The sequence below is a fragment of the Buteo buteo genome, chromosome 18 (genome assembly GCF_964188355.1).
Source record: "Buteo buteo chromosome 18, bButBut1.hap1.1, whole genome shotgun sequence".
Lineage (NCBI taxonomy): Eukaryota > Metazoa > Chordata > Aves > Accipitriformes > Accipitridae > Buteo > Buteo buteo.
The window spans coordinates 27,029,931-27,100,959 of record NC_134188.1 but is presented as its reverse complement, the minus strand read 5'-3'; the positions used below and the strand labels follow the sequence as shown (position 1 = coordinate 27,100,959).

Genomic DNA, 71,029 nt, shown 5'->3' with positions numbered 1-71,029 from the left:
TTATTCTACTTAGATTACTACCATGGTCCTAAGAGCAAATCTAGGAAATCAACGGTGGAGACTACAGGAAAAAGGAACAAAAGTCAGAGAGAAATCACACCCCTGGCACTGAATTACAGCCCTGATCCCCACCAAAACCTGTTTAACAGCTTGATGCTTTTTGCCCTGGCATTGCAATGGTTAAAAAATAAAGCTAAACACAAGCTGCTGCACTACGAGCTGTATCAGGCAATGGCTGTCACATGCTCTCTCCTCATCTGGATGCATCCACAACTCACCAGAGGACCCAAATAAATGTTAATTGTACTCCAAAATCACTGTCAGCCCACAGAAAATGTCATGTATGAAAGATTTGTCACAGAGGTCAAAAATCTGGAGAAACAATAGATCAGACCACTGTCAAATTACACAAAATTTGTAATAGGAATGAAAGATGTGGGAGTCTGAATGAAAAGGCTCAGCAGTCTTACCAACTGTCAGGTTTTTCTCTGGCCTGTGCAGATTTTATTATTGCTCCTTGGCATGTAAAATTTGAAAAGGGGGTTCCTGAAATACGAATAGCAGGTGAAGAAGCTGAGGACAGTGCCTCAGAGATGCTGAAAGGAGTTACCCTGAGCGCTGCATCAAGGGCCAGGCTATCTGATATGGACTGCAGCATATGGACTGGATTTGTCCTGGGTGATGGGGGTGCATTCCCTGGAGACTCCCCTTTATGGTCAGTGGAAAGAAAGAGGCACTTCCAGAAGAAGTGGGCTGAAACGCCCTCTGAAGTTGTCTCCATCGGTTGCAACTAGTCAAGGGTGCTCCTGACCTCAGCTGGCTAACTGAGGTTGGGTAAAATGAGGTCTAAATTCTACAGATCTAAATATCTGCCCATTAGGAGGCTAGGGGAGGAGTGGAGGTAGAGCAGAGGAGGTGGGCACTGAGTGGCTGGAGGAGGTGGAGGTCCTAAGTGGCACGATAGGGTAGAAGTCAAAGGCAGGAAGATAATGGGGCTGAGGAGTGAAGGAGGCAAGAGGCAAAGCTTCTTTAGTGAATTCTTCGATAAAGAGGAGACCAATTCTTCACAGCCATCCCCAGCCGTCCAGATCTCTAAATTGTCAACCCTCATGCTCCCACAAGAACTCTACCAAGAGCTGTGAGCGTAGGAAAAGTGAACTCCCACCTATGTGAAAGTGCAGAACAGACACAAAGTTCACCAGATATCAACAGGATGCACAAAAATCCACAGAGGAGAAGAGAGACAGAGGCTACTAGCTGGAAATACAGAGGTGATCTTGTCGCATGGGATAGACAGCTCAGACAGAAATGCAGCTGAATCAAAACGCCCAGATTTTTGGGAACAGATGCACTCTCAAGAACACAGCAGAAAGCTAGAGGTGCCTTATACTGGCCAAATACGATCAAGGATATCTGAGGTCTGGTGAGCAGATGTTATACAGGCAAGGAAATGCTGGCCAAGCAACAAACAGAGACAATGAAAATATACAGCGTCCCCAGTAGATTTTGGAACAAACCAGGAAAGGACCTTTTCATCGCAAACCACACAAACTACCTCATCGTTGCAGACAAGTGTTCAGACCGAGGGGAGGTAGACGAACTGTCGGATGAAATGCAATAAAGCAAAGAAGCATTTCAGCAGGCACCTTGTTTGACTTGCAGTAACTTTGCATGATTTACCCAGGAAGAGAAATCCTGTCCCAGCACGTCGCCCTCTGACCGTGACCAAACAGCAAAGCTGAACCAGCAGTTTTATTTGCTAAGATTGTACTGAAGGAAGCAAAGGCAGTTCCTGGTGAGTCATTCTCTAGGGGAGAAATACTCTCATTGAAGACCAGCATGACGCTCTGATTCAAGCGCCAAAGTCCAAATACTCGCACAGCATGAAAGAACCAAAAGGAGTGGAAAAAAATACAAGATGAGAAGGAAGGCAGCCAAAGACCAAAGCTTACCTTTCTCACAAACTGGAGACCTTGTAGAACACCTTTTTGGGGTCTTTTCCAGGACCAGACTATTTTCTTGGAACAAGACGTGAATGTGTAAGAGCGCTCCATGTACTGAGATGTAAAAGGCATATAAGAGAAAGCAATTTTTTGAAGCGACAAGTATATTTGCCCATTGCACATACGAGCTACAGATGCAGATGTAAGAGATTACAGATCCGCTGAGACTTGACCAGAGGGACACAGAAGGAACACGGACCATGAGCTAGCAACAGATACAGAAATATATGCAAAATATCACATACCCCCAGAAGAAATACATTCTGGAGAGTTTCCTGTACTAAAAAAAAAAGGTCAGCCCCAGTTCACTGCAAGATGTACATGAGAGTTTGAAAATAGTGAAGGTCTTTGCATCAAGGGGTGAGGCCTCTGATCCAGCCCACTGCTAGACTTCATCCCTGCCTTTTCTTACTCTGTGGGCCAGCTATGGGCCCTACATCACCTATACATTCTGTAGCTAAGCTATAGACCAAGACGAGACTGAAAAACCTCTCTGAACCCAACATTTAGTCTTGTAATTCTTCAAAAACAATAAATATTTGGCCAATCTTCCTCCAAAAGGTTTTGCTGTGAAACTATGGTAAACAATGCATAATATAAACAGAGATATTAAAGGGAACATGGTAGAATGTGAAATATGGAAAGAGAATTATTACTATTACTTATTTACATTTTCAATTCTCCTCTTCAAAAAAAGAAAAAAACCCCACCCAAACCAAAACAAAACACATGGAAAAGGGGACTTTACCAAAGGTAGCATCCGCCCAGGGGAAGGTAACATGATAACATGCTCATACTTAAAGCAGTTTTGGGAGTGGAGGGACCCCTAATTGTGGGAAATGGTCAACAGGGGAGAACTGCAATGGGAAAGGAAGGAATCAGGTCTGAGTATTGAAATTCCCTGTTTATGCTTGAACTCTGGCATCTGGTACAGCAGATTTGCTGGAGGGTAAGTGAAGAGGGTTATGGTACAAAGGCAGAGGAAAAATGTATGGGCTGGGAGTAATTTCTTGCTAATGTTTTAAGATTGAGGAGATTCGACAGATCCCTTCCCTGAGTTTCCTTACACCAAGCGCAGGTTTTTGGAGGTTGGTGTAGAGAAATAGTCCAAGTATCTGTCTCGCTTTTGTTACTAGAAAATGCATCTGTCTGCCTGACTGTCAATCACAGTCTTTATATCTAAACATTTTTTCCTTATTCAGTTGGAGGACAGGGTGCATCAGGAAAGTCATCATCTGCAAGGCACTGAAAGCTCGCATGGCATTGAAAAAAAATCCCTTTCCCTTCCAATCTGTCAGACTGATGGACCAGAAAGGGTATCAAATCCATCAGGCCTGGCTGTGTGTGTTTATTAGTAATGGAACATAAAACACATTTGGGGCTCACCTGTTGAGAAATTCAGATGAAAGTTTCCCTTAAGGATGTCTCATTTTCACAAACACCAAAACCCTGCATGGTGAGGAGACCTGAAGAAACTCCCGCTGTTACTCGGCATGAGGATCGCACAGCTGGGATGGGCTCCATTAATAAACATCATGTTCAGAAAATCCTCCTCTGCAGGACTGTGTGTACTCGACCAGGAAAGTGAAGAGGCAAAGGTCTGCAAAAGCAGGAGTTACGATTTAGCACGCTCATTTGAGATACTTTGATTTTCACAAGGTGCAAAATAGAAGTTTCAACCTCTGAAACTTGAAGCACCCTAAATCAGCAGCATTTTTGTTTCTCCAGTTTGGCCCTGTCTGTCTCATTCAACTAAAACCACGTAATCAAGCAACTCTGTGTCTAAAACCAGTCTTCTGAAAATGACCTTCTTGCTTCAGACAGGCAGGATATGCCCGAGGGCAGCAAGCACTGATGAAGCCCTGGTCATACAGCAGATAGGTACAAAACCTGGTTTTACTTTAATGGAACAAGCACTGAAACTAAGTTTCCTACCTGCTGCTCATTCACTGATTTTGGGTAAAACAGAGTCCCTCGGTGGTCCTCCATGCCTTGTTGGTTTTGTCTAGCTGGACTCTGTAAAATTTCTTGTGATGTTTTTGGGCCTTCCTCATGCTTACCATGTAGAAGGCACTGTCCCTGCTAGCCCTGTGTGTCTAAGAGTCCCCAGATCATCTCAAATGACAACCATGTGTGACATTTCAACGCTTATTTTGGGCAGCTCTATTGCTTGCAATATTTGGAAACATCATCTGGCACAAAGGATCCATTGTGTTCTGTTTTTTCTAAAGCTGGTGGGCTTTAGCACATAAATTTCATGTTTTCCAAAGGCAGAGGGTCACCCTAAGAGGACCCATGAGTACATGAGAAATTCACATACACCTAACTTCGACTTACACACCACACAGACAAAGGCAGAAATGAAGTTACTCCTTTGTGGTCCATTTTTGCCCCGTTAATGTTCAAGGCGATACCTCTAGGGAGCTCTTAGATGGGAGAAGTTGGCTGTGGCCACCTGCAGAGGTCTGCAGTTGAACCATAATCCCAGCTGATATAAAGCAGGGAAGTTGCGCTGCCGCCTATGGAGCTATACCCTGGAGATACATCCAGCCAGGTCTGGTCCTGGAGCTACAGCCTGGACTGGTCCTGTTTGAACAGATTCTCCTGTCACCTTTGGAGGGTTTTATTCCTGTTTCAGCTATAAAAAGCCTATTTCATAGCAGGTATTTGCTATAAGCCTCTTTAAAACTTTTATTTTTAAAAAGTGTAGCAGTCACTGGAAAGCAAGCTCAGCAGACACTGTGCTTCACTGCGCTTGTCCATAGTCTGGACAGACCATCACTAACAGAAAGAGGGTTGCTTCCATCTCCCCAGTGCTCTCCTTCTGCATCTAGGACGGTGTGAGGACCAGCCTGGAATTACAGAGACCCAGGCTCAGCATCCTACCTTGCCACTCACCTGAAGGGTGACCTTGGCCAAAGCACTTCATCTCAGTTCCCCTTCTGGGACAATAAAAGGAAAAGCAAGGGCTGAGGTCACAAAGCATTCAATATCTGCAGAGGTGGGATCGCAAAAGTTCTCTGAACATGGCTCCAGTGCCCATTGGTTTTAGAGTGTGAAATTTGCACCTCTGTGAGTATCAGCAGAGTTGCTCTCCCTCATCTCATTATCTTTTATCCCTCCAGATGAAGGACCTAAGGCAGCACGTAAGGGTGGCAGGGGTTCATCTCACCTAAGTTTAGCCCCCTGAAGCATCCAGAGTAGGACCCTGTGACACAGTCCAGTGCACATCCAAAGCTTGGTCCATCCCACCAGCCTTCATCTCCCGAATATCCTATCCCATCCTATTGGGATGGAGAGAGGGTACCTGCCTCTCTCCTCTGCCTCTAGAACCTTTTGGGATCTACACAGTCAACAGACCCAGGGCATGGGCTCACCTGTAGAGGCTGGCTGAGCGTTACCATGCTCCTCGGATGGTTTTAGCAATGTTGCTTGAGCAGTGGCCAGAGACTATTCACCATGCACAGTTTTGGAGCAGAAAATGGGGATTTTACCTGTGTGTATGTGAGTCACGATCTGAGGTCAAACCTGACCTGCTTTCCTTACCTGTTCAGATGTAACCTGGATGGTCAGCGTTGGCCTGAGGTTGAGCTCAGAGACAACAAGAGTTGGGAGAGGAGAATGCAGACCCTTGTGACCGACTTGGCTGCACAGGAGGGCTCAGGGGGGAGCTGAAAATGCATCTTCTGCGCTCTCAGTCACTACCCAAATCGGAGAAGGAGCCTAGCTCTTTTGCAGGAGAAACCTGGACTTGCTATCGGGGTGTTGGTGCCTTTCTGGGAGGGGATGGCCAGGTATCACCATGCTGAGGACATCCTGACTGGTTTTGGAGCTGGGACAGGGATTAAACCAGTGTCTGCACTTATGGCTGAGCCTTAAACTCCACCCTGTCAGTTGCTCTTGGTCTCTTTGTTGTTCATTGTCTTGACCTGCAAGATTTTCCTGCCCTTATTTGAAGAAAAAAATCCCAACTGCAGTGTGGAAAAATGAAGGTGGGTGAGAACAGCACCCTTCCCACAACCAGCGCAGTGCCGGCGTTGCTGCATCTGATGACATGACTCTCTTCACTTGAACGTTCACGTGGGGCTCTGCGGTCCCTCTCCCTTCATTTCCAAAAAAGTCCTCACTTGTCCGCGACTGTTGGTGTAAGCATTAACTGTAACCATATTAGGACCAACGGTCAGACCGAAGCTAGCAGCAACACAGCTGAGTGATGACACCCTGTCTTCTGTGACAAAGGCTGCTTCCCTCATTTCAGATAATGATGGTGTTTTTTATTTATGAATAAGCAAATTTCCGGGGGATGAGAAGCAATGAAATCAGCCCAGGCTCAGCCTTCTGGGAATGCAGGAATTCACGCTAAATGGGATCCATCCCACGATGGTTAGTGTAAATTAAGCAGTTTCTGGTTTAAGTGCCTGGAGATGTACATGCTTGTCAGATGCTAATAGTTTTAAGTAAGTGACGACCCTTGTGTGACTTGGGTAAGCCCTGTCCAAACCCTTACATGTTTCAGAATCATTCGGGCCTTGATCTGACATCCACTAATCGGAATAGTCTTTCTGCAGACTAAATATTTGCAGATTCCCTTTCCTCGGTGGTGCAGGCAAGAGCTGGAGTCTCAGCACTGACATCCTCCTGGCATTGTGTCCTGGGTACCATCCCCAGGGAAGGCGATATTGGACTTGGACATTATCTGGATCTGATTAGCATCAGATCTTCTGGCATCTGTCCCAGTCTTCCTCTCCGTCTATTTTATGTTCTCCTTTTTTTCTATTATCCTTAATTTTTTTCAAATACAAGGAATATTTTTTACTAGCATCAGATTTTGAGGGAGACTGAAGCATGCCAGGAGTCACTTAAAAGATTCAAGGCAATGCTGAGCTTGTTAAATTTTCAGGGCTACTTCTTTTCCCAGTGGGAGTTTATTGTGACTTAACTGTGGAGAAGACTCCAGGGTAATGTAACTGCCAGCCACAGTTATGGGTTGAGGTGGTCAACTCCATGGGAAGGTGCTACTAGAATGACAGAGATGTAGTTACACTCAAAATAATTGCTTAATTCCCCATTTTGCTATAGCTTTCCTTTATAGCTTTCGCTGCCTCAGCTTGCTGGATGAAAAACAATTAATCCATCCTTTTTTCCACCCTTTCATCTGCACTTCTTACTGCATGTCTATGAGTTTTCCCCCATACAGGGAAAGGCTGCACTGGGCTAACCTCTCTGTCCTACCTCTGAGAAGATGCAGGAGCTCAGGAAAGAATGATCGAGCCTGAATACAGCAGGACCTATTTTGGTTCTGCCTTCATTTTGTTCCAGGACCTTAAAAGACATTTATTTTCCATCCTCCTAGCTACTGGTATTTTTTTTTTTTTTGAGGCAGTAGTCTCAACAGCTGAGTCGATGGCAGTGCTGGGCACTGCTGTTAGAAATGTAATGGAGGATACCTAAGGTACCTTCAGGTCAGCAGCCAGAAAGGTCGGTTGCTTTCTGCCCCTATCAAGCTGGACACACAGCACAGTTTGTTCCTTATCTCTTTTCCACTGCTGCAATATTTTTCAAAACCGTGTCTGAACTATTTTGCAGGTTGCTGGGGGTAAAATGCAAATGCACGATGTCTCTGACAATCCAAGAAACAATGTGAGATGCCTTCATTTCCATTTTCTCTATCAGCTTAAGAAGCGCACGAGTGCTTCCCGGCATTTCTCTGTGCAGAAATGTTAAGGGTGGCAGAAACCATCGAACCCCTAATTTGATCTCCTGCATAGCGCAGAACAGATGCTTTCACCTCAAAACTGGACTGAGCCCAGTGACCTGGATTTGTTTAAAGTATCTTTTCCTGAAGGTACCCTAACGATTGGCCAACACTTTAACAATTCCTTGATAGATAGCCCCAGGCTGTCAACCTCCCCCTTCAATTTACAAGGCTCACTTGCTTGTAACCAACGTTTTTTTGGCCTCAGCTCCCAGCTGTTGGCTCTTGCTACTTTTTTCTCTGAGTAGAGCCCTTTATTATTCCCTTGTGTTAAGCTAATATGATTGTAGCTCTTGCTGGAAGCGTAGAGGGTTTTGTCCTCTGAACTTAGAACAGTTCTTACCCCATATCTATGCTCAATTAAGAGAGGTCTCGGTAACAAGCAAAAGAGGTAGGGTTGAACCAACACAGCCCAGGATTTGGCAGAAGAGTTCTCTTTTCCCAAAGCTATTACCCAGCAATGAAATTGCAGTCAGGTTTCTTTCTCAAGAGGTAACAGCGCAAATCTGGGACCTCTGCTCAGGAACATATTTCAACACGTACCTAAGAATGACTCTAACGTTTTACCAAAACAATGGGTACTTAAACAAGTCTTTCAGTACTCTCTTCTGAAGGCGATTGGGACAAGGCTAAAACCCTGCTGTAGCAGAGTAACGCTACCCAGAAACTACTGCCGTGGGAGGAGAAGACAACCCTAGTGACTCTCTGCAGTGAGGTCCTGCTTCATCAGCTCACTCTGTGCTTCAGTGATGTCCCAGACAGCCTGGCAATTTTGTTGACGGTCAGACGGGGGTGGGAGATGTTTCCAATGGGGTTTCTGAGCACCGAGAGCCCAATAGTTCCACCTCACAGACTGCCCGGCATCCCTGTACTGGGGTGACTTTGTCCTGTTCCCCATCCTCCCTCTCAGCTGCACCTCTAGTAGTCATCCAAAGCTTACCGACGTGAAAAATGGGTTTCTGCCCATTTCGACGGGCTTCAGCTCAGGCTCCCGGCGTGCGCATGTGCCTCTCACTTCCAAACACAGCCACCCCAGCTCAGACGCAGCGTGTCTGAAGGCTCCTGGCATCCACGTCCCGCAGCTTTCCTGCTCAGCTCTGAGCCACATGGCCGAGGACTTCACGCCTTGAGTCGGGGCCATCGCCTGGCTGGATGTGCGGCTCCTTCCAAACTGCCAGCGTTAGCACCTTGTCCCTGGGCGGCTTCAGCCCTGACCGGTGCGGCGGTGCGGCTGCGACGGTCAGGGCTGAAGCTGCACATGGACAAGGTTTTTGGGGGCCCACCTACAGCTCTGCACCCCCCTCCCTCCTGTCATGCACACATAGACACACATAGGCGTACACAGAGCCATGTGCATTTCCTGGCTTTGTTTCAACAAGCAGAAAATAAAGTGGGAACCTCTGGTCTAATCTGCAGGGACAGGATTCCTGAATTAATAAGTCACCAACATCTAATTCACCTCCCTGTCCTCAGCAGCAAGCGTAATGATTCCCTCTTTGCCTCTAACAAAAGTAATAAAAAGAAAAAAATTAAAATAGAAAATTCCTGAACAATGCTTTTCTTTTCTTTTCTTTTTTTTTTTTCCTCCTAACATCAGTAAGTGGGGGTACTTCCACGATCTTGAAATTAAAACAATCCAGACAAACAATATGTCGAGCTCTGTCCTGCTTCCTGCTGCAATTATTCCTAATGCTTGGCCTCAGATCAGAGGCAGCAGCAATCTCTATAAATACGACAGCGGAGTGGAGAGCTATTTCCAACAGAAACGCCTCCCGAATCATGTCAGGAATTTATGAGGCTGAGAACGGGCCAAGATTGAAATATGTTCTGGATCAAATGGCATTGCATAGGTGGCTCTGATCAGCTTGGCAGTGGTGGGATGAAGAAGGAATCCTCCAGATGGAGGAGTGGAGGGATATTTATTGATTTAAAAAAATAATAAATTAAAGCTGAGAGTGACAAGAAAAGGCATTGGTATTTTAAAACTCAGGCTCTGCCAGACAGAGCCAGCAAGGAAAAGGCTTTAACAAGTCTAGACTCCTCTGCATCTTTGTGTGTGTGTGTGTATGTGTTGTTACTCTTTCTGTAAAAGCTCCCTGGACCACTTTGTGTCTGGTAAGCAGGAAGAAGCAATCCCTATACCTCTACATTTACCCCTCTAACTCCCATATTTTGGGGGGTATGCTTGCAGATCCCCCCCCCCCCCCATTGCAGACCATTTGGAGAAGGTGTCACCTGGTGGGTTTTGTTCAATGCCTGTCTCCCAGCAAATGTAAAGTAGAATATTTTTCCCATCTCTGTTTCTGCTTCAGGTTAGACAGGGTCCTCCTCAGAGCCAAATCAGCCTCCTACATCTAAATAAACAAGATGGGGAAGGGGAGAGAGAGCTGTGGGGAAATGGGTTGGCATACGGTCTCCCCTCGCCAGCTCTGAAGGTGCAGCACTGAGAAACGCTGAAATTTGCAAAAGAAGCACCAGCATCTATTTTCTTTAACTTGCAGAGTCTCAGTGTCAGACCTTTTCACCCCATTTTCCTGAACCTTGAGGTAACCAGTGCTGCAAGTAACAGAACTCACTCGGGCAGAGACACCAGCTCAGACAGAGCAACGCTTTCTTTCATAAACAAATGGAACATACAGCAGCAGCACAGCCTTACACCAGGATTTTCCAGGGGTAAACTACTGGTTCACACCTTAATAGGGCTTTTGGGCAGGGACAGCATACGTGGTGCCACATTGTGCTGGTTTTGCCTGGGATAGAGTTAAATTTCTTCCCAGTAGCTAGTATGGGGCTATGTTTTGGATTTGTGCTGAAAACAGTGTTGATAACACAGGGATGATTTCTTTCCTGCTGAGCAGGGCTTACCCAGAGCCAAGGGCTTTTCTGCTTCTCGCCCCACCAGTGAAGAGGCTGGGGGAGCACAAGGAGTTGGGGGGGACACAGCTAGGACAGCCGACCCCAACCGACCCAAGGGATATCCCAGACCATAGGATGTTGTGCTCAGCATAGAAAGCTAGGGGAAGAAGAAGGAAGGGGAGGACATAGGAGGGCCACAAAAATGATCAGGGGGCTGGAACACCTCTTCCATGAGGACAGGCTGAGAGAGTTGGGGTTGTTCAGCCTGGAGAAGAGAAGGCTCCGGGAAGATCTTATGGCAGCCTGCCAGTACTTAAAGGGGGCCTACAGGAACGATGGAGAGGGACTTTTTATCAGGGAGTGTAGTGATAGGATGAGGTGTAATGGTTTTAAATTAAAAGAGGGGAGATTCAGACTAGATATAAGGAAGAAATGTTTTACACTGAGGGTGATGAGACACTGGCCCAGGTTGCCCAGAGAGGTGATCGATGCCCCATCCCTGGAACATTCAAGGTCAGGTTGGACGGGGCTCTGAGCAACCTGATCTGGTTGAAGATGTCCCTGCTCATTGCAGGGGGGTTGGACTAGATGACCAGTAAAGGTTCCTTCCAACCCAAACCGTTCTATGATTCTATGACATTTGAAGTGACGGCATTTGTCTTCCCCAGTCCCCATTCAGCGTGATGGAGCCCTGCTGTCCTGGAGATGGCTGAACACCTGCCTGCCCGTGGGGAGTGGGGAATGGATTCCCTGTTTTTCTTTGCTTGCGCACACAGATTTTGCTTTACCTATTAAACTGTCTTTATCTCAATTCACGAGTTTTCTCACTTTTACTCTTCCGATTCTCTCCCCCATCCCACCGAGGGGGAATGAGCGAGCGGCTGTGTGGGGCTTCGCTGCCGGCTGGGGTTAAACCACAACACATGTTTGGTGACTCCCAGCCAGACTCCATGAACACCAGGCTGCTTTGGAAGGACCTGTGACATTCCCAAAGGTCCCAATTAACTTTTTGCACTGGAACCACTCCCAGATGTCCAACCCAAAGAGCAATATCATATGTAGATCAAGGTGGCATCATGTGGTTGAACAAGCACTGGATCCCATGCACACACAGGGAATAGGGAGGTCATGGAAAACTCATGCCCTCTGTGAACTTTTGGACCAATTTGCTAATTATTATGACAAATTAGCATTTGGTGCAACACCAACTACACTGTCTCCATAGTCAATGGAAGGAGGCAGGCAATGCAAGAGGACAGTTTTTTCATCATGGTCAGATACTGAAGATGAGGTAGTGAGGGAATGCGGACAACAATTTTTGTCTAGATGCCAGTGTTTAAAAGCAATGCCCATCCTTGGCTTCTGATTCATATGCCAGCTCAGGGATGGGGTATAAACTCTGTTTTTTACACTGTCCATGCTGCTGATAATATATACGATGAGGGGAGCTTCAAGGGAAAAGGAAGAGGTCCTTTTTGAATAAACGAGGATATCCTACAGAGCCATTGGAAAGTGCTGAGGTGAGCACGGCTTAGAGCTGGCATGTCTAACAGAAGGAGATAAGTAGCAATATAGAGAATATCGGTTAAAGTAGCCCTTATCTCAGGGCCAAATTCTCCTTCAGCTTGAGCAGGAGTTCCTGAGAATGAAATGTGGGTCTGGTATATTTGCATCTGCATACAACAAAACTGCACCCTAGACTCACCCATGTCAGAAGCTAGGAGGGTATTGCAGAGGAAAGAGGAGTCATTACTTGCTTTTTAAAATACTTTTTCAAACATTTGTTTCTGACTACAGCTGGGTAGGACACTGTGTGTATATGGTCTAATGTAGTAATTCTTTTATCCTTACTTTTGTAAGGACAAGGTTCTGCACAGAGATGGCTTTTTAAAGTGTCTCTCCCCAGCCTGTGAAGATTTAATTCAGTTCTGCTGTGGAGGCAGATGAAGTCATTTTAAGGGCAAGGTGTTGCCCTGACTCACACCTACACAGCCTGCGGGGTTGTGCTGTATCCTCATGTCTTCTCCAGCCCCTCTGCACATAAGCTGCAAATATTTAGACTTCTTGGCTCTCACTCGCCAATGTGTAACTTAAACCTTCATCTGTGTGACCCCTGACTTTTGCCTCAAACCTTACAACTTGTATATCATTACTGAGTTTCTACCCCATCATTCCTGGGCCTCCTTTGGACTTTTCCATCAGCTTCACTGGAGGTGGAGTTCCCATCTTTTTCCAATATTCTTCCACCCAGCATTCTCATTCCTGGGGCCGGTCCATAACACATAATGTTCCTCTTCATGTTCTTGCCAGGTAGGTCTTTATTAGTTTTGGTCTACGTGTTGGATCATTGTTTGGATCGTTGCACGACTAAGTCCTGGACAATAACAGGATTCTGTGCATTCGCTAGTGTTTCCGTCATCATTTCCAGGACTAAAATTTCCCCAATTAAAACAAAGTAAGAAGAAAAAAAAAAAGAAACACAGACCATCCACTGCTACCCTCTACTTGCAAAAGCCATCTCATCAGTGAAACAATGCTCCCCAAATTTGGCTTCAGATGTTACAGCCCAAGCGCAATAGCTTTTGTCACCTTTGACAGTATTTTATTGCTGTTTCCTTCAACACTGGTCAATATTTGCATAATAAAGTTTCTCTGATGCTGGAATGCAGCCATGTCTTTGGAAACAAGCCCTGGCTCTGTCGGGAATGCCTCTTAGAATGAAAGAAATATCTGAATTTCCTTAATTTGTGCAGGGATTTCCCTTTCAGTAGCTTGGCTGGCCCTGGTGGAATAATAGCTAAAGGAGACATTGTGCCCTGTTATTTTCTTCTTTCTCTTCATGCTTCAGAGGTCAAGACTGTATAAGCTGCAGCTCTGCTGAACTGGAGGAAAATCTTCTGATAATCACTGTAAAGGCACACAACAGAAGATGCAGCTGGATTTTTGCAGGGGAAGCAGCTGTGGGATCTGTTTTGAATGGGTAGGATTTGGGGAAATTCCTAAAGGCTGGGAATATGTGTGGCATTTCTAAAGTGCAACATACCTGGCAGATAGAGAGCTAACATCAATGTTTATTATAGTAATAAGACCCATGGCCTCAGAGAGCTGAGTACTGTACAGAAGGGAGACATTCAGGGGCTTGTAAGCCTGCTGGGATGTGTTTTGGATGCTAGTTCAAACCCAGCCTGGTTTGATAGCAGTGAAAACCTGCCATCTCTTCACTGCCTGGAGTCAGTAAGTAGACACGTGTCCATCTTATAAAAGCCACAGTTGCCTGCTGTGATCTCCTTGTCAGCAGAGAGGTGGGTGCTGAAGAAGCTGCTTCTTCCTCCAGGCTCACTGCAGGAGAGATGATTTCTCTTCCACATTATCTCTGAAGATGTATCAAACCTCTCGTATTGTTTGACCGAGGCACGCCGCTTCCACCCTTGCAGATGAACCGGTATCTCAGCTGGGAAGCCTGCCTTGTTTGCCCTACCTGACCTGGGATCTCCAGAGCAACTTCATGCAGTGATGCCTGAGGATAAAACATGGGGACAGCTATCTCCTTTGAGGTGGGCCAGATGCTAGGTTTGAGGAATCTTCTCCCAACATGTACAGAAAGGGGACAGCAGTGCCCTTGTACTCAGGGATGAAGGAAAAGGCTCATGAAGTTGACTGGCTGGGAGATGAGTTGTTGGTCTTCACACCTCCACAGGGTGGCTCTTCCAGGCCAACAGCAAGGTCAAGAGATGCAAATTCCTCAAGACAAAGCCAGGATGGCTTTTTCAGTAACCTTTCAGTCACTTGCTCATTAAGCAAACAGAGCCCAAAGTATGTCCATGATTTTATACTAAGTTGTTGCCTGAGGCACCTACCTACCTACCTGTTCCTACAAAGTCAAGTCACTCATATTCCTGTAGACCACATCTAGGCTATTGAACAGATTTAGACCACAAGCATTTTGGCACAAGCTCCTTCTGTATATATAACAACATATCTGTGCTCGTGCTGCATGGGGGCCTAGAGGTTTGCTGTAATATCTGCAGCAATGTCAAAATATGCCTGGAATGTCAAACCCATGCATTCTGGATTAAAGACAAGCTGGGTTTTCTTTCTCAAAGAGCAGTCCACATCTGCCGCCCCTCTGTGGAGATGCAACCCATCATCTGTGAACAGCTGGATGCTGGGGCTTAAACAGACAACCCAGTTATGGTAGCCCATATGGCATTGCCACGTGTTGGCTGAGATGTAGTAACTATCCCAGTGCACATTCTCCGTGCAAGGCAAGCAGAATTTGGACACTTCTGCATGGTAAACTGAGTTGATGTGAATGACCTCATGTTTGGCTGCCATGGCTTACCTTGCATTTGATAACTCTATTAAACAAGTCTCTTGTGCTAGGGACTTAACCAGGGGTATTTATGGAGACTTGTTGGGTTTTGAGTGTTGCCACGTGTCTTACCAAAGGAAGATTTCTCCAAGCCACAATCTTCAACACGTGACAGTGAGCTGGAGGTCAGTCAGATGAACGTATGTCACAAACTATTTCCAATGTCTGCACTGGTAAAAGTCTTTCTTGCCTTCTAAGGGCATGGTTCCCCTAAATCCACAACAGTTTCCTCCGTAGCACTAAAGCGAAGAGGGTTGTACTCCCACCTAGCCTTGAAGTCCGGTTGCGCAGCCTGGTTTGTATCGCCGCACACAGCTCGGGGTTGCCAGCAGACTGCCTGGTCCGCAGCACATGGCATTTGGCCTTCAGCGTCCTCTGGGTCCTGTGTGATGCCCCATGGCCCTAGTTCATAGTAATTACTGGAGGAGGGATGGGGGGGCTCAGTTCAAAGCGTCTGAAATATTAAGTGGGCTGTGCTGCAGCCTGCCAGAGTAATGTTTTTATAGCAAGAAACTGAGGGTAGGTGTTATGAGCTCTGAGATGTGGCATAAAGACTTGTGGGGGTGTTTGAAGGTGCAAAGCTTGCTGGGACAGTATTGAAGGACTGCACAGGGCAGAGGGAGCCAAAAGCGGTGCAGTCTCATCAGCAACACCTACTCTACTAAATAAAGCCGGCCGGGGCCGATTCGCTGGCCCTGAGGCCAAGTGTCACAGCATGGCTTGTGTCCAAACACCTCAGCTCTCCTCTGCCTGAGAGCAGGGTCTGGGAGTGAGCTAATGGCGAAGCAGTGTGGGCAAGTGGTGCGCCAAGACCTGAGCTTGCACCCTGGACCTCTCTTACTTAGCAGTGAAGATATTCCCTAAGATCCCAGGAATTATTTCAGGGATCTTTAAAACAGCTCCTCTATGGCTTAGAAGCAGCAAGGACCATCTCATGGGGACTGCTAAGGACGTCAGGTTGTATTTTATAATACAGTCTGAAATTAGATGGTTGCCCAGCTCTCCTTCATCAAACACAACAGCAGCAGCACTGTCCACCTTCAAGTAGAAGGGCACGCTAGAAGAGAAGACCACCATGCACTTTCCATAGGCCGTTCACACAGGCAACGCCATTACTAAACAAGGCTATTAATAAAAAGTGTAATTTCACATGGGAGTAGCAGACTCAGCACTTCCCAGACGATGAGAAAACAGTCACTGGTCTCCTGCCACTAAAATGAAGTGGGCCGACTTTCTTGGAGGTAAGCATCTGTCTCTTGTTACTGTCATGTCTGAATGATCCTCAAGCTGATAGGAAAGTAAAAACCTCATCTTGCAGATAGGGGGGAAAAAGGGAAATACAGATGAAATATCGTAAGAAAATGCCATACCAAAAATCTATGCCTTTCATGTGAACCACGTCCACACCAGTGACGAGGGTCACCTTGTTAAAGAAACTCAAATTTTGTACCATGTAACTCAATAGTTTCGTACAACATCATAACATACCAGTTATATCTTCTCAGCATCTTCCTGCATATGTTATGCAAAAGTTGGCTAATACATCCCAAATGTCCCAGCTGTTTTATGACCAAATACACATTAGCCTGGCTAGCAATCACTCAGAAAAAAGCTTGTTAGGCAGCTCTTTGCCATTAATTTTTTTTTTGCTCAGACATTAAACAGCCTCGTCCACCTAGATCATAAAATGTCTTCCTAACCCTGCAGGCTGTTAAAAAGTGTGCCTGCAGACGTTTACTGTCACATCTGGAAAAGCCTGTACTGTCATAATGACTTCAATACAGATTTCACCAGAAGACACATGGAAATTAAGCTGAATTCACCAAATCCCTTGCAAGCTGTTCCACACTAAGCCCATAAGAGCTGACTCCCTCTATTTTGGGGTCTGCACAAGCTGGTGGTGCTCACCTTGGTTTGCAGGTGAGTCTCCAGCCCTAATGTTGGATCAAGCTGCCAGGCTAGGGTTATGCTGTTTTCCCTATTCCAGCAATCCTGTCCCCAACTTTGGCTCTGCACATTTTGGATTCCTGAATGCTCCTGGGACTCTGGTGCAGGATTCCTTCTCTGATACTTGCTAGCATGATGAAGTCGTCTTTCCTTCTCTTGAAAAGAAACCTTTGTAGAAACCCCAGGCTTGACTATGACTTATTTAACAAGTGGTTTAGGTCAAGACACAGTCCCAGTGTCTGTTGCAGTGCTAGCAGGGACTGGGTGCTCCCTACTTAGAATCATAGAATCGTTTAGGTTGGAAAAGACCTTTAAGACCATTGAGTCCAACCGTTAACCTAACACTGCCAAGTCCACCGCTAAACCACATCCCTAAGTGCCACATCTACTCTATGAGCTGAGATGCCTACTAAGTCATCCTCTTGTTTTCTAGTTGTCTCCTCTCTGTGGCGTGGTGTAAAGGCTGCAGTGAATTGCCCATGGTCTGGTATAATGAGATAACGAGGACTTCGGAAACTCACTACTGCACATCTTGTGGGTTGCTCTGGCACTAGCTGTGGCTGGAGAAGAGCAGACCCAGAAGAGCCCTTGGCCTGTGGTTGCACTGCTCCAGCTGATGGAGCACAGATCAACTGGAAGATGGCACATGCACTTTGCAATGCTATTTTCAAATGATCAAGGTAGCAGCATTATATTTTCCTTGTAAGTATCTCAATCCCATCCTGGGGCTGGAAACATGTGGCTCTGGGGACTTTCCCTACAAAAAAAGCTGTTTCCACACAGATAAGGGAGTACAACATGAAATTTTGCAAAACATAGACACAGAGAAATGTTTCTTCCTAAAAAGAAAAAAAAGCCTCCAACGTCACAAATCCAAGTATTGGAAACCTTGCTAAGAAAAAGTCTTTTCTCTTGGTGAACATAGACAGGTTTTTACTCCCAAGTTTGATTTCAAGCCAGGAAGGACAAAAGTCCTTTTCATGAAACTTTAAAAAACTGGGAAAGAAATACAAAGTTTACAAATTCCTTTCAATGCTCCTCCTTATTTTACCATCATTACTGGAAACCCACTGGACCTGAAACCTTTCTGGCTTGAAAACCAATCAGGTGACATTTTAAAATACAGCCTTGAGAAGCAATCAGTGACTTCATTGCCTTCTTTTCCTTGACTGTTGCACTTTTTCTCCATGGTTCCCAACCTTCTGCCTTCCAGCCCACCCTTAAACCTACTGCTTGCCTTTTCGTGCACACAAAGGGCCCAGACTTCCCACTCATTTCTACAACTAGGTCACAATTGACTACACATGCTTAAAAAAACACCGCACAGGCTGTGCAAGGAACTTTGCCTTGAGCCAACCAACACTCCTGATTCTCGTTGCAGATCCTTTCCCGTGGATGCAAAGCAATGATGAAGCGTGTGTCAGTGTCCCCATACACACAATTTTGCACCCTCTTTGCAGGCCAGTCTGTACCTCTTAATCTTCCTTCTCTTGTCGGGGAGCTTGGCCAGCTCTTGGAGATGAGGGCACGTTTCTCCAGCCCGCTCTAGAAAAGGTTACAACATCTGCTCAACAGGGTGGAAGAAAGCCTCAGTACAAGAATCCCATCTGTTTTCCATCTTGACATGAAGCCAGAAAAGCCAGTTGGTTTTTCATTTCCCCAGATGCTTGTGGAGCTCAGCTCCTCACCCTCCTAGCTGTGCACCAGGAATGGAGCGTGCTGGACACTGGTGAGGTTTGGTGGTGCCATGAAGATCTTGTGGACGGATTCACCAGCCCCCTGCCTAGTTTCTTGAGACAGGGAGACCTCTGCTTTCCCTGAAGACCTCACCTTGTGATACCTGAATGTGTCTCCACAATCTCAGGGATGGTGCTAAGACCTCCAGCAGAGGCACAGACCTCTATGGCCAAGGTGACCCCATGCAATGAACTTCTCAGGAGTTTGTTCTTGAATCCCCAGTGCCCAAAATTAGCTGAGCTGAGGAGACAGGGAAGCTGCCTGCTCCTGAAGCATTTTGGGATCAATCTCTGCTCCTCGTTGTGTGCTCCCCTCTCTGAGCAGCATATGAAGGGATCTCATAAAGGGGGAACAAGTATAACAGAGGTACAGAAGTTTCCTGCCTAAATCTGAGAGATGGGGAAAAGAGCAGTTTGCTGCTAGTCCTTCCAGGTTAGCTGTCCTGTTCTCCTGTCCCATTGGGAGATATGGAAGGGGTTTTTGTGTCCTCCGTTAGTACCCTCCAGGGTGCTACATGCTTGTTTCTCTCCAGAAGAACATTTGGCTGGGCAGCCTTTCCAACTACATCTCACCTACATGCAGGCAAAGCGCTGATCGTTGTTCCCAGCCTGCCATGGGGGATCAGGGCTTGCCAGCACCTCCATCCTCTCTGCCTGTCTGCAAAGGGCTGTGGAGAAAAAGGAGTAGCTCAGGAGAACCAGAAGGGAACCACTGCTTCTTTCTCAGTCTCCTCCCTCAGCCTCCAATTCATTAAGCAAGAAGGTAAGTAACTGAATCAAAACCTGACCTAGTAACACCAGTGAGGATGATGTGGTCCATATCTTGTGGTTGAGAGATTGGTGGGCTTTTACCAGAAAAAAAGTTGTTTCTCTCTCTCCTGGCCCTTCACCATGTTGTGGCCTAGGAGCACTGTCTGAGCTCTCTCTTTTGGGTATGAAATCTCCTGGAAGGCACTGGGACAAGAAAAATAAGCAAATGTGACCCAGCCCTACCTTGGCTATCCTCAGTGAGGGAAGCCTGGGCAGACATCACAGTGACTCTGGGTCCCCGCAGTCAAAAAGCTGCAAGGGCTCATTTCTGAGGAGGGATAAAAAGAAAGCTCTGCAGCCTGTGGGTTCTTTGACTACTGGGTATAGCTATAGCAGGATATCCCTTTTATACCTCTGTTATGCACCCTTGAGGACTATGAGGGTGATAGCCACATGAAAATGAGAGGATGTCCTGGAAGGACATCCAGGAGGGATGAAGGGGGATCTCTTTCAGTACAAGAACCTTCTCTTGTAGAAGGAGGACTAGGGGACACCAAACGAAGCTGTTGGGAGCCAGGTTCACGACAAACAAGGGAGTTAGCTCTTCAGGCAACAGCCAGGTGAACTGCAGGACTCTCTGCTGGGATATGAAAAGGTGACAGGAGCTCAAGGGGAGAGGGTTACAAAATGCTTTAAGCCTCCAAGGTTATGTCTGTACTAAAGACCCAGCGCAATGGCTCCAGCTCTGTTCTATGATCATCCAGACTGCTTAAATGTTAGCTTACTCCCCATCACGTCTGAGGCCCACACCAGCTAGTGAGTCCAGACAACATCCAGGCATGGTCATCCTAGCAAAGGGCAAGGATCATTGACAAAACTCAGCAGGGGTGAAGTCATCTGTTTGGGCGATAAAAACCATCTGGTTGCAAGTTCTGCTGTGCCACTTCCCATGCGCAGCCAGCGAACAGGCTCCAGCCTGGTTTATTTACCAGTCAAATGCAGCCAAAGATGCAGGTATCTTGGGGCTGTACACAGGCGCTTTAGTCCAAGAAAGAAGTGTGATTTCCAACACGTCTGTCTCTTTGGCAGTGCCTGTTGGCTGGGCTGAGACATTCCCCTGTGAAGCACTTCAGGCTGCTGTGATGCTGAGATGCTAGTGGTCTTCATTTAGGCATGTCCATCTTGCCTGGCCCCATCTGCTAGCAGGGCTGTGTCTCCACTATTCCTCTGACCCAGGGAATTTTAAAAAACAAGCATGATGCAAGCTGGGATGGGTACCAGAAGAAGCATGGCACCCATGGCAGGAACACAATGTCCCATTAGTACCTCGCACCTTCCATGAGCAGCAGACCTGTTCTGGTTGAAACAGTTTGTCTGATAGGGTTTCTGCAAGTGAGAATAATGTGGTCCATCTGGTAGCTCCAGAGCTGGGATTTAAGCCCAGCAGCTTGGTCAAAGTCCAAACAGAAAGTTCAGCTGTAGCTGGGACACCGTATTTAAAGGATAATACGGTTTTCCACTCTCAGGCACACTCTTATGAAATCCCGGTTATAACTGAGCACAAAAGAGAGCAGAAAGATGGATTGGTGTTTCATAGAGAAATGCCTTTCTTTGACTTATTATGCCCACAGATATAGCAAGTTTCAAAGGCAATTTAGCCAGACTAGAGACAGGAACTCAGCTCCAAGAGTTTGGGATTATTATCACTAAATTAATTTACCTAGCTCTACAAGGAGTACAGTTTTTCTTCATTTTTTCTTCTAAGTATCCCGAGTATAATTGATCATTTGGTAGCCTAACACTGAACTACCCTGGCAGTGTGCTACCTTAATCAAAGAAGTTCTGGGCTATTTTACACAAGGATTAAACATACTCCAGATGCCAATTTCTAATCACTGCTTATAGAGGGACTCCAGGATGAACTAGCTCAACCACAGAGCTAGCATATCTAGGCAGATGGGATGTTGTCCACCTTTGATGCTTTTGAAACCTCAACCCTCTGCCAAAGTTTGCTGGAACTGGCCACTGAGAGCAGAAGGCGTCTGAAAGGACAGAGGATGGACATACAGACATTCATGAAGGCAGAAGAAGAATGTCACAAAAAGCTTATATACTTAGCAAATCAGGGTCCAAACCTCAGTCCCTCCAGCTTACCAGAACTTGCCACCTCTCCTGCAGCTCTCAGCTCTGATAGACAAACTCTGGCCAAGTTTGCTTAGGAGACTTAGGATATTGCCACTCCCAAGTGTTTCTTCCTTTCTCATCCCTCTGCCAGGCCCAGCTAACCCGGTGAGAGGAGTAGATGTTCACTAGGTCCTCAGATGCTCCTAACCAGAGATCCACATACCGATCGTCACTTGAATTCATTTGCCCCAGGAACAGATCCATCAGTCTTTCTGAGAAAATGAAATACATTTCCCAAAAAAACCCCAAACGCCTCTTCCTCTTTGCCCTCATACTGCACTCTCCTTCCCATCCATCGCCGTGGTGGGTGGACAGCTATTCCCTCCTCCTTCCCTCCTGAGTATCCAACCCGTGGGCTGCATCCATCCCAGCTCCAGATGCCTCTGGAGACCCTTCAGATCCCTGTAAAGCACTGTGGGCTCCAGCGGGGCTCGCAAGCTGTCAATACCTCATACGGGATATTCAGCACCTCAGCTTCAAGTGACTTGCCCATGATGTAAGAGGGAGCTTAGACCATTATCACCCAGCTCCTGGCCTGTTCTGCAATGACAAGTCCATCTTTCCTTTGGTTTAATCATGCAAATAATGAGAGAATATAAAGGATATGAAAAAAAGATGGCATAAAACACAACTGTATTTTTACAAAATGTTCTTGTAGCTAATATAATACACAGTCCAATGCACTTTACAAGGCAGGCCCTCTAAAACCTGCTACCAAACACCAGAATTCATGTGTTCAGCTGGTATAAATCATTGCTGCTGATTTACACCAGCTGAGAACCAGGTCACAATTGCCTAATTAAATAGCTTCTCTTTGAGCAGAAAGATATACTTTCTAAAAGTGTAACTGTGAATTACTTTACATAGCCCATCAATGGAAAGAGAGAAAGAAAGAAAGAAAGAAAGAAAGAAAGAAAGAAAGAAAGAAAGAAAGAGAAAAAGAAAGCAATAAAAAGAGAGAAAGAGCAGGAGAGAACAGCAGAAAAAAGAAAGGAAAGGGGAGGGAAAGAAAGAAGGAAAGAGAAAGAAAAAGAAAAAGAGAGAGAAAGAAAGAAAGAAATTTTTATTTATTTTGGGAGCTCAATTCCTTTCATTGGGAAAGAATGGGGAAGTTTGGGAAGCCCAGACTAAATTGCTCACAATGATAACAGGGTGATACCGAGAGCAGTAAAATTAATTTATTGGGCTGAGTTTATCTGATTCCAGGGAAAGTGAGTACTGCTGAGTGCAGCTCTGACTGTGCTTGCGTCTGACAAGACACACAGTTCAGATGCAAAATTACATTAAGCAGATGTAGCCCATTAAGAAGCCGAGTCTGAAAATGTACTTTATCCTGTCAAGGCAAATCCTAGTTGAAAACTTTGGGCCTTTAAAAAAAAAAACAAAACCAAACCTGCAAGAAGATGTTCTATTTTGGGTTTTATTGCTTTAATCTTTTTTGTGTCAGTCCTAGTTACAGGGTGATGATAAATATAAACCCACCTCCACTGGATTTCTATCATAACATAACTCCATTACCTAGCCTCAGCCAGAGCGGTGAAAAGTCCCTTAGCACGAAACCCAGCAGAACCGGTCCTGGATTCAATTATAATCCAGAATTAGGTGAGGTTGGCCAGATCTGACAGGCAAACCAGGTAAAACACAAATCGTATGTTCCTGCCCCAGACCAGGCTAAAAGGCAGAATAACAGAGAGGACACAGTCAGTTCATCCCTTCCTCGCACCCATCCATCATGAAGGTGAAGATGTAGGTGTCCCCATCACTGTCACCTGAAGTGCCATGAGATGATTTTCACCCCAGTTGCCTCTTTGCATGAGAGCACCTGAAAAAATGTGGGATACGGTGCAGAAGGAAAACTCGGATCAGATTTGAGATCTGTGGAGTTACATTTGGTTGTGCTAAAAGAGGATGGGAGTTTTATTTAATAGAAATTTTGGTGAGCTCCCAGACCCAAATCCTTTATAACTATCCTATTTATATACCCACATTAGTTGTAAAGCTGGGAAGGAACAATTGGTCTGGAGTCAAACAAGACAAAATATACAATAATATATTACTCATTGAGGCACTCAGTTCACACCATTGAATTTAGGTCCCTAAAAGGCATTTTGGAGCATCTTCGCCCTGAGTGCTGATTTTAATGCTTTGGAGTATTTCAGCTCATTCTCCATGATTCTTTTATTCTCAAGTATTTCATCCAGTACACACACTATTGAGAGAAGCATTCAAAAGTACCAGCGGGATATCAGTAACAAGGAAGAAGGTCAATCTCATTAGACTGGCCAAGATCATTTTGAGGAGAAAAAGGATGATGTTGAAAGAGTGATCAGTGTATTTCTATGCACGAAGATCTCTCAGCTTATCTAAGTCTCCTGAAGGTAAGCCAGGGCACTTAGGCTATTAACCAGACTACACAGAGTAATGGAAACTATTTTGCAAGGAGAAATCTTCTACAAGCAATTCAGCGTTCATGTAAAACACAGTTACTGTATGCATTCATTTTGTTCTTTGAAGTTTCTTTGTTTACACTTTATTATCGGGAGCAGACTCTTTAATGTTTGGGAAAAAAGTTACTTTGTACCAGAGCAATTAACAATACAAGTCAAGTTCAGGGGCCTCGAGTCTGACATTTGATTGCAACCACAAAGTGGACAATGCACTTGAATGGTTTGATTTTCTTTATAAATTCCCCCCAAAGTAACTTTTTTAGTTTCCTTGGAATTATGTGTAAATCCCAAGATGAAAATGTTCCCTCTAATGGAGAGAAAAGGAAAAAATAAATCTTACCAGCTACATTTACGTGTTTACAATGCTTGATTTCATCCATTGAGTTTCATTGTTTTATTTGGAAGTGTCTTTAAGCAATTTATGTAAAATAATAGGTGCCAGCTGTAATCATTTTGGGCATAGGAGTTATATAGGATCACACACTGATGCTAATAGTCAAGCTATGCTTAACAACTAATTAGCTTGGTTTATAACAAGACCAAACATCAAAACAGAATGACCTCTACGAGAAGCATCACACTAAGGATAAACCTCATCCGACTTCTGACATCTGCTCTATGGTTGTCTGCATGAAAAGGGTCATGCTAACTCCCAATGGACACAATTCATCTTCTCCTGATCCCCTCTTTGGAAGCACGCCAGGTTTCTAGCACTCTGGAAATATCTTTATTGACAGTGCAGGGAGCTGAGGACAGCTTGCTCCATGACCTGTGCAATGTCAGAGGAGGTGATTTCCTCCTGGGGTAATTCATTCAACAACCTGGGGCTCTTCACTAAGGTCCTCTTCAACGCAGAAGCCCCTGTTGGTGATTTGGGGCTGTAAGGATCAGATCTGGAGGTCTGACCTATGCGTGTCAGTGGCAATTATGAGGCAGGACCAGCCCGATGGCTTTGCAGAGCTCATTTCTGAGTGTCACCCAGTTTGTTGGTCCATGGTGGACCTGGGAAAACCCTTGGAACCAGTGCTGTGGAGGGAAGAAAAAGTGTCTTTGAGTCTTTGCATCATGAGAAGCAGGGGTGCAACTCAACTGTTTAAATGTCAATACTATTTGGAATGCCCTTGGGTGTCCCCTTGACGTTCTCCTTCCAGCCTTGGTGGGCAGGGGACTCCCGCGGGGCCGAGGTCGCTCTGAAGTCCCATGCAAAGCCTCACATGGCACCAGATGCTTCACTGCAGACTGCTGAGAAGAATCCTACGTGCAGCAGAAGAAGAGTTACTTGTGGGGGTCAGGGCGAGCTGGGGAGTTGCAGCTGCCTGTAAATCAGGCAATTCTTTGCAACTGTCAGCTTGATGATTTTATGTCACGCCAAGGGCTGCTCCTCCAGCAAGGGAGTTGCTAGCCATCGTTTCCCACTTTCTCCAAATGCAAAGATTCTTCCAGCTCGCCCCCAGCAGCTTGCACGCTGCCTGCAGCAAGGAAGGAAGCACCTGCAGAGGTGAGCACCGAGGTGATATTTTAATCTGTCCGACCCTGATGAGGAGAACAGCCCTGGACAGAGCAGGAGTTTAGAAAAGAAAACAGTTTTCCTGCCTGAGCCTGGCCCTGGTCAACATGTGCAGCACTTTGTAAAATTAATTGCGAATTGAGCAGGTAGTGGAGTGGAAAGGAGCTGCAGGTGGTGCGTGTTTTCAGGGTCTGCATGCAGCAGAGATCCTCCTTTGCATGATCAACCTCCTGGACCTGGGGGCATTTGATTTGAGATATGCCCACCGGCTGGTTTCCTTTGGCGATTAAGTTGCCACTATTAATGACTTATAATGACCCAGATTGTAGCATCTCATCCTAAATCTCAAGCTATTTTAGGATAATGCTAAATAGCTTGAAATTTAGGATGAGAAACAACAGGGAAGGAAGGAAGCCCCCTAGAATGATGGACTTAAAATCTCTCTTTCTTCTGAAATTCAGCAGGAATTTTGAAAAAGCAGCCAATCCTCAGGGATGCTGGAGCTGACCTGTCACACACCCCTAGAGCTTCGGACAAACAGGGGGTTGTGAGCACCCAACTTTACCTGGTTTTGTTGTATAGTCTCACTTTCGCTCCAGCCTGGCTTCGTCGTTCATCACCACTAAGCAACGCTACAGACCCGGTCCCAGACTGAGTGAATTTGGGGCCCAGCCTTAGAAAATCTGAGAGAAACGTGGGTCTCCATTTTAAAAAGCCCGTGTTTGTCAGCAGTTACCACTTAGAGAGATCTGAGATATCGATAACGGGCATTTATAGGATTCAATTCTCCAAGGTTTTCAGCGCTTTGGCCCTGATCCAGAAAAACACTTACACACATGTTTAGCCTTAAGCGCGCGAGCCATCCCCGTTCAAGTTGTCGCTGCGTTGTACGAGTGGGCGGACTCCCAAATTAGCTCAACCCACGACAATTTTTAGGTCTGAAGCTCGTCCCTGTGTGGATGGCAGCACAAGAGACCCAGCGCAGCATTACGGACCCAGCGGCTTTCTCACAAGCTCTGCAGCCTTTGCAGCATTTCCCTTCACGTCCCAGCTCCCAGAGTCCTGCAATTACATGATACCCTCTTCTGCCTTTTTATTTTCTTAAGAGAAATTTTGAGGCCCTGTGGTCCTGGTGAATACCTTGAAAAATTCCACTTAAAAGAGCAAAAAACCTCCACACAACCCAGAAAGGATCTTTAAAATAACTCATTTCATCTTTACAATACAGACAAAATACAGTCCACTTACTCTTAAAAAAACCAAATAAAAATGATCCACAATGCATACCATTGTTATGATTTTTATTATTATTGTTGCTTTTACAATTAGAAAACAAAGCTAATGCTGCTTCCCTGAACAGGGGGTAACTTTTGTTCTAGATGAATAAACCACAGCTCTGCTGAGATATTTAATCAAACTCTGTCTGACTGATGAAACTGGTCCTGAGGGGAAAACAAAACAAAACAAAACATGTTGTACATGTTAAAGTCATTAATCTCAGGTGGATTTTGAGTTTCCTGTTCTTTCTCCCCTTCTCCCAAATCTTGCTTTCTGCTCCGTCTCCCACGTGTAGAGGACAAAGTCATTCCTGTGCTGGCTCCCATCTGCTCTTGGGAGCAAAGTGATGGTGTTTCACGACCCTCTGCCCGATGCAGGGAAGGCAAATCCTTCACGGTGGGGTGAGGGCGTTAAGGACAAGCGATCCCAGGGCTGAATTTTCCTTTTGCTCCCCACATCCCCAAGTACCTCCAGAGCCTCCTCCCAGCATCTTCCCCGAGCAGGTAGCCCGGAGCTGGGAGGCACAAGCCCAGCTCACTTGGAGGATGCTAATGGTCGTCTACAGGGATCTGTTCTCTAGTAGGAAAAGGGATGGTCCCGCAGGAACTCTTTTATCACTTTCCTGACAAAGGCACTGTTAATTGTATTCAGATTTTTCGCTCCTTTTGCCACCCCCCTTCCCCTCCGCAAGGGCTTTTGTAGCTGCACATGAAGCACTCGTGGGCTGCCCACTTTAGCGTGATTAAGATACTTTCCATTTTGTAGACTAAACCAAACAATCGGATGGGAGTTTTCTATAATAAATGTAATTTGCGTACCTTAGGGAGCAAACTAAATGATATAAAGCTGGAAGGGGGTGAGGATGGGGGGGGATTCATCAAAAAATATAAAGCCAGCTGGATGCACACAAGGCCTAAATCCTCAGATTTGGAAATAGCATTAAGTCCAAATTGTTTTATTAAATCACGGATATTTTTTCAAATGAATAAATACTACAAAGCCACTGACATAATACTTTTCAAGATAGCTTGCCCTTTTCCCTCAGGAGTAATATTATAATATTTTTGAAATAATAGTATTTATGGGAATGTATCAGCTGTATTTTCCCAGCTAGTGTAAATCAACAGAGCTGTGTAGTAGGACATGGAGCCGGGCCAAACTATACCAGCTGTTAGGATCTGGCAGGCTATGTTATGAGAGAGGGAAGTGTAGCATCACCCGACAGAGGCATTCACAATAATTAAAGCCATTTCATTCAGAAGCTGAAAGACCTCAGTGTTTCGGAGCAAAGCCTTGAAAGCTCGTTGCTGAAGGGCTGGGGGAGGGAATGAGTCTGGTACATACAGGTCCTGCCCCTCCTGTAGGGACATATTTTCCCTGCAAAACTGGTTTGTGACAAATGTTCTCCCAAATATCTTTCAGACCACACATGCACAGAAAATAATTTGGCAGCTACATTTTGGACTCCTGTTGCACTGTGCATCAAAAGAAGCGTGGCCACTGGGTCGAGGGAGGTGATTCTCCCCTTCTACTCTGCTCTACTCTCATGAAACCCCACCTGGAGTATTCTATCCAGCTCTGGGGCCCCCAAAATAAGAAGGACATGGACCTGTTGGAGAGGGTCCGGAGGAGGCCATGAAGATGATCGGGGGGCTGGAACACCTCTCCTGTGAAGACAGGCTGGGAGAGTTGGGGTTGTTCAGCCTGGAGAAGAGAAGGCTCCGGGGAGACCTTATAGCAGCCTGCCAGTACCTAAAGGGGGCTTATAAAAAAGCCAGAGAGGGATTTTGTACAAGGGCATGTAGTGATAGGACAAGGGATAATGGCTTTAAACTGAAAGAGGGTAGATTTAGGTTCGATATAAGGAAGAAATTCTTCATTGTGAGGGTGGTGAGGCACTGGCAGAGGTTGCCCAGAGAAGTTGTGGCTGCCCCATCCCTGGCAGTGTTCAAGTCCAGGTTGGATGGGGCTGTGAGCAACCTGGTCTAGTGGAAGGTGTCCCCGTCCATGGCAGGGGGGTTGGAACGAGATGGTCTTTAAGGTCCCTTCCAACCCAAACCATTCTGTGATTCTATGATTGCAATTGAGAACAAAGACAATTCTCTCTTCTTGCCCCTCCGTGCTTTGCTTCTGATGCCAGGAGGAAAGGATCAGAGCCAGGCTGCAAGGAGCAAGAAGTGCCACAGGTCATTCCACCAGTATGGACCCATCTTATAGACTCTCTTTACTCCTAGTTTGTATTATAAGGAAAAGAAAACAGAAAGCACTGCCTCCCTCTCATAGGAAGTCATTTTCTGAAAAAATTAGAAAATGCCACACCATCAGGAGGGAGATGACCCTAATTTGCTGGATGAAGCAGGGCTGTGTAACAAGGGAGGCTGCAGCTTCTCAGACCTTGCCCTGTGCATGACTGTCATCTCAGTAAGGCACATCACCCTGGGCACATTGCTAATACAGCACGCAGCTGCTCCAGAGAAGGACACTGAAACTGAGGAGTTATGGAAAAAAGTGGTGTAACGGTGTTAATTCATAGACCAACAGCATAGGACATGGGCTGAGGCCACACGGACTCAGCTCAAAAAAGCAAAATTCAGATGAAGCCCATGATCTAGAGGAGCCAGCAGAGATTTTCATAGAATCATCACAGAATCATTTATATTGGAAAAGACCTTCAAGATCATCAAGTCCAACCATCAACCATTTTGAGCCTGGGTGCCCCAAACTGCAAACTTCCAAACACTGAAGCTATTTCAGTTCAACATCTTCAGTAACAGATAGCTGTGGGCAGAGGCAGACACAAAGTGTGAGGTACTGCTGTGCCTAAAGGTCTGCTGAGGGGTCGTTCCCCACCTGATGGACCTGCAGTTGCCTGGCAGGCTTCCTCACATCTTTTTCATGCTCTGCAAAGTTATGGTTTCTTCTGACATGAGAAAGCCAGCTGAGGAACACAGGTCTGACACTGCAGGAGTGAAATGCAGCTGAAAACAATGTGCATATAGAGCATTTCTTCCATCTCGCTATTTTTTTCGCCAAGCAGAAAGACTCGGGACATCAGCAAGGGAGCAAGAAAAAGAGTCATTACAGAATAGCATTGAAATGCTCAAATTTTTCTTCACTCAGAACATCCCTGCCTTGTTGGCTTCATCAGAAACTGGAAATAAAAATAAAATTCCTTAAAAGAATGAAAGTAGAATGTTTCTTTACATATCAAATGAGGCCAAATTCTGGCTTTGGAGAGCAGTGGGATTTGTGCCACCAGCCTGTCTGCATGTCAGCCTAAAGACACCCACTGCTCATCACACCACACTGAGGAGATGTTTTAGTCCACCAGCTTTTATGGGGTGACAATAACACAAACCACTGACAAACTACCAAAGGCCTCATTTTGCCTGCTTGTGGCTGGGGGAGGGAAGGAGGCGAGGAGCCCAAACCAGTTACAGCAAAGCAAAATAGCTGGGGAGAACAAAATATCTGTAATTTTGCTCTATAGCCCATGATGCTTTTCTCCTCCAGCTCTCCAGGACTGCTCAGAGACATGTCAGAGAGAGTTGCTTCCTAGAGAGCGGCTGGGTGGGGGAAAAAAGGGATCTGGAGGAAGACTGTTGGTGTTATGGACATATTTCCCCCTAGGAAAGTGCTGCTGTCTGCCCACATTTGTGTAGGAGTGATTTTCTGGCTGCTTACAGTGCTTCTCTTGGGGAATGGGGTTCCCCCAAATGGTCTGAAGGACCTCAAAGGCTCTGCTGCCTTCTGCTCCTGGAGAAGACATCCTTCTCCAACATCACCTTTCCTAACAGGGACACAGAGCTGGATGCCCACTGCAAAAAAAAGAGCAAGAAAGGGAACCTAACCTGAGCTAAAACCTCCCCTGCACAGCAACTCCTCTCCACGTGCAGGAGCGAGGAGCAAACTACCCATGAGAGGTATTAGTCACGTTTGTTATTAAGCTCCTTGGGGGCACTGGGATATTTTACCGATGAGAGTGATTGCTGATATAAAAAGCAAAACAAGAACGGTGACTCTTCCTTTGTCCAAGTGCTCCATTTCATTGTCTTGACCGTATCTTGGCTAATTCTGCTTAAAATGAAGAGGCTGGGGAGACAGGGAATAAAAGAACTTATCTATCCCACGCCAGCGAGTGCCTCGAGCCATGCTCTTCTCCCGTCCTTGGGAGGAAAATCAGGGTTGCTTTCCAAGTAGGAGAGTGAAACATAATAATCTAGCATTTTGCTGTTGCACCAGTAACTTCAGCATTTATTTCATACTATTGTTAATGCTTGTTTATAATATATAGATATATTTATGTAGGAAGTAGAGTAGACAAAAGCGCAAGATATATCTTATAAATATTTCTGTATGTCTGCATACAAAAGAAAATATGTACAGCCACAGATAGTGGTTCTCTGCTGTGTCAGGGCAGGGCCACGTGAAGGACTGACACGTTCCCATTCTTTTCTGCTGGGAATAGCTGCTGCCCCGCATGGCTGCACTCCCTACAGCCAGGACCAGACTCGCTCCGCTCTCTGCAGTTTCTTGGGGCTGCGTCAACGGTTTTGCTGGGGGAAAAGAGGCGGCGGTGTATTTCCCTAAGGATCTGATGGCCCAATGTGGCAGAACATCGGTGGCTAAGGCCATCACACTCAAAGGGCAAGAGAGAAAGAGAGCAGGAGCTGGGTTTTTTTTCACTTTTCCACTGGATTTTGAGTCCACTTTGGTTTTTTATCCTAACGGCTCCACTACTATCCTGTGGACCCCATAAAGTCCTTCTCAAGGTACCCTACTCTCACTGCCTCCGGGATCCCAGGGGATTTTTTGCATGGTTGAATTTGAAACCCCGTCCAGCCTGGACAAATCAAGGACAGCTTTTCCTGCAGCAGTAAGTAACTTCAAAGTCACAGACCTGTGTAAAAGAAAGGTTAAAATGAGTTGTTCATTTCAGGGGGTTGACCTGAAATCTTTCCACCTTTATCATCCGCAGTGGATGCTTCCCTGCTAAAAATAAAGTCTTTGGCAACAAAAGCAGTTATTGCTGAAAAGTTGTAGTGTTTTCCCTTCTGGGATGGTCCTAATGCAGACTCAGTACCTGTGCTAGAAGGCATAGGCAGGTGTGAGCGTTAGTTATTTTCAAACCAGAGTTGCTTTTCTTCCCTGGGGAAAGTTTCTATTTTTGTTTCTCAAAATACTAAGGCACTTGATGGCCGGACGTCATTGGCAACCATAGGAAATATTTTGGAAGAAGATACCATCCCAAATGAGTTTTTGTCTTCTCAGAGAGCATTTTATTGGTGGGGGGAAACATTCGTGGGTTTGGCTGGGTTTTTTTAAGGGTCTTATTTTTACTGGTGGGATTGCTTTTTTTTCCTCCTACCATCTTTCTTCAAGTCTGTGTCTTTACAAGATAAAAGACGTCTAGTCAAGGAAAGGTTTTCTCTTCTCTGAATAGTGCTGGGGTGCCGCCTGCGTCTCAGCTCCCAGGTGGAGAGAAGAGGGTTTTCATTTGCACACGTATCTCTCGACAGTCCTCTCGCACTTTTTACAGGTCACGTAGCAGCACCAGTGGTACTTGCAGTGGCATCGCTCCACCACTTTGTCCATGTAGGGGTTGTAGCCTCTGCCGCAGCACATCAAGTCGCAGCTGTCGCTCCCGTTGGAGGTCTTATTGCATTGCCTGCAAGAAAGAAAAGGCGCTGAGCAAGCACAAATCCCCGCAGGGCTTTCCAAACCACCGCCCTGAGGTGGTGCTGGAGCCTCGGGTGAAGGCAGCACGGCTGCATCTCAGCTGCGGCATGCACACAGCAGCGTTGCAGGGGTGAGCACCCAGCCCTCTACGCCTGCACGGGAGGCAGGGAGAACCCCAGGGCCGCTCTCACATCGCCTGCTCTGATGCCCAGGATTGCGCTTGCATCACCTGCTGTGACACCCAAAATAACATTAAACTCCTGTTCTGACTCTCGGTTCAGGCTCGGCGGCATTCAGGCTGCCCGTCAGCCAGGACCAATTCCCGTACAGGCAGACGAGCAAAGCTATCGTGATACCTCCACCAAAACAAGAACTCACGGTCCCTAGCAATCTGTAGTCCTAGACAGGCTCCAAAGCTGTCGGAAAGGAGCTGGAAGAAGATGATACCCTGAAGAACAAACACCGGTGTTTGTCCAACACTACCTAACCTGAAAAGGATGGAGAAGGAACCCTGCAGCCACAGAGTATTTGCACAGGCTCCGTGCCAATGATCCTGGGCTGGGAAAGCTCCCAAGCAGGCTGTTACAGCCACTATCCAGACCCGACCCTATCAGGGAAATCACAACCGATACTAGGAGGGCCGGACTTTGCACTTTCCCCCCACGAGTTTCTCCCAGCACGGCATGAGCAGCCGGGGAGCTGGCCCTGTAACACCCCGAGTCCTGACCCAGGAGCAGGCAGCACGGCAGGAGCACAGGGTAGGATGACAAGTCGCCAAATATCACACGGACTTTTACTGCTTGTTTTGCTTCTGCTTTTAATTAAAGCCAGACTCGTCGGGATAAGTCAGCCATTGTGTGGGGTTCCCTCGCTTTGTTCGCTTGCAAGTGGCTGGCTTGAGGTTTTCAGAAGTAACTCATGAATTGGGGAATCTCTTTGACTGATCCATTGATCATGGATTCACAGCCGTTCTCAGAAACCAGCTGTCTCATTCACCTAAAATACTCCAAGTTGGGTCACTGGACATGAGAGCGCAACAGGCATTGACTTTTGGATGAGATGAACCATATCCTAGAGATGCCGTTTCTCCATGGGCTGTAAAGATAGCCCAGGGTGGAAACCTGGTCAGATGCTTGGCTGGACACTAGCACCGTAGGGTAACAGATCTCTTTATGCACCCAACACCATGAGGCTGTGAACTTGGTGGAGTCCTGAAACTACTGCAAGAAAGGCGGTTTGGAGAGGGGGGGGGAATTGCTGACATCTCTCCTAAATCTTATTTGGCATGCCTATTTTGGACAGAAACACTCTAAGGCTGGTTTGGGGCAGGGAAAGGAGAGAGGAGCACGAGTCGGACTCTTGAGCTGAGCACTCCATTAATAGATGAAAACAAATCCATGAGATTTATAGGAATTCCTCATGAGGTAATGCTTTAGGAGAAGTTACGGGATTAATGAGGTGTTGAGATTTTGTTCTTGTTCTTCCTTTATTTTTTTCTGACTCAGGCGGGCCTCCTGTTTGTTATTTCTGACTCGCATTCCTCTCCAGGTTCAGTGTTTAAAGGCCCCCCCCCTGCTCCCCCTCATTCGGGAGTGTGTGTAAATATTTACAAACCTTTGAAAGCCTCTACCGAAGCTGAAGCCTGCAACCACACTGAGCGTGTTTGCCTAACGCTGAACCAAAGGAGTTGTTATTGCCCCTGCGAGCCAGGGCCCCTCCACCAGGAAACCTCCGAATGACTCCTCATAAATGTATTAGTAAATGCATTAAATATTCGGAGCAAAGGTTCAAATATAGGTGTGTTGACATTAGAAGAAGGGAGGGTATTTGACAACCTTACTCAGCTTTACCAGTGGATGGAAAGGTTGTTGCCCGGAGGTTCACCTAGGGAGGATGGGGAGTCTGCAGAAGCGTGGTGATGGATGTGCAGTGCATCTGTGCCACCTCGTGCTGAGAGCTCATTAAAATCGCCAAGAAAAGGAATACGGGTCCACTCTGACTCCAGGTCACTGTTGAGTACATTCACTCCCCAAATGTACAAAGCACCCAACAGTCAAATTTACCCCATTCAAACAGAGAGCAAAACTCTTCTACCTTCTGTATTGGGACCTGGGAATCTCCCTTTCCTTGCACCCACTCCTGCGGTGTGCGAAAAAAAAGTGGATCCACTAGGAGATATATCTTTCCATAGCTGTCCCCATCCCACCCAGCCTGAAATAAAGAAAGGAAAAAACCAAAATCTTATTAAAAAATTCCCAAGCTTCCCTCAGTTTCGGATGAAGGAACAGGGACATTCTGGATGGATGGGTTGAATAGCCAAAACAAAGCTTTTGACCCCATCCTGAACTTAAATGGGCTTCTAGAAAACTTTCCTGACAATGCCACTAACCAGAGATTTTGTTTTCTGTTTTAAAGCATAGGCCTGGATGAATTATCTTTATTTTTCTTTAAACAAGCTGAAACAGAGGTAGTTTCTCAGCTGCATCTATACATACTAAAAGCAAGTGGGGGATGACAAAGAAGCCTGAAGACCAGAGTTTACCCACAGAAGCTGCCCCTGAGCATCTGCTTTCAGAGCCCACGGCTGCAATCTCACCAGGCTCCCCGCTGATGGGTTAAGTTCAATCTCATTTGTTTTGGGCCTGGTCCAGCACGATTCCAGCAACTCAGAGAAATGCCCTCCTCCTGAGCCTCGGAGAGAAAATACGAAGGCAGGCGATTGCATCTTAACACAACACCGTAACCTCTAGAAGCACTTGGAAGACTGGTGAAAAACGATGCTTCGGCCGTAATCCCAGCCAAGGTCCTGGCTCAGGAACAGGCTTTCACATTGTCACAGTGCTTTTTCCTTCTTTATGCAAGAAGGGAGGAGGTCAGCCCTGCTGACTGGACAAATCCCACTCAATATGCCTGTCCAAAATCTCCCCTTTCTAGCCCTCACTTGCAGAAACACTGCGGTATGTCATGTAGCCTCACCATGGGGGTAGCTCCTCGACAGAGATGGTGAAGGACACCCCAGCACTTCTAAAAGTCTTCCCCCAGATAGAGAGGCTAAGCCATCTCACAGTTACCTCCTGGGGGATTTTCATTTTAAAAGCTATGGGGAGATGTCACACTTAATTTCCTTGTGGGTCCCAGTTCACTTTTGTCCCATCAGCAGATATAAGGATAGATTCTTTGGGTTGCCCAACCGGCCTCTGAGAGCCAAACTGAGGCCAACTCTGTACTGTATCACCCACAATAATGACATACGATGACAGGGATGGGCTGGATGTCCACTGGGACCTCATTCCATCAGTCCTATTGATAAGCGGAAACTGCTTATGAGTACATAAGAAAAGTCATTCTGGGACACAGCAACTGCCTGCCTGGCCCAGTACATCTCCCAGTGGCTGTGGGAGATGCTGTTCAGGGAGGAAAACACAAACCTGGCCACTTTCTGTAGTTGTTTTCCTCATACACCAGCAGCACCTGGGCTGTTGCATTAGGGATGATAGAAGGTATGTTCCTGCCTAGACATCTCAGTATCCTCTTGTGGGCAGCTTGGCCGTGAGTTTGTCTCATCCCTTTCTGACCTCAGGGAAACCATCTGCCTCCATGAACTCCAGCAGCCACAAGTCCCAGAAGACAGTACTGCTGTGTAAAGAAATAATTTATTTTTTCTCTTTTAAATCAAATTCCTATTAATTTCTTTAGTGCCCCCTGCTCCGGTAACATCAAGTTGTACAGCAGTATATAAAACAAAGAGAAAAATAATTCAAATCCCCCAGGAGGTATGTAACACAATGGACATTGCTAAAAATACATCAAAGCGCACAGCTCCATATAAGATTTTGAGGGCAGAATCTTAACTACTTTTAAATCGCTTTCTCATCCACAAGGAACGACTAGAGACTGACACTGAACAACTGTACGAAGAGAGTTATCAATAGTACATGTCAGCAAAGGCATGTCAAGGGAGATCCTGGAACCAGCCTGTATTTTCATTAATGAGGAGTAGAGAGTGAGCTTAAAAATTTGTGGATAATGCTGGGGCTAAAGGAGCTGAGAGCATTTTGTGAGAGTGGATTAAAATGCAAAGTAAGCAACACACTTTGAGAAAGATCCAGATAAATGTGGGAATGTTCCCAGGAGAGTCAGAGGAGTAGTTCAGAAAGTAGAAAAGGATGAAGGAACTGGTTTAGAGAAGTCTGTAAGAAGAGGTGTCTTCCCATCTATAAAAGATTATTGCAAAAAGGAGAGAGAAGAAATGTTCTTTATATGCTGAGGAAAGAGGACAAGAAATTATTAGTTTGATTTCAGATTTAAAAAAACATAACTCTGAGGATAGTAAAACCCTGGGACAGGTTGTTTAGGGAAACTGTTTTTAAGACGAGAGTAGACAAACATCTTCAGTAGCAGCCTAGGTGGTCTTATTTCAGTCTTGCTCCTAAGATCAGGCTCCACGGAAAGTCATTCCCAGCCCTGATATTCCCTAACTCCAATGCTGTTTTGATGCAAAGGGACTAAATACGTTTAGGAGAGCTGGCTGCAATTTTTTATCCACTGAATTCACTATCCACTGCCATTTTACTGTGTGAAATTACTCTTTCCACCAATAAATTTATTATTCACAAATCTGTTCAGGAAACTTTATGGTCAAATGCAGGTCTCTCAAAGTGGGAAGGATTCAAGCTTTCCCAGGGATTAACTGAGAAAAAAGCCCCAAAAAGCACAGCTGCCCCGACTACTGAAATGGGCACCAGCTAGGAGCACATTGCCTTGGGAAAGTAGACATAGCACTGCAAGTGGGGGCAACACAAAGCTACCATATTTCTGACTTTTCTCCAGTTTAAACTTCTGGGACAGTCACAGATTATTTTCTATTTGCTATTCATCATTTGTTGGATCCTAAGAAAAAAGGGTGGCACACCTGGTAACAGTTCCAAAACCTGCTAAATCATCAAACATGTTATAACGTACTTAAAGCCAAAGTTCATCATATTGCTTCTTGTGCCCTCACTGAGTGACAGAAACTAAGAGAGGCTGTAACAAAAAACAAACCCCAAATGCTGTTGTCGACCCGTAACTACCACTCTTCCCCATCTAAATATGAGTGCTGCTAAGAAACATCCTTGCCCACATCATCACACAATGCAAAGCGTATTTTGGGGGGGGGGAGGGGGCAGGAAACAAGCGGTATCGAGGGCTGCCATTGAACTCTGAAAACGACTGCATCCTTTTTTTGCAGCCTTTGGTCAGCCCTTCTGTTGGGACCACCAAGGTGCCAAAGAGGCAACCACCAGTCCCTACGGCTTTGCAGTCACCACCGAGCAGCAGATGATGCTCAGCTAACTTCATGCATGTTCCTATCCGAGAAAACACCCCAGCCTAAGACACCTTGGGAGACACTTAAGACTAATATTTTATATTGCGGAGAAGAACGAACACATGAGCAAGGAGCAAGGACCGAAGAACGGCCACGTTCGTTGCCAAACTGAGTCAGCTAAGGAGTGGTGGCTGATCAACTCAGCGTTGCAGCCCGATTTCTGCAGCGTAAGAGAGTTCCTTCCCATCTTCAGCAGGGAAGGAGCAGCGTTTGCTCGGCTCTGGGAAAGATCAGTAATAAACAGCTCAGTTATCTCTGCAAGGCTTCAGGGGCTGGAGGCTTTTGCATGCATGGCAGAATTTCCCTTTCCTTGGATTCCTTAAGCGACCTTAAACAGCCTTTGATATATGATACGTTGCACCCTACTGATAAAGCAGGTTAATACTTTTGCTTCTTTTCTCACAAAACAGATCTCAATTTTATAATCTGTTATTATTTATCATTTACTCAAAGCCTATAATGAATTTTTCCGGCAGGAGAAACTGAACTAGCTTGTTAAAAGATGAACTATAGGGTGCTTTTGTCCAAGAAAGCTCTGAAACGGGAACGTATACATTTTTTCCCTGTGGTTGATTTGTTGTATTGAAAGTTGTACAATCCACTTGCTGCTCCACAGATCAGCTGCTTTAGATTTTTCTCCAGACCATGTTTTATTGGCTATGAAACTGTGATGGTGGCATACAAGCACACGGAGTTTGTTTGGCTGCAGTTGCGGCAAACCTGTTTGCAGGAGCCTTGGATACCAGTTGCAAAACTCAGCTCCTTAATCAGATTTTGAGCACTTCAAAGAGGCTTCAAATCTCAGGTTCGGGTTCAGCTCCCTGACTCTGAAATCTGGATACACCCCAAGCGCTTGGAGGCATGCAGATTTCCAAACCATTTCTAATGTCAACAAACGAAGAAAGGCCAAGGTGTCTTAGAAAACATTTCAGGCTTGTTCCGAAGAAGGCTTTGAAATCCTTTCAGCAAAACGCTCTGAAAGGCTTTTGAGTAACCGGGTGCGCGTTTTCTGAGTGGATTTTCACGCGGTTCCACTACAAGGTAATTCAATTCCCTTTCCTGCCTGAAAAACACACAATAAGTCTGCATAATGCGAGGGATAATTAGAGAGATGGAAGCCACCGATTAGATTATCCCTTCCACCCACCTGCCGGTGCAGGATTGTTCCCTACAGCATACACTGAAACCCAATATCTCCAAGGTGTTGCAACTTAGCCATCAGCCTGCTTCCAGCGTGCTCTGAGCAAGCCCCAGTCCTGCGGGAGAGGGAGGGGGGAAAGGACTTTTTCTCCATATGATGCAAAACTACTCATTTTTGGTAATAAAAACGGAGCGATCTGCATTTTTTAATCCAGTAACAGGAAGAGGGGTTGTTAATGGGGTCTCGTCCCCTTCGCATCCCTTTGGAGGCAGGGCTGGGAAGATGCTGGAGATGCCCGGACCAAAGTCTCCTGGAGCGCAGTGAGAGGGGTCTGCACTGTAACACCCCATGAGCTGATCCCTGCACCCACGTTCATGGCCAGAAAAAGGCCAAAGAGGGAAGAGGCAGGTGGTGGAAGAAAAGAAAAAATGAACTGAGGGACCACCACCAAAAATCCCTTTTTGATTTCATTTACCATAAAAGACCTTAAAAATTAGCCTAGTAGGAAACGGCAGGATCTCCCCCCTGAAAATTTTGATGTGCACAGGGATAAAATGTTAAGATGCCACTGAGACTTGACTTATAAAATAAAAACCTGTTTGGGCTATTTCCATGCGAGTATTTTTACATCTTTGCAGAGTAAGCTCAAACCACATTTTTCCCTGCCCTCTCTAACAGCATCCCTTTTGTGTTCCTTCTCCCTCATCTCTGTCATTAGGTGCTATCTCTGCAGCCCCACAGCTGGCTGGAACAGAGCCACCGTGTTTAAAAGACATTGAGATGTCCTCTTTGTGAGAGAAAAATTGCAAAGGGAAAAAGGCATGCATGGGAGGAGGAGGTTAGGGAAGCTCCCCTCCTTTTTCCCCCTCCCTCCAGGAAGAACGGACCGATCTGCAAACACATTGTGTGCATTTTACACTTATTTCCTCTACTAATTTAATGCAGAAAAGGGGCTGCTATGGCTTGTGTTACACATGCCAATTTTGAGGCACCAGGCATCTTCTCAAGAGTGTGCAGATGGATTGCGATGAAAATGAGCGTAACTACGCATGACCTTAAAACTTGGCCTGAGAGACACGCGCAGCTCAACATGGGACTATCTCGCCCTCCTCCCCTCCCACGGCCATCACCGTCTTGCACATCCGAGAATAAGGAGTATTTCTTGACAAGTTCCTTTTGAAAGTCATCCCTTCCTGCCTCTAATATCTCAGTCCTTTAAATCCTCACTCAATCTCACTTCCCACGGACCCTCGCCTGGCAGGCTCACAATCACTGCTGTCGCCCGTCTTGGGATAAACGGACGCCTGCAATACACATTTTCCTATCCTTGGAAGAAAAAAAAAAGTCATTCAAGACCCTTGACATATTTTTCATCCCTAGCTGGGATAAAAAGGCAAAATCTGCTGTAAAATGAAATTAGATGATGAAGAAGTCACACCTTAAAAGGATTTCAGCTCATGGAAAATGTTTTACTTGGCAAATTTCTAATGGATTCAGTTTGGTTTTGACACGAGCTGTTGATTTCACGCAATTCCTATAAAACTGATTTCCAAATAACCTCCACAATTTTTTTCATTGCAAAACAGAGTGGCACAACAAAGAGGTCTTTTTCAAGACACAAATTTGTCAAAACCTATACAAATCCGCAAAAACATTGCTTCCACTCAAATGACATTTTCCCTCAGAAACCAGTTTCAACACATGCTTTTTTCCCTACAATCCTCAGTGACTCATAAACATCTTCACTTGCTAATTACTGCTCCACCGCTGGCCTGGCGTTCCCACCACAAACCTGCCAGGTAAGTGCTGTTGTAGAGAACCAGTCATTGGTTTTGGAGGATACAAAACTGTAGGTGCCACAAAACATCAGAGGACAAAAAGGACACACTCATCTCACTCAACTGTCATCACCTCCTGATCAGCTCCACCAGTTAAATGCTGATATATTGTCTACAGATCTGCGGTTCCAGATTAAATGGCAATTGCCAAAAGATAGCTTCTAGAGTCCCCTCACCAAATACTTTGTATGAATCAAAGGTATCCAAACAGTATCTTTTCTGCATTTGGGTCGTTTACTTCATTTCCATTACAGCAAAACCTTCTCTTCATTGAACCAAAGTGGCCCAAATACCACTATATCCAACAAGAGTTAAAATGAGGACACCCCACAAAAGGGCAGGCGCATGCTCCTTGCAACTTGTCTGAGTCTCCACCACAAAGTAACACAAAAAGCAAAGAAGAATTATGAGAACTATCTAAAGAAAGCCAAGCCAGAAGACAGCAACTAATGAGACAGCTTGAAATCCAGCCATCACAGCCACCTAACAAAAAATCTGGAAATTCTGCAAAATTTTGGAAATAAATACACAATTATTTGGCTGTCGAAGGGTCTGCTGCCCACCTAGAGATGCTCAGACTGCTGAAATGTGGAATTGGTTTGTATTGGAGGGAATTAAACGGATGATGGGAAGACACAGGCATGTCTGCTGCCTGTGAAAGGGGACAGCACTGTGCCCAGTGGAGGCCGGGTATGATGACCTTAAATCACTAATATTAATGAGATGAAGAAATTGCTCTGCAGAGACATAAGCAATACAAACGCACCTGGACTTTTAAAACGCAATGGAAGAAAAATCTTAAAAATTCACCTTTGTAGTTTTCAGGGCTCTTTTAAGGCTGCCTAGGAGCACTGATCCTAATTGGGTTAACTCTTGCCTACTTAGAGGAGCCTTACAGTAGAGTAACAACTCATCACATCTGCAGCGATTGCAAGAAATGACTTAGAAACACTCAACACATAAGCAGCTGCTTGATCATTACAAGTTACTGCAGAGGTGAGCTGCCTGGGGGATTTCAAAAGATATCTTGTGCCTGCTCAATAACGCAAAAAGTGTCTGCAGCCCTGTCTTGGCCACAGCCACCACTGATAGCCTTAGGCATCTGTAGATGGTACCGTATGTTAGAGATGTCCTTTACCTGCATGTATGTGCTACCTCCCCAGTTATTTGCCTCTTATTCATGCATTCCCCTTCCCTCTTTGGGGCTCAGAGTGCAGTCAGCTCCCGCTGCAGAAACCCTCACCTGTCCTGGGTCCCGTGCGACCCCACTTTTTCGTTCTTCATGCAGAAATCGGGCGAGCTCTGCAGGTAAATCAGCTCTGTCTCTTTAACCGGCCTGATATCAATATCCTTTGGCACGAGGTATTTGCGTGTGCCCATGGGCCGGTGAACAACCTTGGTGGCTGATAAATACTTGTTTTTGAGGTCCAGTGCAATGTCTCGCAGCTCTTGAAGGCCTTTCCAACAGGTCTTGATAGAGCATGACCCAGAAACTCCATGGCACTTACATTTCATTTCAAGAGAGGCTTTCAAGACCTGCAAAAAGGAATGCAGGAGTTAGGAAATGCCCTTCTCTGACCTCCAAACATCCCACAAGCTTGCTAAACAAGGCACTTTCTTGGCTGGGACTGCTATAGAAAAGGACTGCTGCTCTGATTTCTGCACAGTCACTCTAGAGTAGCTACTGTGCAAAGGGAATGAGATCCCACTGCTCCTTGGTGATCGCTATCAGCCCGGGACTACTTTCACCAAGGCACCTTTGCAGCCAGGAGACAGAAGAGTATTTTGAATTTTGATCAGATATCTACATAGGCCTGCATTTCCACCCTCTAGATTCCTAAGGACCTGAAAATCAAACCAATCCATAAATAATTAACATCCATTTCTGCCTCCAGCAGCTTTGGGTAACAGAGATGTCAAGGCTCTGATGAATTCAGGGCACCCTTGCCCTGCCTTTCTGCTGGCCGTGGGGCCAAAAGAGCCTTTTACTTTAGTACTGCACCAGTCTTATTTCTGTGGGACATGGCAGGACGCTGGCAGGAAGGGGTGAATGCACCAGCCATGGCAACACTATGTCCCAAACAAAAATTTGCCCATTGCAATTAAAACAAAACCTCAGGACATTACAAAAATAATAATAATAAAAAAACAGATAGAGTGGGAACGGTAGAGAAAAACACCCGGGGAGGCAAGTTTGGCATGGTTGTGCTCTGCAAAGGTGAGTCCAGCCTGTAGCTACGCAGTAAGCTGCCAATGAGCTCAACACGCTCCAAGTTTTATCTGCTCCCAAGCACAGGCAGCCCTGGACCAGCTTCGGGAACTGCTGCAGCTCCAGAGATGGGTGCAGGGGTCAGCTTTGCAGCCCCCCACCCATTCCTCCAGCTGCATGGAGGGCTGCAGGAGAGATTTGCACCTCGGTGCGCACCAAGCACTGCACATGGTAAGCATTATCCCTCCGCTGGATGCAAGCTGTTACGAGCGCCTTCTGCCAGATACGGGAATAATCACTAGCGAAGCAGTTTGAAAAGGAAAAATCAGCCCTCCTGGCTGCAGGGATGGCTGGGAGGCAGCTGCTGCTGGACGCATCTGGCAGATGATAATCCTCCACGCTTACACAGCGCTTCGCCTGTGCAACGCCCTTGGCAGAGCACGAGGGGACCCATCCCCACCACACCTCCTGGGGTAAGCATCCTTGGCTGTAGAAAGGGTGGCAATGAGGCATCCCACCCGCGGTTATATGGGGCTGATAATAGCATTCAGGACCTCCTGAGTCCCAGCGGGCGGTATATAGCCACAGCCTTCAGCAGGCCAAAGGAGTTCAGAGCAATCCGGGAGAAACCTGCTCCTTTTGCTAGCTGATAGACACTGAACCTCACAGAGCGACCGACCACTACAGATGATTGTACAATTACAATAACTCTCGTGGATTTGTTACCTGTCTCCCTACTTCACTGTTGTGCAGATGCATCAGTTTATTGGCTTGTGATCCTGATTTTTTCATCTTCATGGGAGCATCTGAAAATTTGGACCCCATGATAAGACCATAGTTGAGGTTGTCTGCACATCCTCCCCATCGATACCCAGGTCCAGGTGTCTCACCTGGGATGGGACCACAGGAACAGCCAGGGAGGTCCCCGGTGGTGCAGGCTCTGGCAATGGTGTGGCTGATGGCAGCAGCAGAAAGGGCATACACAAATGCTGACTCCCTTGTGCCTGGAAGAGACAAGAACTCCAGCTCAGCCTCCTGGGACAGCCAAACATTCCCCCAAAAGAGACCCACGCAATCTGTGCCCCAGAGAGCAGCAAGCACACCAACTCACTGCAGCTGAGACCTCCCATGGCATCACCAGCTCGGAGCACGTCTCCTAAGCGAGCTTTTCAACACGAGACAACATCCCAGCAGGGCAAGGAGGCACGTGGACTTAAGCAACTTGTCCATCGTGGTGTGATCTGCTCTTGGAGCACGTGAAGAAGCCCCCCCCTGGATTCTCCTGCCTTCTTTTGCCCCTGTGTCGGATGCTGCTTGCTGGCAGGTCATGGAGCTGGCGTGCATGGAGGTGGGGAAGCGGTGGGGGGGGGGCACAGAGCTGCAGCACGAGCATGCAAGGATGCTCTGAGCCATGAAAGCTGTCCGTGCAGCTTCGCGCATAGCATGTGCTGCTTGACAAGTCTGCGTGCCCAGAACAGCAGCTCCACGGCTGCGAGCAAGTGCACCGTGACTCCTAATGAGATGTGTAAGAGCTGTGAGAGACCAGGTCTTGGACTTGAGAGCTCCTGGCCATGCCTGGCACCATAACGATGAACACGGTCTCAGAGAACACAACAACTAGGCTATGTAGTCCCCCCACGCCCCCCCAGTAGCAAGACCGTCCCCAGTCCCAGCACCCCTACACACACGCTGGCTGACTCTACTCACTCATGTCCCCGGCTGAGCCAGCAGTGCTGTTTACCTCTCTCTAAGTCCAGCAGGTAGTTAGGAGCCAGCTCAATGGAAGAGCAGTTCCACCGCATGTCTGAGAAAGTTTTACGGCAGGTCTTTATCACTTCCCGTGCCGCCTGGATGATGGTCTGCATTAGCTCCAGGTTGCTGCGGCACAGCTGCACCTGGGAAACCACCAAGCCTTCAAGCTGCTTGCAGTGCTGGGTTTGATTTAGGGCCAAAGCCGAAGGAGTCTTGGACAGAGCTCTGAGGAGACAAGAACATGCAAAAAAAGGCATTAAAACCCACAAAAAAAGTTAATCTTTGGGTCACTATTAATTTCTCCACTATGTCCGGTCCAGTGAATGCTTTGGCCTCTGTTCATCTGACTTCATTTTAGCTACCTCTAAATAGGTGCTTAGTTTAAGCTGGTGAGAAAGATGGGCAACTATGAAGCGTGATTTATCTCATCTAAAGTAGGTGTTTAAGGTAGGTGGGGACAAACACCCTCTAGAAGTGCCCATTTCTCTCCGTCACCTAGGGGAGCCTGGACAAAGCTCCTGGGGCATATGCCAAGTTGACTGAATGTGTAAATCCTTACGGGAAGGTTTTTTTGCTGAATAATGAAGAGAACGGACCTCCCAACAGTGTGAAAAATGACCCATCAGTTCCATGATAACAGAAAGCTGGATCCTCCAAGACTATGGTATTCAGAAAAAAAAAAGCAAAGTTGGTGTTATCAGTGTTTTGCATTCAGCATCTGTCTCACACACTCTCTAAGGATTATGCTAAATGTCATGTAATTAATTATGGAGAAAATCCCTTGCAAAGCCTAGGGAAAAGCCACCAAGTTTGCAAAACAGATGCTTTCCCTTAGAGTTAATGCCAAGGGCCTCCACCAATTCCATCACTGTTGCACATAGATAAATCTGTTTCTCTAGTCTCCAAAAATGTAGCGCACAAGAGCAATGAGGGTATGTGCAGAGAAAGCACCATGGTCAAAACTGAGAAGGGATCCACTAGCACCAGCACGCATGTTATCACGGAAGAAACCAACAACACCCGAAAGACCCCATTGGTTCTTGTAGTGCGCAATTGCCAGTGTTTCCAGGTAAAAAAGAAAAAAGCAAATGCTGCCATGCATCGTACAGGGCTGTGCTCTTCTTCCCCAAGCACCCACAGCGATCAGCAGAAGCCTGGTGTGTAACTCTCTTTGTGTCTTTATGACCTGCTTAGGGTAGTCATAAATGTTATTCATTCCCATAAAACAACTTTCTAGCTGGCTGCATCAGTAACTGGCATCTGATCCTGGCAACACAACTGCCTTAACACATATTTCCTTCTCTCCTTGTTAAATGTATTGCCTTTCAGTTTCATCCTAAGCCATCTTGGTTAGTTTGGCTTATTAGCAGACACATTTCTGGGTGCATTTCACTTTATTACTGTAACATCCATGTCCTTCAGAAGTTAAATGAGATGGAAACGGAGCTAAAATTGAGCCCTAACCAAGATCGGGGATATTAGCTCTGATCTCCAGTTGTCAGAAAAACACATGTATGTTCCACCAGCTCCCTCAAGGTTGGCTTGAACCAGCTGCTGTGTATGTTGGAGCTCTCTTTGGGCTGTGCATAACTGCTAACCCCAACTGCTCTTCCAGCAGGGAAAAGCTATGATCCTTCTAGGGCTGAGCAGGTCTGCACTGACAAATTCCCAGGCGGCTAGAGTTTGGCATTTCTGGCACTAGATAATCAGTGGCACACTTGGAAGGGAAACCACCACTCTGCTAGCTATGTAAATATATACATCATACATGTATTTAAAGAGGTTCATTAAATATACAGCGAACAGAAGTTTTGGGCAGTGAATTTCAAGGGAAAGGAAAAAGTGGAGTATTTAATTGTCAGAAATTCTGCCCTGCAGTTCATCTTGGTCCTTTGCACGCTGTTGCTCATGCAACGCTCCCTGTCTGGAGAGGGGCACCTCCAGAAGGCAACTCATCCTGCCTTAGAAGTGAACCAGTGCTGGACCTGGGCAGGTGGAGACAAAACCTGTTGGTGATATTCCGGGTGCTCGGGTATCTCAGATATAACATGTCCTTGAAGGTAGAGGCATGAGTCTTTGGCCAGTATGAATTCACCTGACTGCAAACCCCTACAGCGTGGACCTCGTGGTAGTCCTTCAGGGTCCTTCTTCAGCCCATGGAAAGAAAAAGCCATGTCTAGGGAGTAATTGGCCTGATGTGCTTTTGAGATCTACAGTAGGACAACTTCATGCCCTAGAAGTGCTCATTTTCTGCACTGCCTATAGAGGGAACCTAGGCACCGAGCTTGGACGCAGACATCTGGACTGCATAAGCACAGAGCTGGGTGAGATGTGTCCAACCCCTAGCACTTGGCACCAGCAACCTGTGAAAACTTATCCCAGAAAGCCTATCAGCAGCTCTCAGGAATGGGCTGAAATGCAAACCAGGCAAGGGGCCAAAGCAGCTCGTCACTAATAGAGTAAAAATGATAAATACTCCAGCACAGTATGTCCCAGCAGCAAAATAAGCAGGCAGGGTGAGGTGGATGAAATGAGAGAGCTTCACAGCCTGAGATTCAGGCAAACGAGGAATGATCCAGGTCTCTGAGAGATACTGTACTACGGGGCACCAGCTGAGTTTTCTAATCAGAGGTGCCAAGTGACACTTTAGAGGCCTTGGGATGTTTCCCCTGGCCCTTCACAAAGATACATATATCTCCTAGGTCCTGCACCACATTTTCTAACCCTGTATAGATGTCTTCGGCATCTTTGAAGGACCTGGAAGCCTACATTGAGGCACCTGCATCTCACCATTACAGACAAGTTAGGAACAGCAGAAATAACCACCTACAAGTTAGGATGAGAGCTGAAATCAGACTGAAACTCATCCCCGTTGTGAAAAAAGGGGATGTGATACAATGAGACCATGCTATTACAGATGGCCTGAAATGATCGCCATTACAGAAGCAGATTTATAATGCAACAAGAAAGAAATTCACTTTGTGGAAGAGGGAAAAATATCTGCCAGACAGTCAAGAGAGGAAGGACTGTGGCCCCATTGGGGAGAACTCAGTAAATGGCAGCAATAGCTGTTTCTCGTCGAATGAGCCGAGCTCCAGGGAGCCCACCAAGAATAAAAATGCAAGACGCAGGAAGGTGTTTTCTGAACATCTCCCAGGCCTGAACTTCATGCCTTTGCTTGTGAGAACCTATAATTGGAAACATCTCCAAGCATCAGGAGGAAAAAGTAAAGGGTAATGGAGATGGAAAAGAAAACTCACAGTTACTGGAGTTGCTTGCCGAGACCAAAAAGTGCGTTTATAAATCACAGATCAGGAATGTGAGAGGCCTATTAGGTCATCTAGCCCATGCCCTGACAGCCCAGGTTTGCTCAGTCTCTGTCCTACATTCAGAAATGTCTTCTCCACCTCTTGTCGCTTTAAACCCTCCCCATGGAAAGGCACCAACCCTCCCTGATCCCCAAATTCTGGCAGCACCAGGGGGGGGATGCCAACCGTTTGCAAAGGACATTGCTGGAGAACAAAGTCCCTTTGTGGGGCAGTGGAAAGGAAATCATGTTCCCCCAGAAGAGTCTTGTCCATGGTGGGATTTGGTGGTGGGTCTCTATCCCACCTCCACCCAGTCTCCATTGACCGCCAGCACTGGGAAGAAAACTGGAGCCAAAGAGGAGCAGCCAGCCTGAATAAAGCAGCCCTCAAGGGCATAGTTAGCAGAACAGCCTTTAGTCCTCAATCTGGGAAAAAAACCCTGATAAACATCTTCCTTTGGACTCACACCCTTCATCTGAGAAGCAGCACATGGGGATTTTACCTGCTGACACCCTATAAATGCTGCTTTTCACTGTCTCCTCCTGCTAACGTTGTGCTCTCCTCCCTTGATGCTCCTGCCCCATCCTTCGTTCTCCAGAAAGCTGAGGACAACTGGGGAGTGGTTGATTGGTTTGTTGGTTTTTTTTAAATATACATATTTGACCCATCCCTTTAAATAAACAGGCCCCAAAGCAAACATGTCCTGTTTTATATATAGCATAGCAGGGCTTTCAACTGAAGTTACGGATACTGACAGAAAACCATAAACGTAATTACAGAGGAAATATGATGCATGGATGGATCATGACTTTCGTTTACTCTTTTAATTATCTCAGGCAGTTAATAAATTCATTTGAAAACATGAATGCTCTACAGTGTTAGGCCCTTTGAGAGGTATGGGCCCATTCCTGCAGATCTGGGCTCCATGAGAAGACTATTCATAGGAGCAGCAGCTTGGGAGAAGTACGCTCAGATCTGAGCAGGTATCAGTGAAAGCCATACATTATTTGGTTTACAAGGACCACTGTGAGCAGGACACTGCTCCTGGTCAAGCCAAAGGGAGAAAAACTCTTTGAATTGAGCGGTGAAGCATTGGTGCCCTTTAAAACACCCTTAAAGGGTGGAAGGATCTCCTCTCTTTTTGATGTGGGCTCTCTCTGGAGGGCATCTGCCCATCCTCCCTTGTGTGGTGTGACCCGAGAAGGTCTCACAGAGGGACTGTTGGTGAAACCATGAACTTCTGCTCCAAACTGACCACTTTGCTTTCTGCGAAGGCACTCTCTTTTTTATGCCTATTCTTAAACCCCTTAATCTTGCAAGGATTTGGGTGAAACAAAAAGATTTAGACAAAATTACACGGCTGCGGAGAGTGAAGTGTGCGGTAAACTTTAATAGAGACAGAGACTGGAGGGTTTTAATCTGCAGGAGCCTCTTTTTCTTAGGTTTTCAACTGGAAAAGGCTTGCAGGGCTGTTACAGTAACCTTGTCTAAGCTCCTGGTAGTCAGAGGTGGTTCATGCCCCTGCCACCCTGCCCTGCACCAGTCCTGGTCTGGGGACCACAAGCTCTGGGAAAGCCACCATGTCCCCTGATAAATGCTTCCACTTGTTCTGCAAAGCCTTTTCAAACAGAGAAGCAGGATTTATATAGTTAAGAAAAAAAAAAAAAAAACAACCAAAAATGAAATAAAGAGGAGGAAGAGGGAGAGGAGTGGGGGAAAAAAAACCCAACCCTGAAGTAAAAGCTTAAAATAAGAGCTGCTTTCAGATACAGTGCCAAATCCAGCACTGGCAGTAGTGGGCACAAGGCCATTGACTTCCAGCCCAAGCTCGACTGAAGTTGATGCCAGCGGCGAGTTGGCTCACCGAGCGCCGAGGAAGGCCATGGAGCTTTGTCAAGTTTTCCCGAGCTGCCTACGGAGCGAAGAGCAAACTTCAAAGCCCTCGTCCCCCCCCCTCCACACCTCGCCCCCAGCCTGCTCCCCTCCCGCCATCCCTGTCCTGCAGACCTTTCACGGCAGTTCATCTAGCAGCCCCTTTGCCAGGCAGACGGTCTCCTCGCAGGCGCCCGTGTCCCGATGTCCCAGCTTCCCCCCCCCCTGCTCCTCCCCGGGTTGAAGGAGAGAAGCAGGCGCTGCCGGGAAGCACAAAAATCTTTCCATTTTCTCCCTTGCTTTCTGCTGGCTGCGGAAAGGCTGCGGTGCTGCTCGAGGTTGGTGAGCTGGAGGACGTCCTGGGTCCTCCAAAATGCATGGCTAAGGCACCTTTTGCTCCTGAAGGGCTGTGATTTAACCATGGGAATTGTGCAGTAAAGCTGACCTCGTAGCTGGGAATGGTGTTCAGCTAGGGATGGCTCCAGAGGGCACGGGGCATGTCCAGGCCACCACAACAGGGACAGGCAGAGACTTCCCAAAGTGACCAAGCTGCACCTAAAACTGATGGGATTCCTAATGCCACCACTTGCTGTCATGGGCTGATCCTGCAAGCCACGCAAAAAAACCCACATTTGCTGCATTTGGCTTCTTTACAACCACCTTTGTGTTGAAGGTGACACTCGATACAGAGGGACAGTCCAACCTGTGTCTTGGTGCCTGGGCAGAGGAGATGCCAACCCCCGAGGAGCAAGAAGTGCCTCGAAAGGCGCTCTGTGCCTGGACATCCCAACATCTGCAAACCTCTGTGGCGTGCACATCTGGCTGCAGCTCCCTCTAGTGCTCATCTATTTTTCAGCTCAACCCAAATAAGTTATTTCAGCAACCTGCTTGGCCAAACCCAAGACCTTCTAGGAAGGCTAAAGGGGGTGTAAAAGGAGGTGGGTAAGGCAATAGAGTTCCTACACGCATTGGCCCTAAGACATCTCACACTGAAACCGATGGCTGCCTCACCTCCCCAGCCGCTGTGATGCAAAACAAGCACTGAGGACCACAAAGCGATGCTCTAAGGACGGGAAAGTATTTGCAAAAAGCGGCGTGCAAAAATAAGACTATGGGGCTCATACGCATTGAATGGAAAGGCTTCTTTACCATGACAACCCTCATCCTGCAAAGATCTGTCCGTACCCTGACTTTACGCCCAAGCAACTCCCTGGAGCTCAGATGGAAGAGGCCAAAATATGAAGTTTCTCCAGCAGCAAGAGCAGGTTTAAGAGATGCTGACCGTCCACGCACCACGCTGGATGCTCGGCAGCGCGTGCCTCCACGGCAGGGAAGGGCACACTGCCGATTTACAACAGCTGGGGATCTGGACCACAGAACTCGTAAAAATAAGCCAAATAAAATAAAACAAATAGCTCCCTTTTACCTTCTGATTCTATGATTCTCCTCACTCTTACTAATTTACAGGGGATATTTGTGTTACAGGGAAGTCCTAAACGGCTGGAAAATGTGTTTTCCTTCTCCCCCTCCTCCTGCAATTACATCACGCGCTGAATCAAAATTGAATTTCCTATCGCCTTCCATATCAGTCGCTCCCTCTTCCCCAGGCTGGCAAAACTCACCTCCTTATCTTCCCCCTCCCCTCCCAAATCCTCTTTGAAGCTCGCCTCTGGCACCGTGCCTACAACAACGGCGCAGCGGGCAGACCGCTGAGACAAGCCCACGACCGAAAACATCTTGTAGCACTTTCCTCCTTCTTCATCCCATCCTTTTTTTTTTCCCCTCCTCTCCGTGCACAAGAGGCGAGGGGCAGGGTTTGGTTGTACAGCACCCAGCACGTGAGTCCGGGGCTGGGATTGCAGCTCCGAGGTATTACTTGGTATTTGGTAGCATCGATCTCTGTTCACCAAGAATTTACCCGTGCAATTTCCAAGGATGGTCCCCTAGGCGCAAGGATGGCAGCACGGCTGCAGCGGGGATAAAGAGAGCGATGAGGAGCGGGGGTGGGGGGGAAGGGAAATTGGCCTGTGTTTCCATAGAAAAACAAGGGTGGGGAAGGGAGGAGAAACAGCAAATGAAAACCAAAAAAAAACCCCACAATTTTGTGACATCCCAGCTGGCAGCATCCCAGTCGTGAAGTGCCCTGGGACAGGGAGTGCAGGTCTCCGCCAGGTTTTCAACAGGTGTGAGGGGAGCCCCGGCAGCGCGTCTGGATGCAGTTCATGCTTCAAATGCCGCTTTAATCCCAGCTTTCATCTTCCCCACTCGCTTTTCGATAGGGGGGATATGTCTGCTGGGAAGGGGAGGAGTGGCTTCTCCCCCCCACCCCATCCCCAAAAGCAACCCTCGCAGCTTAACCGCTTACCAGCCGAAAGGCTGCTTTTGCCAACAAAGCTATTAGGGACCTTGCCCTGCCTTCCAGCCTTTTTTTCATGTCTACGGCTTGTCACCACGCTATCAGGTTCCCTCTGAAGCTCATCTCGCTCCTGCCCTTTGGAGGAACCCAGCCCTTTGCTCAAGTTTTAGCCCCTTGCTTAAGCGGGACCCTGATGCCAAGCATCGAAGCGAGCCCCTCCACTTAGTTATGGGTCTGTACCTAAGTGCCCTGCCAAATCAGGCTGCCACGAAACAGCTCTATTTCTGCGCCGCATAGAAATAAAGGTTGCAAATGAGTCACTGGGCTCTGCCAGCCCATGGGCATGTTGCTAAATGTCCTGCAGAGAGGAGATGCCTGCCCTGTGCAAGGTGCTGGTATATGCAGAGCTGAGAGCCTAAATATTCAAGGACGCTGGCAGGAAGAAACAGCCGGGCTATGTAATTCAGCTGTGGTGACTGCTACAAGGTGTAAAGCCAAAACAGCGAAGAGCAAATCAGATCCTGACTCTCCTCTACTTCCAAGGTGGTCCTTGGAGTATGGAGACAGCACATGAAGGATGCCCTGAAGTAGGTGCGTATTCCTCCCGCCTGACCACGTGCATTTAAACACCCTACGGAGGGATTCACCCTGCTTCTCTTTATGCATATAAAAGGTGGATGTGTGGTCTCAGCCAGCTCCCTGCAGTCCATGGCATCTCCAGAGGACATCTCTTGACATTTGTGTTGGATGTCTCTCTTTGGAGAGGGTGAAATCACCATCTGGAACGTTCTCTTGCCTATGACTGCATGCAGGGCAGTGAAAACACTGGCTCCAACAAGACATCTAACTTGAAGGTGTCCAAATTTAAGAGACCCTTTATAAAAGACGGCATGGGGAGAGCCTCAAGTGACAACGACTGGGACAGTGGAATGGGAATTAGACATAGCACAGAAGGAGGAACAAACCAGGAACCTCTTGTCTTAGTTTCCCCACCTAACCCCAAGATCCTCACCTCGACGCACGATACCCTACACAACAGACTCTTCCTGGCATTGCATCTTATTGTGCCTTTTCTTTTACGGAAGACACTCATTTGAGGCTAGCCCACATCCTCTTATTTATTTTGTGCACAGCTTCAAACCCGAGTAGAAAAGACAGATCACTCATCAAGGACATGAAACCAGATGGGTGTTGGAGGGGCTTGTTTGTTTATTTTGCAGTAAGCAACTAATTGATTGCTTGCTTAAGCAAAGAAATGAGATAGTGATGTTTTCACTTTGTTTGCAGCGACATTACCTCCGAGGAAACTCGATCCAGACTTGACCACACTCCCTGGTATTTCTTCACCCTCCTCCCCCCTCCGCCCCCCGCCTCATTTTTAACACCCTTCATGAAATCCAAAGGTTAAAAGGTCCACAAAAAAACCATGTTATCTGTCAAGCATCCCCTGTGGTTGGAGATTGGCGGCATTATCTTAGCTGCCGTCCCTACTGCTCTCAGCTCCTACTCAGCAGGACCTGCGGTCCCGGTGGGAGAGTTTCCCAGTGTGGCAGGAGCTAACGCTAGAAACTTCATTAAGTGGCTCATGTGAGCGTTCAAGTGTGTGCCTTTCCTTTGGTATCAATGAGGAGAAGAAAAAGCAAGCCTAAATCATGCATATTTTGGAAAGAAGATGGAGGCATATTGTTAGCTCAAGCCCCTAGTACACACACTTGAAATCAATGAATGCCTCGAGAAATGCAGCGCTTGCTGCTCTTTAAACGGCTTTACAGTGTGCCTCAAATAGCAGTTGCAAAAACGGGTAAGAGACCAGCAATGCCTACAAAGACTTTAAAAATGCAGAGAGATAGCCAGGTACTTACATCCATTTTATCCCATAGCAAAGCCCCGTCTGCAGAATCAAAGACAGAAAACCAGCTAAGAAAAATCGCAGACTCGGCTTCATTTTCTCCACCGTCCCCCACTTGCCGAAGGAAATCAGCTTCTCCAAAGAAAAAAAGGAGTTTTCCTAATTTTCTGCACAACGTATTTCCCTTCAGTTTGGGTGTTGCTCCTCCTTGGAGATGAACAACCTGAAAGGAGAGAGAGAAAGAGCACAAGCTACAGTTAACTCTGAAGTTTAGCGAGTCGTCGCGCGAGAGAGATCTATTATCCAAATTGCAAAGGAGTGGTTTATGAATCACGAAAAAGTTTGGATTATCCCCTCTCAGTCCCCTCCCTCGCCAAGCCTTGATACAACCTTTCGAGTCAACAGACAGACAAACCGTATGGCTTGAATTACACCCTGAGTTATGGTCTGATTGTGTGTTTCCATTTAACCCTGCACATGGCAAGACTTCATTCGCTGCTTCACTTTCGCCCCCCCCCAAAGGTTTGTGTAACTGCTTGGGAAGAAGGAAAAAAAAAAAAAAAAAGAAAGATAAATCTTTAGACGAGCCCAAATCTTCAGCTATTCATCTCTCCCTTCCTTCTCTCCAGATTTTTTTTTCCCCCTCTTTTTCTTCAGAGAAGACAAATTATATAAACTGCATTTCCCGACTTCACGCAGGTGCCCATGCCCTGCAGATGTTTCAGTCTGATCTGTTACAACAAATGTGTTTTGCTCTTTCCCTTCTGCTTTCCTTCTCACCTCATTAACTCTGCCTCTCACTTCTTCCAAGTCCTCGGGCACCTGGAGCTCACGGAAAGGGCTGCAACTTCGTAAACATAAAATCACATTTCTGTCTCTGGGGAACAGCCAGGAGGAGACAAAAGCTCTCAAGGATTCCCCCCCTTTTTTTTTGATGTTGTTTTTCCCTTCTTCAGCCCAAACAAATAAACAAACCAGGTGCAGGACTTAAATTCTTAGAGGGGTCCTCTCTGTCTCCGGGGCATGACTTGCTTATTTTAGCAGTGGTATTAATAGCAGTAAATGGGTTTCCCTTCAGTTATTCACTTCAAACACTGCTCTGGGCTACTCTTTGTGGTCTTTGCGGTGGTTTCCCACCCCACGAGAAAGCCAATAATAAAATAAACAGAAAAACCTGCCCACCACATTGTACCGCTGTGAAGGGCTCCGTGTTTCTGGAGTCTCGCAGCCCATCGCACGGCACGCTGGCATCCCCACGCTGTGACCGCGCATCCCCCCATGTCACCCCCTCAAAGAAGTTTGGGATGGGACTGGGAAGAGCTGAAGCACTCGGCATCGCTTCAGGGAACCCCTTACCCTGGGAAAAGCACATCCCACCCGACCCCCAGCTCTGGATTTGTCCCACCTGCAGCTTTCTGCCTCGATACCCCCCATTTGGGGAGCAATTGGGTCCGGGGGGAAAGAAATATTCCTGGGTGTTTTCACTGCCATCTGCAGCATATTTTTTCCATTCAGGCTGCTTTTTGGCTATCCCAACCCCAGCGCCTGGTGTAAAGGGTTACTAGAGAAGTGCTGTTATTACAAAGGATTTTAATAACCTCTAGGGGCAAGTTCCCGGCTCCCTTGAAGTCCGAGACAAAACTCCGACTGACTACAAGGGAGGCAGGATTTCATCACCATGGGTTCTTTTTCTTTAATGCCCGCTCAGATTCGGGTTTGATGTGTCCCTTGAAGGCAGTGCTCCCACAAGCATCCAGGCGTACTTCTTGTTTCAGTGTATTTCTCTATCTTTTCATCTTTGGAAGCTCTTTGCTTCCCCCCTCCCCACGAGCACGCTGGAAACCTTCAACCCTTAATCCTGCCCATGCCTTTTAGTGTCCATTTAGATATTTCAGACCCCTTATCTCCCTCCTGTCAATTGCTGAACAACACAAGAGTCGGGTGCAAAATGTCTCAGATGGTCTAAAACCCTCTCGCTAACCCGGACCAGCCAACATCATCCTCTGCTTTGCCCCCCCGCCCTGAAAAAGTCACAGTTTAGGTTCCACCACCACCCCCCCCAAGCAAGGAATAGAAAAGATCTACCCCCCCCCCCCATCCCCACCGCAAGAGCTGCAAGCTTGGCCTGTAATCGCACCCCTGTTATTTGGGGAGGTAATAATGCCTTTTTCCACTCAGTCCAGCACAGGTTACATTTGCGAGAGGAATTTGCAAGGGGAGGGAGGGAGGGAGACTCTTCGGGGCAGACGTGATGTTTACAGCTCTGGAGAGCTCTGGGTCACTGATCAAACCAGCAGCAAGTGGCCTGCGGACTCCTAAAAACTGGAGCCGTTTTTAACTCAAAACTCCCTTTTCTCTTCACCCTGAGCTGTTTGCAGCCAGCCCCGCTCCTGCGTGCAGAAAACGCTCCCATCTGACACCTCCGAGAGTCCGGTCCCGGGGATGGGAATAGGCAATATGAACTATATATAAACATGCAAGTATCCATCTCATATTTTTCCACCTTTCCCACCCAAGAAGGAAAGACATCCACCTGACCCCGTCGCCAGCCTGCAGCTCACCCCAGGAGCACAGTAGCCTGGTTGAGGGGTAGTACATCCCCAAATGACCTGTAGTAGAGGATGGGGAGCAGAGACAGGGACCAGGGGGGTGGTGGGGCTGCTTGCAGCCCCCAAGTCTCCCCTCTCCTCCCCCCTGCACCTCTCAGGTCTCTCCCTCTCCCTTGAAGCCTTCTGCATCTCCCTTCTCCATTGCAACCCCCGGGTGTCCCCCGCTACCCTGTGGTCTCCCGGGATCCTCTCTCCATTGCATCTCCCCCGCATCTCCCTTCAGGCTTGCAGCCCTATATCTCCCCTGTCCCTTCCAGCCCCTGAATCTCGGGTATCCCTATACCCTTCCCCATCTCCCCCTCTCCCTTGCAGCCCCAAATCTCAGGTATCCCTATACCCTTCCCCATCTCCCCCTCTCCCTTCCAGCCCCCAAATCTCGGGTGTCCCTATACCCTTCCCCATCTCCCCCTCTCCCTTGCAGCCCCAAATCTCAGGTATCCCTATACCCTTCCCCATCTCCCCCTCTCCCTTGCAGCCCCCAAATCTCGGGTGTCCCTATACCCTTCCCCATCTCCCCCTCTCCCTTCCAGCCCCCCGGGGTCCAGTCTCCCTTACAGCTCTTGGGTCCCCGCTGCAGCCCATCGATCCTACACCCTCCGGGTCTCCTTCTCCCCCCTCAGCCTCCGTGTCCACCCTCCCTCCTGCACCCCACCGCCTCTCAGCTGTGTCCCCCCCCCCCGCTTTCCTCTCTCCCTGCACCCCCCAGCCTCTCCCCTCTCCCTTCCAGCCTCCAAGCCCCCTCTCTCCCTACACCCCCCCTCCCAGCGCAGACCCCCTGCTCTTGCCCACCCCCGTACCTTGCCGTTTGGAGGGGGGGGGGGGACACTCTCGCAGCTCCCACCAGAGGTTCGCAAACCCTTTCCCCGGTGCCCGGTCCCCGCTTACCTCCGCCCGGGGCCGGGGCTGTTGTGGCGGGGGCAGCCGGCGGAGCAGCCTTTATATGCGGCCCCTTCGGCTTTGATATGCGGCGTGATGTCAGCCCGCATTAGCATAACAAAAGGGCTCCCGCCGTCCGCGCATCCCCACCCGCGGGCGGGGGGCCGGGGCTCCGCGGGGGCACCCACCACCCACCCAGCGGCAGCACCCCAAATCCCCTTCTTCTGCCGGGATATCCCCCTGGGGAACGGGGGGGTGGAGAGGTGGGACCCCTCGGAGAGTCCCCCCGGGGGTGGCAGGTCCCCCGCGTCCGTTAAGGGAGTTTTCCTAATGAGCGGTTAATGATTAGCGACAACAACAACCAAAAAAAAATTAAAAATAGCCGGTTGGGGTTTTCAGCGGAAACTTTTAAAAGTTACCTCTCCGGAGGGTGATTAGCGCTCGCCGGGCTGCGCGACCGACTTCCCAATTAAAGGACAAAGATACTTTTCATGCACGGGGCTGTCAGGTGGATTTCCTGCTCCTGCGAGGCTCAGAAATCACTGCCCCGCACTCCGAACGCGGGCTGCGAGCACATGTCTTGCCTCATTGAGTCCTGCTGTCAGCCTTCGGGTTTCACAACCTCTTTTTCTTTGATCTGCCTTTAATCAGTGGAAAGTGCAGATGTTGAGAACTGATTTTTGCTTTCACGCTGGTGTCAGAGGATGGAGGCTTGGCGATTGCCTGCTAGAGAAAGAGAAAGAAAGGAAAAAGGAGAAGGAAAAGGAAAAGGAAAAAAGGGAAAGAAGAAGAAACAGAAAAAAAGAAAAGAAAAAGAAAAGGGAAAAGAAAAAGAGAAAGAAGAAGAAACAGAAAAAGGAAAAGAAAAAGGAAAAGAAAAAGAAAAAGAAAAGGGAAAAGGAAAAGGAAAAGAAAAAGAGAAGAAGAAACAGAAAAAGGAAAAGAAAAAGGAAAAGAAAAAGAAAAGGGAAAAGGAAAAGAAAAAGGCAAAGGAAAAGGAAAAGAAAAAAGAAAAGAAAAAGCAAAAGGAAAAGAAAAAGGAAAAGGAAAAGGAAAAAGGAAAAGGAAAATAAAAAGAAAAAAGAGGGCTAAGAAAAAAACCCTTAAGAAAGAAGAGCACAACTGTCTTCTTAATCTAAAGCCTCATGAGTCTGAATTTAAGACATCTGTGTCAGCTATGGACTGTGAATAACTGGGTGCTGGTTACAAAAGTACCGGTGTCATTTTGATCACTCAGTTTAGTCGTGGGTTTCAGGTGAAAGGAAAGAAAAGAATAAATGCTTTAGTCTCAGGACCAAGAGACTCAGAATAAATTTCCTAAAGTTCTATTTTCAGAACAGCTATTTATATAGGATAATATTTTTATGTATGTGTCCCTGTGCCGGAAAGATTGCGTTCACATACACAGGTCGCTAATGGGCTTTCCTATGTGAACTGCAAAGAACCCTGTATACACAATCCCAAATTCCCAAAGCCACTATATTATTTGTTTAAGACCCAGTTTTGCCAGCAGCTTTGCACAGTATGTCCATTTTTCTTTGTGTGACAGTTACCCACAAGTGCTCAAACTGCTCGAGACTCCCATTTCCCCAGCCCCCCCTCCCACCCCACTGCCCCCCAGAAACATGTACCTACGAGGAGGAGGTTTTGTCAGAGTTCTCCAAGGAGGACTTACTTACACGGGGAAATTGCCTGGAATATCTATTGCAGTCCGGCTTGCTGTGCAAATGCCCTGATTTCTGTATGAATAGCTTTTTTCCAAATTACCTTAATTTTTAAAGGGCTGTTGGGAAAATGCAGTTGTTATTAATCAATACGAGGAGAAGTAGTAAGTAGCAGTTGTTGTAATACTCATGATTTTGCAGTAGGCACCTGCTGTGCTCGGAGCTGTGCAAACACAACACAGCAAGGCAAGTCCTACCACCAGACCTTCACGGTCTAAATATCGGCGATGAGAGTAGAATGGCCAAAAATGATGGTGTGGAGGAGGAATATGGAAAGAGGGAGACGGTCCCAGTCTGCATGGTTGTCTTGAGCCCTAGCAGTTTGTTAAGGTTTCTTACGACGGGAGAACATGCTGGGGAATCATTAAAAGAAATGGCATTGGGAGCACAAGTATCTACTCCTTGTAGTGTTCATGAGAGCTGCTTGTCCACGGCGTTCATCAGGACAGAAGGACATGGGAGACAGAAGTCAAAAAGTGGGATAAAGAGTAAGAAACCAGAAGGTTAGTGAGAAAGGATGTGTACATAAAGGATATAGGATAAATATGCTCTGGACTAACCACAGGCATATAGGGAGTTATTCAGTAAGAGCTTTAGGAACTTTAAAACCACCCCAAACACTTAATCTGAGACAATTTCGTGCATAGACAAGCCCCCAGGCCCTGGTATGCCAAAATATTTCAGCACATGTTTAAATCCTCTTAATCTCTATGTGACACATTGTGCTCTAAGTGCTTTGCTGAATCAGGGACGTCCACTGCTGAAACGTTGCAGGTCTTTGTCTCCTGCTCCTCATGCACACGTTGGAGTGTGGGTCTGGTGGCGAAGCATGGATGCTTTTTGGGTACCTGGGAAGGGGGGAGCTGCCTCAGTGTGCGTATGGAGTTTTATTTCACGGGACCTGAGTGCTAAATCAGGGCCTAAATCCAGAAGTTTAGCAATCATTAGCTTTTCTACTGCTTCTGTGGGTCAAAGCTATTACCATTTTCATTAGCAGAAGACAATGTGATTCACAATTTTCCATAGGGTTTTCATAAAAGAGAACTAGCCACACCAGTGTGACAATAAATAAACCAGAGCTGGGACTTCCCAAAAGCATTTAAGCCCCATGGGAAGCAAGCGGTTGTTGAGCAAACCACCCTCTTTGGCATTGCAGCCTGCAAAGACACAGTCTTTATGTAGGGTATGGATGTATTCACCCATTATTAGAAGTGGGGACAGTGGGACAGTATATTCTGGATTGCATTTCCTAATTGACCTTATTATTAGACTCAAAGAAATGTTTGGAAAAATTATCTTCCTGTTAGTCTTTAGAAATATCTTTGGCCTGTATAAATACATTTTTTTTAGCATATCAGAAAGATACTGGTCTGGAAAATAAGGTTTTGTTGGGGTTTTTTTGTTTTTGTTTTTGTTTTTCCCAGGATACCATTCAGGTGCTGAGGAGTTCAACTGGATCTCAACCAACCACATAGATGCAAAAAAGGCATATTGCATTACTAATGTCCTTGGCCCACCCATGCTGCCTTCGGTAGCATCATTTATCATTCTTTTTTATGCATGTGTCTCCTCACCCTCTCTTCATCTTCCATCCCCCCCGCAAGAGGAGAAGACCCTCCATGGATGACTCAGGATAACATTAAACACACGAAGAACCAGGACCCGAGCGTAAACTCTCCTGGAGCAGGGGGCCATGCTCCTTTATTTAAAAAATCTCTAAAGCACTGTGCCAAGTCGTGGCACTCTGCAAATATTTATTAATATGACATAGTTATGTATACTGTGGGGTGTGGTATTATGGTTTTATCAGTGAGTTTCAAGATGCTGTGTGCTATGAATGAGCTATGAAAGCCATCATACCCGCAGAGGGGTTAGGATAGCACTTCACCCAGCATTAGTGTGTGTTCTGCATGTGACAGTCAAAGGAGCCATTGATGAATGTTCTGGAGGGGTTTTCTTAATTATTTAGCTGGGACCAGTGGCTGGAAGGTGCCAGGGCATGTGACAGCACGCCTTGTGACAGGATGCCATTTCTCCATTTTAAACAAGTATTCTGGCCATCTTCAGACACGGGCTCCAGCTCTAAATATAAATAACTTTGGGCTAGTGGCCATTTACTGGCCTAATGCACAACTGGCATGTAAAACTAAGCTCCATTACCCAAAACAGGGTGACCACATCCACACTCTGCATTGGGAAACATCTCTCTTAAATCCCCCAAGCCCTGCCCAGGCTTTGGTGAGCAGTTTTTTGGTGAGCAGCACTAATTAATAATAAATTATAGGTCAGTGACCAGGTTTGTGCCCTTGACACTATTTAGTTGCTAGTTTAAGCAGATACAAGTTTTTCACTGGGTCTCTTAAATTTCAATTTCAAGCATTGATAGGGACTTTTTTTTTTTTTTTAAGCCTCCCCCATCTACTAAAAAAAAGCCAAATTACTATCATATGAGTTTTGAATATTCACCCACATGCTTTTTCTTCTGACGGGGAGAACAAAGAAGGACCACTGGATGCTAAAATCTTTTGCAAAATGCTGAACAGCAGGAGCATATATAAAAGTAAGGACTCAGTAACTGAGGTTCCTCCAAATTAAATCAAGAATAGGCCATATACTTAAGGAGCGTTTTCTCTAGACTGCTTCAGAGCAAGCATTGATCCTCCTGAGGGGTAAACACATTGGTACAAGACTGGATACAGCCCTTCCTGGTCTGTACAGCATCCAGGGAGAAATGCCACATCTCTGGGAAGAGGAAGACAACTTCAGATACGTGTTTTGTTTTTGTTTTTTTTAACATAAGGTTGATCTGAAGCCAGCCGGGAGGTTAAAACAAGAATACAGCTTGGCAGGGACTGAGAAGGGACCGGGTTGCAGAGCAGCAATGTGTGAGCATCCATCGCACCGCCACGTGCGTGGAGGGGATGCAGCTCCGTGGTGCGTGGCAGCACTAAGGCAAATCACAAAAAAGAGGTTTTTGTCCCAAGAAGGTGCAGCCAGAGGGAGTTGAAAGCTCAGCTGTTCTCCTTGTAGTGGCCAAATCCTGGTGACAGAGGCCAGATCTTACAGAGGCCATATGCAAGCTCCTTCGTACCTATAGTATACAGGCTATGCTTCACTGTTTGTCCTTCCTCTGGCCAGCAGGGCCATCCCTGCATAGCAGAAAGATTGCAGCAACTTGAGATTTTTTCCCCCACCACACATCTTGCAGAAGATTATAGTATTTTCCAGGGTGAAATGCAAGCCTGAATCCTCACAGCTCTGCTTTATTCCACCTCTTTTCTCTCCCTGCCCTTAAATAACAGAGATTTTTATACACTAACATCCTGCTTACCTGCCTGTAGAGGGGCAGGATTCAGAGCTGCAGCCATAGCTAATTTTCCCTAAATTTCAGTGGCGTCTGTCTCCCTCACCTTGTCTTTCATACCATCACTCATCACCTGTGCTGTAGGATTGCCCAGTCCGTGCCCAGTCCGAGCCACAGCAGAGGCCAACTCTTGTCCCACTGCACCAGCTCCCATCACCAGCCAGAGCAAAATCAAAGCAAGATTTTATCGACTCTCGCGCCGTTTGGCCGGAGACCACGCAAGCTCGACCTTCCAGCCCAGGGACTGAGCAGAACATGCTTCTCTTCCGGACCAAAGGTCCCACCCCTACCCCAACACTGCCTTTTAAAGGCCTCCGTCCTAATAAAAACCAGCTGTCAGCTCCTCTCTCCAAAGCTGAAGGATCCCTTCAGGGTGGGGTAGCGCTTTCTCTTCCCTATGAAGAAGTCCAGTAACCCCTCCCTTGCTGCGGTGCTGGAGCTGGAGTCCTCCTTGCAGGGAAGCTTAGCAGTGGGTGCATAATTAATAACAGTGATTTGCAAGAGTGGAGAGACGGAGACCGACTGCCTGATAAAATGCCTGAATAGCCTTTTTGGAATAGGAGGAATAATGTAAAATGTTCAGGGAAGCGTCTGCCATTAATGGTCCCAGCTTTGCAAATGCTGGCTGAGAGTAAAAACACCTCATTTGTGAGCAAGAAATTTGTTAGACATCCCTATTTCTGCCCATTTTTAATCTAGTTCCTGACTCCAACATTCATTCTGATTCTGTGACGGGAAGCAGGGACCAGAAGAATGCCGTGCCAGGTTTTGCTCTGACTCAGTGGGTCTTGGGACCATCTCATGGAAGGCAGCATTAGGGCCAGGTTATCCAAAGAGCCTTCGGGGAGGTTTTCAGACAAGATTGACTTGCAGAAAAGAAGGTGGACTTTTTGCAGGGCTGAAGTCAGCCATCCCTGCTGCCACCCTTCCTGGGCAAATATTCCAATGCTGTTTGTGTGAACATCCTTCAAAAACAGGATTTCTGTTGCCTAAGTGGGAGCTGAACACCTCTGCAAATCCAGCTGTGACCAAAGGGGCTGAACGTTTCTGAAGATCCAGACACGACTTGCTCTGCCGAAGGGCAAAACAAAGCAAAACCGAGGTGGGACATGGGTCACCTTGGTTTGTTGCAATCCATGGCCTGGAGTGGAGAATGTACGGCCGACTGGGGAAGCAACCCACTGTGCCCCATCTTAGCCAAGTATTTCTATTTGCAACTGTGAGAAAAAGCTGGTTTTTTTATGGAGACTGGGGACAGTAAGAAGATTAACGGCATAATCACTTTAGGACCTAACTTGACAAGAGCTGGCAAGGTACCAGACAAGGTACCATGCTTTGAACTCAGTCTGGAACCATTCAGACAAGGAAAACCTCTCCCAGATACACTCTGCTCTAGATAATCATAAACCATAGGTAACACCAGGCTTTTGTATTTTTACCTAAAAGCTTCCCTGCATTTCACAGGAGTCATTTCATATATCTGTCTCAGCCACCCCTTCCTGGCTTGGAGAAGTAAATTTGAAGCTCCTGTGGACAGCTCAGATGGGGTCTAATTTTCAAGCATCTTCACCCCATTTAGTCCCAGCTAATACATGGCTCTTCTCTCAACTCTGGGTGCTAGTTTCTCCTAAAAACAGCTATGGGCACCCAGAGTTGCTCATCTGCTTGCTCTGCTGGGAGCCCAGTTTCCAAAAACCTGGCCTCTGATTTTCTTACACATCCTTTAAAACATCCTTAAGATATTCTTAAGACATCCAGCTTGAGTTATCTTCCGTTCCAGTTGATTTTATTAAAGAATGGTCTTCAAGGGGATGCTATGAAAACCCTTCATCTTTTCCTAGAAACACCCAGGCTTGGTTGTTTTGTTCTTATCTAAAACTTCTAGGAAAACAATGGAGATTAATCCTTTTTGTTGACAGCAGTGATTTTTTTTCCTGAGGGATTTCTCTCTGATCTTGATGGGACTTTTCTCTGATTCCATCTTGACAGTTCTGTTAGGCTTTCCGTTTACCTACAAACACCTGATTATGGGCTTTGGTTCCTCTTCCATGATGGAGCATGTCCATCATAAAAACCTTGTGAAATAGGTGCTGAGCAAGGTACAGCACTTTTGAGGTTGTAGTATGGATTCAGGGCCTGACTTAACACTGAGTTACTTGAATTTTATTCTGAGCTATTCCAGGGGTTAATTATAGGATGGCATAAAAACACAGGCAGGCATTTTTTCCTTTTGCCTCCTTGTAGCATAGCTGCGCTATCGCTTGGACACCATCCTGCTCTTGGAAAACATAGCCTGTTACGTATCGCTTATTGACTTAATCGCATGGAATCTACAGAACAAATATTCACAAAGCTATTTTAATTGAGGAAATCTGCAGGGTAAATATTCACAAAGTCCGTTCTTTCCTCAGCAGAATGCAAGGCAGATTTGAAAGCCATTTCTCACTTTGCTCAAAAAGTCAAGGGCTTGGCAGGGTGATTATGGGGAGTTCATTAATGTGAGGTAATGGGGAACAGAAATGAGGTCTTGTTTGAGCCACCTTACCTGGGCACATCCCCGCAGCCCACCAGTGCTGACGTGCATGGAAGAGGAAAGCAAAATACCAGCAGACTTTTCTCATGCTGAGCTGCATGCGGAGCAGCCACGAAAGTCTGAAGACAGCGTGCAAAATCCCCTCTTCTGTCCCCATCTCCATACCTGGTCCCCACCAAGCCCTGTGAGACGGGTCTAAGGAGAATTCTGGATGCCTCTAGAAGATGTGCCTGGCAGAGGATGGCCATGCTGGGATTCTAGTGCTGCTTCTTCAGCTCACAGAGGCTTGGGGACATCCCACCCCACCTGCCTAACATGCCTTTTTCACTCGTAGTGAGGGTTCTTGTCCTAAATTCAGTAAGAAATAGTGCAACCAAACTGTGAGCAGTCCCTAAATCTGGCCTGGAGACTGGGCTATAGGACCACCAGCTTGGTAGAGCACCCTTCAACAACCTGTGAGGTTCACCAAACCACTGCCAGTTTAGCTGCTGGAGGCATGTGGTGGTGAGAAGGTGGTACTGAGAGTCAGAGCTGGCATGTCGTCTTTGAAATGTTTGGGATGATGGGTTAATTTAAGACTGCCCCAATTCCCCACTTCATTGTGTGTAGTTTCACTGCTCTTGCCTCCTCTCCCATCCTTTTCCTGGGGACACTGGACTGTCATGGGTACAAAATCCCTCTTACTATGTGCGCACAAGTTGCCTGGCACAAAGCAAGCCAGGGCTCCCAAACACCGCTGCTGCAATATAAATAGTATTCTTTATTTTAAAACACGGATACAAAGGCATCAGGCCTTCTCGAATTATCCCAATCTGTTAGATTGGGAGCTTCCTAATCCTGCAGAGCCACGGATACCACATCTGGGTGTTCACGTGCTTTAGCAGTCGCAGCTGGAAAGGACCACGCTGTCTACAAACCCAGCAAGTCTGGATGCCATCCCGAAGGATGCACTTGTGCTCACACAAAGGTTGGGGGCTTGATGCTGTAACCATCCTGGGTAGATTCCCTGTCCCTCTCCATACTGGAGGTCTAACCAAATGCTTTCTTCTTGCCTTTCAGCTTCTGAATCCAGTCCCCACTTGACTCAGTGGAAAAACTATTAATATCAACAGGACATGATTAGATGTGAAGAGCCACAGCCTTGATAAACTATAATAAGTCATATTCACTGAGGAGCTGATCCTCCTTCTCGCTGCCCCTTTTATCCCTCCCACAGCTGTGATAACAGCAAGACTTTATGCTACAAGAATAACCCAGAACTTGCTACTTCCATATGAAAACACAACAGCTTCAGTTACCGACTCATCCTGATACTCTGCGGGACAACTCCTATATTTTTCCACTTTTTTAACATTTTGTGCTTCCCCTTTCTTCTGGCCTTCTTCTCTTCAGTACAAAAAGAGCACACAACTCTTCTTCGGTTGTTGGGGTGTTGTTTTGCTTTCTTGCTTTTGTGGTGGTTTGGAGGTTTTTTTTTTTATAACTGGAGAAAGTGAAATATAGGGGCAAGGGGAAGGAGCATACAAGAATGCATTAAGGCAGACACTGGAATGGCAAGCCAGCAGTTATCCAAGTACATGTGGCAGAAAGCACCTCTGAATAAACAATAATGTAATAATAATAATAGTAATAATAATAATAATAATAATAATAATAATAATGATGCAGAAAGCTCTCTCCCATCCAACCCAGCCCAAAAAATAAAGGTTTGGCAAGGAACAATCTGAGAAAGTGTCTGAAGAGCTGGAAGTATCATACAGAAGAGCCAAAAATGTGTTTGGCCACAAACAGCTTGTGATGCATTGCAAAACGTTTCACGAGGAGATATTTAGAGGGTGGGATGGTTGGCATGAAGAGGAAATGGGGGGGAGGCATCGCTGCGGGAGGGATATCTTTAGCCTTCAAACAACAGCCACTAAAATATCCCGAATGCTCTGCCTCCCCAGAGGTGCCAAGGGTTGAAAGTTTTGTGCAGAATGGCTTTTGTGGGATAATGTAATCTCCTTTAAAATTATTTTTTAACTGCCCCTTTCATAGTGAGAAGGAAAAGCCCAAAGTTAGGGCCTGAGGCAGGGATGTCAGTAGGCTTTGGATTAATGGGTTTTGGATTGGACCCATGGTGTAAGAGACAGTGCTCCAATCTAGCCATAAATAAAGTGGCTTCCATTAACGTTTATATTTGCTTTAATTTATTTAACCAAGAAAGTCAGCAGAGGCCCATAGGTCTCGGTATTAAGAATGAGCTGGCCAAGACAGCAGCAGATAAAGCTTGCACCAGCGTAAATCAAAGCTTCCATAAGTCATACTCAAGAAACCATGGGTGAGTAAGGCAATAAAATGTGACCATTGTTTCTTTATTGTATCATTCTTGGCTTTCACTTTCTGCCGGAGCCAAACATCATTTCTGCTCCGTCTTTTTAAGAGGTCCTGGAGACGATGGACCAAACTCGTTGCAAACCCAGGATCTAGAGCAGGAGTTCAGAAGCTGGGATTTGCAAGCAGCTCACAAATGCTTTGCCTCCCTTTATGGCCAGATAATAATAAAGATGAGATCCAGAAGCTTTATTACTTTTTTTTCTACTTAAATGTTGGAAAAGGCTGCACCTCTACCTTGTTAGACCCACATTATGAAAAAAATCACTGCAATCCAGCATTGCTTTGCCCAATATAATTTGAGTTTACCCATATATAGACAGCCCTCCATCCTGGAAATGGATACATTTGGGTTTGCCCATCTCAGGGGTGCAAAGAGCTGGCATGAGCCCTGCGGAGGGGCTGCTTCAGCATCTCACCTCCCTCGACACAGGGCCGCGGAGACACCGTGGATGCCATTTTGCACCAGGAGGGAGATTTAATCCTTTCAAGTTCATCTTGGCAAGTAGCCCTTTTCCCATCCAGTCATGGCACCCACCTCCTCAGACCTTTTGGAGGTACCAAGTGCACTTTAGACGCCTTTTTTTCCTTTTATAATACCCCGCAGGACGGTACCAGTTTACGACTGTATTACAGTGATGCTGTTCCTGTTACTACAATCATGGCTCTGTCATGATTTCCATTATAAACCTCGGACTGGATTTTTTTTTGTTTTTTTTTTTCTTTTTCTGGGGTCTATAATTTGATCGTAAAAACTCATGCTGGGCTGAAATTCAGCTGCCAGGTCTTGGTTGGATACCAAATCTGATTTAACCCTGAGGATGCTGAACTGCTTTCAGGTAGATGAGGGCTTTGGGATGCTGAGCATGCCAAGGTGTGGGAGATGAGTCCTTAGGGGCAGCAAGGAGGGGTGGTCCACTTTGGTTTGGGGCATCTGGGGACCAAGATGCAGGGAAAATCCAGCTGGGCAATGCCACATCCCAAGTGCCACGGTTTCCTTGGCATCCCTTGGACAACAGGTTGATATGCATTATTCCTTCGATTGACATCTTTATTCCCCACCGTCATGGTCTCATGTTTGATCTGTTCCTGAGCTCTTCATGCTGAATTTGTTAATGCATTTAATGTCTACTTTCATACAAAACCCCACACTCATTAAGTTTTACCAGATGTATGTCCCTTGTCCCTCTTGCTCTACATCTTGCTGAATCAGGCTTTTGATCAGTCCTTGTTTTCCAAGCCCTCCTCCAGAGAAACTGTGTTTTCCCAAAAGGACCACTTAAGTTCAGGTGGTTTTCAGGTCTGACAGCAGCTCCAGCCCACCAGAAACCACTGGTTCCTGGGGCCACACTCGTCCATTCAGTGGCTCCGATGGACCACCAGCTCAGAAAGCTCTTCAGTCTTCTCAAGGAGAAACCAAGGCAAGGACTCAATAGACCTGAGCAAAGCACAGACACAGCTGCGTCATGGACAAGGATTTACTGGGGGGAAAAAACCAGCCACCAGCAGAACACATTGCATCAGGGAAGGCAGAATGGGAATGGCTGATGTATCAGCTGCCCACGGATTCCCCATCTCTGTAAATGTGAAAAAAAAGTGCAATGAAAGGGAGTGACACTGTTTTGCAGTTACGGTGGGATGGAGCAAGCACACTTCCAGTTCAGCCCACTTTCTTCAGATGCCTTCTCTAGGCTGGAGATAAACCCTTTCTGTCACGCTTCCCTCTTTCTCGTTTTTTATCTCAACACAATTCTTCACACTGAAGCACCCAGGTTTAAAAACAGCTAAACCCACGTGAGGTGGGTTCTGACGGCAGCGGGTGAGCTTTGCTCCCACGGGCGCTGCTGCTCGGGCTCGGGCTCTAGGTCAACCATCGCACTGATGCAGCTCGGCCCATCAAAACGGGTTGTGTAGACGTGTTCAAGCTCAAAGAGCAGATGGCTCGGTGGCTGGGATGCTACAAGGCACCTCTAGGAAAGCTTCCAGTCCCAGATCCATCCCCGATTCAGTCTGGAGAAAAGGCTGTTCCCCTCTAGACCTGCTTATCTCTGCCTAGGGATGGAGGAGAAGGAGAAAACGCTCTTAATGAAAGCAATGCAGCACAAAACCGGGACGCCGTGTCCTCATCTGGAAAGCGGGTGTAATAGCACTTTCCTAGCCTGCGGGGACACAGTGAGATGCCGTTAAAGACTTTTGCATTGATCAGATACTTCAGCCGTGAAGGCTCTCCTGGGAGCTTAAAATTGATGGGATGAGGTATCATGGCTGTACAAAGCCCTAATCTATCAAAGCAATAATCTGTGGAAGAAAGATACTTTACAACGCACTTACAGAGCAGATGGTAAGTGACTTATGATGTATTCCATCTATCGTCCGCAGGAAAACAATATTAATAAAATATGCTGACATGACAGATTAATAGCTCAGAACTGTGGTCCAGAAGAGGTTAGGACTAGCCTATTCCTCCTCTGGGGTTTTTAACAATAAGGAATTAAGTAAATGTTACAAACTGAAGATTATGTGCAAGCAATATTAAAGCAATGCTTTGGTCTGGATGGAGACTGTAAAACTGGTACTGTGGGACTCAATGGTTATTGTGCTGCGGTGACACCGTTGTAACTTTGCATGGTTTACAAATAAATCATCGCTTTTTCTTGCTCGTGCTGCCAACCTGTCCCAGGATCTTAGAAGCCAGATGTGCTCCTCTGGCACCAGCACCACCTCCGGCAGCACCAGGGGCCAGATCCTTCTCATCCTTTGCATCACCACTGTGATCACTCCCATCCTGAAAAAAAAAAAAAAAAAAAAATCACAAAAAGGGCTGGTGGGGTTTTTTTTAACTTTTTGGAAGTGAAAGACAAAGTACTGCTGAAGCTTATTGCTGGTGAGCAATTTGGTGGGTTCGATCCTGGTTTAGAAACGGAGATTCTCCAGCAGTGACCAGGGGGTGTTGCCAAGCCCATGGTTTCAGCCCATGTCCCTATTCCTCTCCTTGACCTTCCCATCCTGACTCCAACTCTTTGGGGCAGACCCTGGGGGAGATGAAGGGAGGGGGGGTTATTCACGCCAGATAATTTTGAGCACTTACAGTAATTGTCTGAGATCCTTTGGACCTTCCATAGGCAGTGAGGGAGAGAGGATGCTTCAAAGGGCAATTGGGAGCCCTGGAGCTGAGGTCAGAGCTGGCATTTTGGTTGGGAGCTGCTGCGTTTCAGGTGATGGTTGGTGCCACCCAACCATAACCACAAAACCTTAGCCACAAGAGTTTGGATTCATCTCCCCCTTCTTCAGCCTTCCTGAAGGTGGGTGTCTAATCCAGCCAGCTCTGCTTCCTCCAAAGGTG

The 71,029-nt window shown here is 46.8% G+C and overlaps 1 protein-coding gene and 1 long non-coding RNA gene across 9 annotated transcripts in view; both read right to left on the bottom strand.

Moving 5' to 3' along the window:
- The window catches only part of LOC142041424 (uncharacterized), a 21,700-nt gene extending 12,701 nt beyond the window's left edge, over positions 1 to 8,999 (bottom strand). For all 3 annotated transcript variants that reach the window (XR_012653471.1, XR_012653472.1, XR_012653470.1), the window contains exons 1-2: positions 8,699 to 8,999; positions 3,390 to 3,603 (exon numbers count right to left, since the gene is read on the bottom strand). This is a non-coding gene — a long non-coding RNA (uncharacterized LOC142041424). The remainder of the gene's footprint in view (positions 1 to 3,389; positions 3,604 to 8,698) is intronic.
- A 17,852-nt stretch (positions 9,000 to 26,851) lies between these two features.
- Positions 26,852 to 58,891, bottom strand: WNT11 (Wnt family member 11). 6 transcript variants are annotated; one of them, XM_075050246.1, is made up of 6 exons: positions 58,112 to 58,891; positions 54,221 to 54,430; positions 44,812 to 45,047; positions 43,797 to 44,074; positions 42,105 to 42,397; positions 26,852 to 32,503 (listed from the first exon to the last, which is right to left on the bottom strand). In XM_075050246.1, the coding sequence occupies exons 2-6, from the start codon at positions 54,301 to 54,303 to the stop codon at positions 32,329 to 32,331; spliced, it is 1,065 nt and encodes a 354-aa protein (XP_074906347.1). In that variant the 5' UTR covers positions 54,304 to 54,430; positions 58,112 to 58,891; the 3' UTR covers positions 26,852 to 32,328. The 6 variants fall into 6 exon arrangements, with proteins under 6 accessions (XP_074906347.1, XP_074906346.1, XP_074906349.1 ...); XM_075050245.1 differs by lacking the exon at positions 58,112 to 58,891 and adding an exon at positions 57,702 to 57,726; XM_075050248.1 differs by lacking the exon at positions 58,112 to 58,891 and adding an exon at positions 57,614 to 57,631.
- Between the last annotated feature and the right edge of the window lie 12,138 nt (positions 58,892 to 71,029).

Excerpts from the sequence above, each read along its gene's own strand:
- WNT11 (XM_075050246.1), bottom strand. The coding sequence starts at position 54,303 with ATGAAGCCGAGTCTGCGATTTTTCTTAGCTGGTTTTCTGTCTTTGATT. Across the intron at positions 42,398-43,796 it reads ACAGTGAAGTAGGGAGACAG|GTCTTGAAAGCCTCTCTTGA; the intron begins GTAACAAATCCA and ends TCCTTTTTGCAG. Across the intron at positions 32,504-42,104 it reads TCGCACGGGACCCAGGACAG|GCAATGCAATAAGACCTCCA; the intron begins GTGAGGGTTTCT and ends TCTTTCTTGCAG.